The sequence below is a fragment of the Wyeomyia smithii genome, chromosome 3 (assembly GCF_029784165.1).
Source record: "Wyeomyia smithii strain HCP4-BCI-WySm-NY-G18 chromosome 3, ASM2978416v1, whole genome shotgun sequence".
NCBI classification, from domain to species: Eukaryota; Metazoa; Arthropoda; class Insecta; order Diptera; family Culicidae; genus Wyeomyia; species Wyeomyia smithii.
This window is the reverse complement of record NC_073696.1, coordinates 81,226,809-81,298,897: the sequence shown is the minus strand read 5'-3', so window position 1 is coordinate 81,298,897 and position 72,089 is coordinate 81,226,809. Positions and strand designations below refer to the sequence as shown.

General features: G+C 39.1%; 1 protein-coding gene and 1 long non-coding RNA gene across 2 annotated transcripts; one reads left to right on the top strand and one right to left on the bottom strand.

Annotated features, from left to right (window-relative positions):
- The first annotated feature begins 29,423 nt into the window (after positions 1-29,423).
- LOC129730733 (sialin) lies at positions 29,424-67,207 on the top strand. The gene is made up of 4 exons (XM_055690287.1): positions 29,424-29,749; positions 41,897-42,102; positions 65,068-66,144; positions 66,210-67,207. Exons 1-4 carry the CDS (start codon positions 29,707-29,709, stop codon positions 66,408-66,410), a joined length of 1,527 nt encoding a protein of 508 aa, XP_055546262.1. The 5' UTR covers positions 29,424-29,706; the 3' UTR covers positions 66,411-67,207.
- A 1,064-nt stretch (positions 67,208-68,271) lies between these two features.
- Positions 68,272-71,629, bottom strand: LOC129730734 (uncharacterized). Its single transcript, XR_008728915.1, has 3 exons — positions 71,234-71,629; positions 71,061-71,163; positions 68,272-70,999 (listed from the first exon to the last, which is right to left on the bottom strand). It is a non-coding gene; the product is annotated as an uncharacterized LOC129730734 (long non-coding RNA).
- Positions 71,630-72,089: the final 460 nt, after the last annotated feature.

Here is a 72,089-nt window from a genome sequence, read left to right as displayed (position 1 = left end):
GCAGAAACAGCCGTACTCAAGAACTGACAGTATCGTTGTTTGGTATAACCTTAGAAGGTCTCCTGGGTTGTTGTGGGCACCCCACCAGGTTCCGGTAATCGTACGAAGAAAATTAATCCTCTGTTGGCATTTTTGTGTCAGATACCTAATATGACAAGCCCAGGTGCATTTAGAGTCGAACCAGACCCCGAGATATTTAGCGACTGAAACCTGAGAGATCGTTTTACCCGTTAGTAGGAGCTGCAGCTGAGCTGGGTTATGCTTCCTAGAAAAAAAAACGACCAGCTCAGTTTTCTCCGGAGAGAATTCGATACCCAGCTTAAGAGCCCATTCAGACAAATTGTCTAAGGTATCTTGCAATGGTCCTTGCAGATCGTTAGCTTCGCTTCAAGTAATGGAAACAACGCTATCGTCTGCAAGTTGCCGTAGCGTGCATGAATTTGCAAGACATTCATCGATGTCATTGACGTAAAAATTATATAAGATAGGGCTTAAACATGTGCCCTGGGGAAGGCCCATGTATTTAATTCGGAAAGTTGTCGAATCGCCATGTGAGAAATACATATGCTTTTCTGACAACAAATTGAGCAAAAAGTTATTCAAAATTGGTGAAAGTCCCTGCGAGTGAAGTTTCGCGCTTAAAACTTCTACAGAAACAGAGTCAAAAGACCCCTTAATATCCAAGAACGCAGAAGCCATTTGCTCTTTTCGAGCAAATGCGAGTTGAATTTCAGTAGAAAGCAACGCTAGGCAATCGTTCGTCTGTTTGCCCCGGCGAAAGCCAAATTGAGTATCTGAAAGTAAACCGTTTGTTTCGACCCATTTGTCTAACCGTAAGAGGATCATTTTCTCCATTAATTTCCGGAGGCAAGAGAGCATCGCAATCGGCCTATATGAATTGTGATCAGAGGCTGGTTTCCCGGGTTTCCGAAAAGCAATGACTTTTACCTCCCTCCAGTCATGCGGAACAATATTTAGCTCAAGAAACTTGTTGAACAAATTCAACAAGCGTCTTTTTGCAGAGTCGGGTAGATTCTTCAACAGGTTGAATTTTATTCTATCTAACCCTGGAGCCTTATTGTTGCACGACAGGAGAGCCATTGAAAATTCCAACATCGAAAATGGAGGCTCTTCCGTAGTTACTAAAAACGCGTCGCGAAAGGTTTTCTGTTCCGGTACAGAGTCCGGACAGACCTTTTTGGCAAAATCGAGTATCCAGCGATCTGAATACTCCTCACTCTCATTCGAAACGTCACGGTTCCGCATGCGCCTGGCGGTATCCCAAAGAATGCTCATTGCTGTTTCCCTCGACAACGCGTTTACGAACCGTCGCCAGTACCCGCGTTTTTTCGCCTTTACTAAGCTCTTCATCTACCTGCCCAGTGCCTCGTACTTTCGAAGTAGGTCGACGGTGCCGTACTCCCGGTAGTCCTTATACGCCGCGGACCTTCGCGCGTACAGCTCAGAGCTCTCTTTGTCCCACCATTTGTTGGGACGAATGATTCTCGACGAATGATGTTAAAATCGTGGAAATTAAGTTGGTCATTTGAATTGAGAAAAGTTTCACAGAGCGCGAACGCATCACAATTGTATGTGTTTATCAAATGTGAAAAAAATCGAATTTGGGGATGATACTTCTGCAGTTCCACTGTAACACAGTGACAAAATTCCTAACCACTTTCGACGTATTAGTCATCGATAGAGACGATAGCTGAAATGAGGGGCCAAGTTGCTGTGAGTTGCTTCAAAAAGGTTTTCACTGTAGGGAGGAGGGCAAGAAGAATGTTTTGAAGGGGATCTGGTATGTTGAATGTTTTAAATATCCAGTCCACAATGTCAGAGAATTTTATGAACCCTGTTTCTTTTATGTCTTCTGATCGAGAAATGGGTGCACGAGGGGTTTTTGGTGCCCCAGGAAGCGGTGGGTACTCCTGGTTTGATTTGAAATTAAAACCGGGGGGTACTTGCCTCGGTTTTTCTTCACCGCTTCCTTTTTGTGTTGTCTTATTGGTCATTCCGCTAGGGGTTATCTTACGACCTTTGCGAGAAAGATTAGGAGAGTTGAGCATTCTCCTCTTCCTAGATCCCTCTGGCAAGGCATAAGAACACCCTTCGACGGGATCGTCAGATGTACCCTCATCGGTTGGCAAAAAGGAAAAGATGTTTCCTGTCGAGGGTGGCTCAGCCCTCTTAAGCATTTCTGCAAAAGAGCGCTTTGATCGTTCCTTAAGGGAACGCTTAATTTTTTCCTCGCGCTGTTTGTTCGCGGGACACGCCGAAAGTTCATGCCGAGTTCCCTCGCAGTAAAGACACTTTTCAGTATCCTCACTGCAAGCGGTCTCAGCATGATTGCCTCCGCACTTGCTGCAGCGTGCCTTGTTGCAGCAGTAGGTGGCTGTATGACCTAACTGCTTGCAGTTTTGGCAATGCATGACCCGCGGTACAAACAGGCGTACAGGCAGACGAACACTGTCCAAAGCTATGTAGCTCGGCAGTGCGGATCCGGCGAATGTTACCCGGAAGGAATCCGAAGGGAGGAATTTCTTCTTCCCTTCTTCGATGGATACTGAATGCAATTGCTTGACATCCAGTATCTTTACATTTTGAATCAGGGGGTTCTTGAAGCAGCCAACCCCGTGACGAAAAATGTCATCGACCGTGAGGCTTCCTTCGGTAACCCCACCGTCGATCTCCACGTCCTTGGCAGGGATGTACACGCGGTTCTCCCTTGTAAAGAGCTCGTAGCTAGCAATTTCGTTTGCTTGCTTCAAGCTACTCACGACAACTCGCAGTTTGTTAGGCCTCACCTTCGTAATCTCGGTTACGGCCGAAAACTGTTTTGCCAGGTCCTTGCCGATTTGAATAATATTTAGAGGCTTCTTTATGGGCCTGAAGTAAACTACGAACGGACCTTTCGCGGCATCTGGGTAAGCTTTTACCCGTACTTCCGGTACCCTTGGTGCAGGGCTAGGTAGCGGGGGTGGTACAGGGGAAGGTAAGGGAGAACTGCTGGGGGAAATTTCAATTTCTTCCCCATTTGTTTCCACATCCAGGAAAAGTTGCACCTGCATGTCGTCCATTTTGCGGGAGCGTTACGCTCTACCGCACACAAACGATAAATATTCGAATGTGTGGGGGGGATCAAATAGTTGATATTGAATTTTAAAAACAATATTTGAAACTACAATGGATCAAATAAAAAAAGACAGTAATACTAATAATAATAACAATAGTAATAATACTAATACTACTACTAATAATAATAATAATAATAATAATAATAATAATAATAATAATAATAATAACAATAATAATAATAATAAGATTAATAATAATAATATTTATAGTAATAATATTAAAAAGGATAATAATTCCAAAGTGAATACTTCACCGAACGTCTAAGTCACGACCTCTCGGCTGCTAGTAGGATCAATCTGGAAGTGTGTCTCCGCAGAACAAACAATGACGATCCAGCTTCGTGTTGTAACACAGTAACCGTAGTCTTGTAGATGCCACTTGTTGTTGATTTCCACTCGCTCGATCGTATGGTGGTCCGTGCTGCTAGCGGGGTAACAGCGGTGCGGGGGAATTATTCTTGCTGATATATCAGCTGCGTATCGGATCACTGGCGGGGTAGCCTGCCCCGACCAGTGTGTAGAAGATGTTTCTGCCGATATACTGCAGGCTATTGTTATCGCACACAAGAACTAATCGAAAAAAAAAACACCCGTACGATAACTCGTGTATTGTTATTCTGCGAATCAAACGGAGATAAACAATTTGCGTCTAATCGAGACGAAGGCAAAACAACGAATGACGTCGAAATTTATGTTGCAAATCATTTTTTCTGCCAACACTGCCAGTGAGCCGGCGTTAGTCAGATTTCCATCAGAAGTAACCTCTGAAATACGTTGTAGATTCTACCTACGCCTAGAATATTGACCTGAATTTGTTTGTTTGATCCAGCTGAGTGTATAAACTCGTTACGACAGGTTATTTCTGATGGGAATGCTACTGGCGCCGGTACATTGGTAATGTTGGCAGAAAACAAGATTTTCTGCATATTTGCCTTCTGCAAAGTTGTTAGGCATCTAAAATACTATACTTTTACATAATGTAGTGCATAATTAAATTTCCATACAAATTTGAAATGTAATGCGCCAAGCGGAGATAAAACCAATCGACTTCCGATAAGTTCAGGGTTGTTTGGGGCCCCAAAAGGAACCAAAAACACTTGGTTCTGGAAAATCGATCACTTTTCCCCACCCTAATGGGGAGACTGTTAATATCAATAGCATCGTTGCACTAGCTTCGAAATTGTCCTGTCTACTAAAGGTTGGTTTACAAAGTTTGTGTCCAATAAACAGAAGGGTCAAGTTTCGACAATGAGTTTTTTTTTCTTCACATATCATTTATTTGACACGGCACACATCTCGACAGTGAGTTGTAGTACCCCTTTAGCTATCTGTAATGTTGTACAACTTTAGTTCAATCTAACCGATTATTTATATGCAGCAAGCTGGCCCAGCAAACTTCGCTTTTCCTATTTTTTCTACTTATTCAATAAATTTTGAACATTGAAGGACCAAGGCAGAAGATTCTCAGCACATTTTGTTCAAACCAATCATTTAAAATTACCGATGCCTTGGGTTGAACTGTGATATTTAAAACGAACATTGTAAAATAATCCCTATTTCAAATCGAATCAATATCAAATGCAATCTGAATTAATCCCTACGTTGCTCATGACGACTAGCAATTGCTGTTTATTTTTTCCTATTGAAGGAGCTTCGACGATGGCCACATCATTGCGGGAGGCACATTCAAATTTGTCCAGCTCCAGCGCTACGAATGCGTCAACTGTCTAATTTTCGACCGATGGTTATTAATATTTATGATTTGAATCATTAATAGGAATTACTGACAAATATCTTGCCATACCGTTTGGCCTACTCCGCAAGACCATCTATCAGCCAGAGCCAAACCGAAATGGACCACTTAACCATTAGCATTCAGCTAAGTTGCCAAGTACTGCAGCTCGGGCCCGGTGGGACCTTCCAGTTCGAGGCAGATCTTGATTACACGGCTAGATGGGATCCATCCAAGCAAGCAAACGAATCACCATGGCCATCGTCCTCGTCGTTGTTGTCGTCGTCATCCACCATCATCATCATTACTAGCAGCAGCAACTGTTTAGTGTCGGCAGTGGAAAGTACTAGCCAAGCTTCCTTCCCAAGCAAGGATACTGCGGTGCCGGTTGTCGGTGGGCGGGGTGGTTTGCTGCCGGTAAGTAGAGCAGTGCAAAGTTAGAGTATCGGAAAAGCTTTCTGTCAGTGCCTTCAATGTGATGAGTTATTACAACAGGAAGCAAACAGTTTGTTGGAATGGATAAATGGTGGAACCGTTGCTTCGGGCCGTAAACAGTAGGGGAGGAAATTTAGTCTGAATTTCATAACAAAAACAGTATATCAGCTGATGTTATAGTCGATAGTTCCGCAATCTAGTTCTGAGGTTATACATCTTGGGATGGCAAATCTTACTCACATGGTTAATCTAGTTAAACGTCTGAAACCGTATCTGTCACATTTCCTCACCTTAATCTGTAGCTTTAAAGCTGTAGATCGGGTAGGTTCCTAACGTCACGTTCGGCGTATTTTATGCATCTGGATGTGGACTTCAGTTACCAGTCTTCCAACCGGCAGGAAATCCAGCAGAAAAACAGTATCCTTTTGCATTCTCTTTTCTGTGCTTGTTAGCCAGTTCCATGAATTCCCTGAACGAGCGATAGGAAAACGATAGCAAGGCACGCATACCAGATTAATTGTAGATACGGATGTTTGCTACTCCGTTTGCCTATTTTAGAGCGAGTTCCTGCGAAACGGGAATACGATCGTAGCACGAGCTGCTGATGAAAATGTGCGGTCATAATTGGACTGAAAACGAAATGTGCCACCGAATCAACCACCAGCAAATGTATGGGAGCAACGCTGAAAAAGCTACCAAAAGAGCGGCAACTGTACAGTTTCCACATCGGAGAAAGTTCCTCGTCAGCGTGTAGGGTGGGTAAAATGTTAGTAAAATTTATAACGCCAAAGATAGCAAATGTTGAAACTGGTAAATGCGATATCAGATCAAAATTCAAATAGCTTCTTCCGTGGAAACGCTTTCAGTCTTGGCTGTGCATGGCGGGAGCTCAAACCAGCAGATAACACATGTTTTATGGCTTTCGTCGGAGGTTTTTAGCAAGAACAGAACCGCCAAAGCAGGATATGTTTTGCCTAGATTGTCGGCAACAGCCGGTGCAAGATTCGATCGAATCGAAGCGAAGCATTTTGACAAATGAGCCTTTTAAAACCTGTTATCAACGGGGTTACCTACCCCTGAAACTTGTCTACCGAATCTCTTACTGTCGCTGTGTACATAGCTAGTTGATTTAAATTCAAACGAGTTAGTAAAAACATTACTCTATCACTAGTAAATCGTTCATATTACGTACATTGATTCACTGGTCGACAAAATGAAAAAAGCTCCACTCTAAAAGCTCAAACCGGAAAAAATGAAAGATTATAGCTATTCAACCCTTCCTATAAATTTTAGTGCCTCTAGCCATTACCAAAACGCATCAACTTACGTAAGAGTTCGCATAGTAATTGCTCGCCGGGTTCGTCGCTTCAACGGTATGTTAACGAGAAAACTCCTTCAAGTCTCTGAAAAAATGTTAGTGGCTAGGGAAACCGAAATTCACAGAAATGGTTGAATAGCTATAATCATTCATTTTTTCCGTTTCGAGCTTCAAGAGTTGCCCTGTGTTGTCATATTCAGTCATGCAAATGCTCGGCCTGATAACATATTGAACAGAACTATGAGAAAAATGTTTGAATGGTATTGATAATCAAAAATATTTTTGAGTGAGAATAGTTTGTTTGTTTCGGAATATCATTACATTGTAAAAAATGTTTTCGAAAAAAAAATTAAAAAAATATATAAATATTTCAAAAACCTGACATTTTCGAAAACCTTGTGAAGTTTATATTACGAGCTTTTTAGAAGAAGTTCGTCTATGTCCATCCAAGTCCAAGTACAACGGACCGACTTTCAAAAATTGGTGTTTCCAGGCTAAGCTTCACTTGGTTGCAGTCAAAGTTTTATCTAAGCTGACATAACCATCTTCGGCGGCAAGCAATGCTCTCACGAAAAGGAATCAAACCGACAGGAAGGCCAAGTCAATTTTCATGAAGTTCACAGCGGATGAAATCCTTGAATTTGTTCGGCAGAAGCAAGCGGCAGCTGAAATATGGAAGACTCTAGAAACCTTTGTGAAAAAATCCGTTCAAGCTGAACGTTGCTTAGAAAGCACGGTTTAGGAAGAAGGAAGGAATCTTCATGCGAGCCTATTTTGTTTCATTTATTGATCTTGTCCGGCAGTTCAAGTCCGCTGGGGCAAATATGGAAGAAGTTGACTTGGTAGCTCAACTTCTTTACGCCACACCTATGATTCCCTGGTGACAGCTCTCAAACATATAGAAGAGCAGGACTGTCTAGAGCGACTGTTGGCGAAAGAAAGATAAAGTACAGACCGCCAGGATGACTTGGGTGGTGCGACATTCTCCGGAGATAAGAAGAACCAGCAGAAGAACTTTACCGGCAAGTGCCATCGCTGTGAAAAGGTAGAGCACAATTAGAAGGACTTTAGTTCTAAGAAATCGGAAGGGAATGCTAATATTTGTCGATAAGAAGACAATCACAGTCATGGTAAACGGTGACCAGAAAAATTCTGAACCTGGGACGTCCTGTTCATTAAGCAGACAGTATATGAAGTAGAGAGAACGAAAAATAAGCGGACTGGAGATATGATACAGATTTGGAAAAATATACCGCATCCCGACGGGACTTGAACCCGCAATCTCCCACGAAGAATCGGAGTATGAAACCTCATGAGAAATAAACCCTGTGGCGCTCCCTTTGCAACAAACAAGTGAAAATTGCCCGGAGTCAACACAAGGAGCAGCGAGCGGGAATGCAGACTTGCAGGTAAGCTGCTTGACTTTCAAACCGCTGTTGAGATTACGCAACCGGTGATGATCTATGAAAACAACCATGATTGCATGGCCATAGATGGCCCAAAAACTGGAGTGTAGCCATTCCCAATCAAGACGAGCAATCATTACGATCGTTTTTCAATTAACTGTTTCTTATTCGTTCACGTTTGTCTGAGCACGTGTTTGTCCGTCCACGTCCAAGTTCGATGTTAACCTACTTACTTTATTTATTTTACTTTTCTGGCGACAGATCGTTGAGATCCTATGCCGAATCCAGAATACGTCTCCACAAAACTCGGTCTTGGGCTGCTTCTCTCCAGTTTCCCCTTACACCCGCTGCTCGGGCATCCTCGTAGACAACACACATCCAGCGCGTGCGAGGTCTGCCTCGAAGTCGTCGGCTTCTTCGGTGCTACGTCACCAGCTCACTGTAACCTACCGTGTTTCTTCGTACTTCGTACAGCTCTTGATTCATGCGATTGCGCTGCTCCCCGTTTTCTAGTTTATTGATCACAGAATTCTACTCTCGAAAACCCCAAACGCTCGTCGATCGGCCTCCTTCCACATCCACGATCCATGTTCCTAGAGCGCCACTGGAAGGATCAAAATCCTGTAGAGTGCAAATTTCGGACGGATGTGTAGGCTACCGGACCTAAACTGGCTACGCACTCCGTAATATGCTTTTTTCCCTGCCGCAATCCGTCTCTTCACCTCGAGGCTAACCTCGTCGTCACATGTCACGAGAGTACCAAGAAATTCGTCGACCACTTCGCAAGTATCCCCACCACAATTGACCCAAACTGTATTGCATATTGTGGACCGATCTGTTCTATAACCGTATTAAATAGTTTCGTTGCTCGCAACTGCAAGTATAATTGTTAAGCTACAATCAATGTTTAGATGTCAGGTAATGCCATATGGCAGCGATTCTCAACCATTTTTTCAACTGCGTACCCCTTGGCGAAATTTTTCAAATCAATTGTACCCCCTGGATTTTGAATGTTCTCCCAGACCGGGAAAGAGTAGTGGTAGATCATGTTGTGATATGCTAGTTCAGGTCTCAAATTGAACTATGTTCTATTTGATTGCTACAGTTATGTTTAAAGAGCAAGTTTAAACAACAAATGAAGCATTGTAAAGAAAAACTGCTTTGTCCGCCATTACTGATTTTGCTTCCGCGTACCCCCTGAAGGCTTTCGCGTACCCCTAGGGGTATGCGTACCACAGGTTGAGAACCGCTGCCATATGACATCACCCGCCACGAAAGGATTAAATAACAAAACACCCATTGTTTGTTGAAAAGTTTAGATATTTTTTCTTCCTACTTGCAAAAGTGGAAAAATCTCTCCCAATGCTTCTAAAACTCAAATGATAATTTTTCCGCATAAGCCTAGGGCTTCTTTCCTCAAGCCAAACAATAAAAACGTTGTCAAGCCTAGGCACGGTTCTTTTCTTCCGTCACCTCTAGACACTCAGCGTCGAACCTAGCGTGGTTCCCGTTGTCATGCCTATCACTCCTCGCGTTGTTTCGTTGACCGCATCATTGATGCGCTTCCACTGCTTGTTCCCCAATCAGCACACATTGTTGCAATGGAGCAACTGCAACTCTCAATACAGCATTCAAAGATTGTAAAAATTCGCATCCGTTACTTTTATTCAACTTGTAAATAACCGAAAAAGCGCAAGAGGTGGAGCCTATTTGCAACTAACAGTGCTATGTAAAATCATCATCTGCATCAATGGCCGCTGCAGTATAGGAAGAAAAGAGAGGAGAAATAAAATTTAGTTTGTTTACCTTAACTCTCATTACTTTTCGGTGATGGTGTTGCAAAGTTTCATATAACAACAAATATATCGAGTTTTTTCTCTACTTATGCTTCTGATAGGTATGTACAGGTCGGACTCGATTATATACAGACTCGATTATATATTGACTCGATTATATATGATTCGATTATATATAAAATTGTATATAATCGAATCATAGAAATTTTTTTTTTCAATTTTAAATATAACTTATCTAAAGCAGCAATGTCGTATAGGGATCGTCCAAGAATACGTAACGCTTAGGGGGAAGTAGAGTTCTGACAAAACGTCGCAATCAATACAAAAAAATTTTGAAGATCTATACAAAGAGCGTTACCTAGAGGAAAGAGGGGGTCGAAAATAGTTTTTTTTAGCGGTACGTAATTAATGTACGTTCCCTTCAGTCAAATATGACGTAACGCAACATTTTTTGACCCAAAACGTTGATTTTTGAGCCATAATGTTTCAAGTAAAGTAAAGCTGATCTAAAACAGAAATATCGCGAGGGAACGTTTACAAATTATGTAACGCTCAGGGAACGGGAAAAAGTGTTGGGTTGGCAAAGTGTTGCAACCCATACGGAAAATTTAAACAAGTAGCATGGAAAAAGAGGAAAGGAGATCAACAATAATTACTCTTGCGTTACGTTATAAATAAGCGCTTCCTTATTGATTCATGAAAGTCCGTTCAAATGTTACATAACGCAAGCAGGGCTGAGAAAATTTTTTATGCTTGGTGTGCTGAGTATTGGAAACATGCTAGACAAAGTGGTGAGGGTTTTCCGGAAGCCCAATATTTATGTCCCGTTAAATTTGAATGGACTATTTCAATGTTAAGGTTGAGGTGATAGAGCTTGACTCTTTTCAAATACTTATTTTTATGAAGTTGGAATCAATACTGGTGAGCAAAAATTTAAATAAATTAAAGGCAATGTTTTTAGCTAATCTACTATCTACCCAATACGCAAGTCAAGTCTATGAATAATATTGGATGAAGAGGGGATTGAAATAAAACGACGAAAATGTATAGTTTCAAGTACTGTTTCGATAAAATACTGTTATGATAATTTTCTGTTCTGTTCTGGATTGCTTGATAACGCAACACAACAATATCAAAACTAAAAGAGTAAACAAACAAAATACACACTGATCAAAATTTTTCTTTAGGTTTGACTGCAATCAGCCATGTCCAAAACACGCACTGCCACGGAGAAAATATTTAAAACACTACACGGCGTGTATTGCAACTTGCACTGCGTGATGTGTAAGAACGACCGCACAAAGTGTAAAAGCAAATTCACCGGTGCGCGTGTGCAAGGCTAATCCCCTACCCCGTGCTATGGTTAAGACGGACAGCATTCTTCGATCGATTAGTGACTTCGGTATTGGCGGTCCACTCTACAATTGGTTGCAAACATATTTGGTGGGAAGAGTTCAGTATGTTAAAATTAAGGGACACGTCTCTGATTCGTTCACTGTGAATTCGGGAGTACCTCAAGGAAGCCACTTAGGACCACTGTTATTCGTACTCGTGATGAACAAGCTCCCAGACAAATTGACTAATGCTATGATTCTGATTTATGCTGATGATGTGAAAATTTTCTTGCCCGTCAAAACAAATGATGATTGTCTTAAATTACAACTGGACTTGCAAAGTTTTGGACAATTCTACTCGGATAGTGGTCTAAACGTTAACGCTGAAAAATGTTCAGTTATGACATATTCTCGTTAAGTATCTCCTATCGAGTTCAAATATCATTTCAATGGAACTGAGTTACCACGTAAAGAAAAAGTTCGCGACCTAGGCATCACATTTGACCGACAACTTTCGTTTACAAATCATATTGACAATGTAGTTACAGACAGCTTGAAATTGTTTTCTCTTGTGAGACGGTACGGACGGGATCTCAAAGACCCTTATTCTATATTAGCCATTTACAAAAGCGCTAGTACGGAGCAAGCTGGACTTTGCGAGCGTTGTTTGGCGCCCCCAATATGTAACACATATTCAACGAATTGAAGGAATCCAAAAAAAGTTCGTGCGTTTTGCCTTACGGAACCTTAGATTCAATGGTGATCAACTACCTGCCTATCAAGACTTGTGTGCATTACATTGCCGACATAGGATTGCTGACATAGTATTTTTCACCAATGTATTAGCAGGAAGGACTGATAGTCGAACCCTTTCAGCCCGAATACATCGTAATAGCAATACGGCTACGCTAAGAAATCCTAGAGTGTTTAACCTCCGCAACGAGCTCGGAATTATTCACAACATGAGCCTACATGCCGTTTCATGAGATCATTTAATGAACTACAGCATATCGTTAACATCGACATGTCGCCTGCAATCTTAAAAAGCAGACTAAGTTTATATTTAAGAGGACAACTTCATGAGTGTTAATTGATTGTATTTTTGTCTTTAACTTATTGTATTTTATTATAAGTGTAGATAACGGGCCTAAAGCCTATATATATTCCATAAGAAATAAAATTAAAAAAAATGTTTTGGGAAACGATAGTTCAGGAAACCTTGCTCAGTGGATATGCAGTGTTAATAATGCGAAATATGGAATAACTAAACCATATTTCCAACAATAATCATTCATCATTCATTTATAATTAAGATGGCCGTTTACTGTGTGGTAATTTTAGCAAATATATAGCTTAACAAGATGTTGCTATACATTTCCATCACTAGATTGCTTTTCTTAGAAGGAAATATTTTTGAAACAACAATATGCAACATCATGTGACATTATCGTTATTTAAAAGCATCATGAAATATGCAGTTGGAAATAGATTGCAGAAAACTATTAAGCAATATCTAGTGTTCAGTTACGAGAATGATACACGTAAATAACAAAATGTTGCTCATTTTTTTTGAATTTCTTTAGATCAACTGGAAAAGTTTCTTGCACCGTTAAAAAAAATTTTAAAACAACAAATATTGAGTAGTCTCATTTGAAAACATGTTGCAAGTGCTGCTTGGGTCAGGTTCACTCCAGCTGGTTCATCGATTCGTCTATCAACTTTCCGAGTATACTCTGCAGCGACTACTTGCGCTGATAACCTCTGGATGTCTAGACGTATCAGCATGTGGTCGATCAGGAAGCAGGCCTCTCCATTGGGGTGTCTCCAGGCGTGCTTCCGAATGTTCTGACGTGCAAAATGGGTACTACAGATGGCCATTCCCCTGGCATCTTTACGTCGTCTTGTAGGCACTCTCCATATGTTTTCTCCTCCTTAAAATCGTCGGTTTTATCGTTTATCGGCGCGTTACATTGATGAGGTTGTAATTGAAGAATCTGCGCCTAATCCTCAATACGCATAGAATGTAATTAACAGTTCTAGTAGCTCTGAACCGACGCCCCGTTTCGCTCTGTCGCAGCCACTGTAGTAGATGGGGTACTTGAAAGAAGTGCCCGCGGTCGGATCAACCGCCCGGATTTCAAGTTCTCCGGTTTTTGGTCAACGCACCTCTTGTACGGCTGCTACCTCCACTTCTGCCTTCCGTACCTCTCTCGCCAAGATGCCCACGCGTGCCGGTTTGAGTAGAGTCCTAACATTCCAAGTGCCAAGTTTCCAATCGTCCCTTTTCGTTTATCTAGGTCTATAACGATTGTTCCAGTTCGTATCATTTCCTGAATTGTTCGTAGTAGGTATGTTTATTTTAGCATGCTGCATCAATAGGTTTGCTATACTTAGTCTCGCGACGAAGCTGCCGTTTTGGGTGCAGCTGGCGAGACACCGCATTTCATAGTTCAGCCGTCCGCGCCGGATCAGTCGTTCTTTGAGCCGCCCCTAACCTGGGGACCAGACGCTCAGGCAAGCTACTCTCCAAGAAGAACATGTTATCTGATGTTATTCTACAATCTGATATTTACTCGATAATCTTGTAAAAAAGCAGGCCAAAAAAGATCCAAAGAACATTTAAATTATTAAATATATTTGAGAAAATATTTGACTTTCTGGAAAACAAATAATCTCTCAGTTACAAAATTGGTTAATTGAATTTTCTCGAATATTTTGCAATTTCTTAGTCTTCCAAAATTAGTGCACTATGGATGAATAAAAAATTCCAAAATATTTTGGTAACGTTCTTTGTGATTAATTTATAAATTTCTCATTAACTGTACATGTTTCGTGAATAATGGCAGAAATAAAAATGTAATAGTCTCAAAATTGTTGTATCAGCCTTTTGTGTCACTTTTTAATCCTCAGTTTATTTAATTAAAAGAAGCATGATAGGGGAACTGCTCCATTATGCATCTCAGCCCGTATATTCATCTCATTCAACATGTAAACACAATTGAAAACAGGAAAAAACACATATTTTCTTCTTGAACCAATCTGCTAATCCATGGAATGGATTCTTCTTAGTTCACTTTAGATTTCTCATTAAGTATAAACCTCAAAAACTCACTTAAAAGCTCTAAATTAGATATAATAGTCAGGCATCTGCACTCGACAACTCATTTATTGCAATCGCCTACCTCAGAAAACAAAATCCGCACATTGTTCTGTACGGCTACAACGGGACTCGTTCAGCAGCCAACCAATGTTTTTCTCATCACTAGCGGACCATTTTTTATTTTAATCACTAAGCAGAACTACTCACTACACTAAGAATACTTTATTCTTTGAAACGTTCACCTCAAATTTCCAAAAACAAGCTTGAATTAGCAGAAATATATGAGATGAATTTCTACAATTCCTAAATTTCAACTGTATGTATTTTTATCTGTTCTCACTGCCTTGAAGAAAATGAAAAGTCGCCAAATCGGTTTCTGTTAAAACGAACAAATCATTGCTGAAAATGTTGAATTATTCCGACATAATTGATATAAATGGACAGCACTGCAGTGGTTACCTAGGTTACCATTTTTGCACGTAAAGAACTACAGCGGATATCTAGGTAACCTACTACGACGACTGCGGCTACGTTCATTCATGATAATGTGATTCATTCATGATTAACAGTGCATTGCAGTGTGATGAATATGGGGGCGTCGTGAGATGAATAATTGAGCAGTGATTTAGGTTTTGAGATGGATATGGAAGCGTTGTGCAAAATGGTTTGTTTTACAAAGTTCAGGATAAATCTAGCTAAGTTTACTAAATATACAATACTGAACGATTCTATAAGAGCACGTAAGCGTATTTTGTTTATTTGTTCAATGATTTCATGAAAATATGTTGTTTAATCAGTGCATTCTTCGTGAATATCGGCTTAATGAGATGAATAATGGAGCAGTTCCCCTATTAAGAATAGAAACATTTGTAAAATATTTGTGAAATTTAACAGAAAACTTATTTTGCATTATTCCAATATAATCAAACAGCGCTTGACATGCCTTTCTGAACTTTACGGTAGATTTTTCCACTAACACATTCTCGAAAATACTGCAAACTCCAGGCCGGACATCGGACCAGAACTAAAATGAAGCCAATCAGGCCGGACTCAAAACGGACAGGAACTGGTACGCTACGATTTTAAGCCAGTTCTGTCCGAACCGGAATTCGGATCCAAGTTTTCGTTTTCATGTCGAACACTAATGGTGTACCCTGAATTTAGTACAAACACTCTTACAAAGCAACAAATTATATCTACATTTTCAGCTTAATTAAATATGCTAAGTGAAATAACGCAAAACGGAATAACGTACCTTTTAGTGCATACGAGAGAAAAAAGTACGAGAACACTATTACCACAATGCAAGGAAACAACTGGAGGAGAAAAGTTCCCAAGTAAACTGCTTGACTTGAAAAGTTTCTCTTCGAGAACAGTAGTGTACCAGAGCAGCGAGGGAAAGTTTACATTTTGCTGGTTGACAAATTGCATATGTCTCATCAGAGGAAGTAAGTTTCGCGAAGTAACTGTCGTTACATTGATTCCCGTTTTGATTTATGCTGCAGTTTACGAGTTTTAAATGATCATAAAGTCTAATGTTCAAATATTGAACAACCAAAATAACCCACAAAAACAAAACGCTTGCGGCTTGCGTCAAAATCTATCCTTCGGCTAATTATCTTCTCTCATAAATCATTCGCCCAAAAGCATCCTTCACAAGCAGTCTGTCTGTTGTTAAAAGCTCATTCCGGGTGACGACGTTTCGCAAGCTTCTCCATGCTTCTTCCTGAAAGTGGTTTCAACGGTTGGTTTACGATGGCGAGCGTTAATCGCTTCAAATACCAATTTATTTTCGCATTCATTTCGCGCTCGTTTCGCACTTTCTCCCGTTGCTTCCTATTTAGTTACCCTTCTTACCGCTTAATAATAATGAATTGCTGATGAATATGGAAAGCATAATAGAAAAATCAGATTTTTCCTGCTTCAATAATCGTCTTATCGCGTTTTAATCTGGGATTTGAAACTTTTCTTGTTCGAACTTCTATGACGATTAAAGTCTCTACAAAAGGAATAAATCGAAAATATCTGAAATCTAATCCGTCCATTTGTTAATTCATCGCACACGCCATTCAATCGATAGATTATTCAATAATTGAACACATTCGTTTGGAAAGTTATTCATGGTGAAAAATCCATAATTAATCAACCTATTGTAGTGATTTATCATAATTTATAGCCGTAATTTATCGTGTTGATAACAGTAGGCGGAAAATCCTTTCTGCTATATTTTGTGGTCAGTACAAAAAGCAGAAATTTATTTGAAGGTGTTTGGTATGCCTATACACAGCAGCAAATAACTCAGCACAGGATGTTTATTTCATGTACACTACAATTACCTTTTTTGTATTTTTTACTAGATTATTTTCACGCGGATTTTGGGATTTACGCAGTTTTTAATGGTGGTGTGTCATTTTTAAATCGTTTGTTCACAACGACGGTTAGTTTTCAGCCGAATATTCAACCTAACCTTTTTCTCCTAGTTTTCATCTCATTTCGCAAATAGAAACAGTATTCATTATTTGAAACCATCACACAAGTGAAGTCTTTTTTTACCGTTTGAGTTAGTAGGGTCTAAGTACTAGCTACCTAAAAGTCGTATGCGCTAACAGTTAATGACGAATTACACAGTAGTTCCCATTCCGAAATCGAAATGTAATTAAAGAGAAAAACACAGGCTAATAGGCTCTTCAGACGGAAACTTTCAGTGTTGGTTTCACTTGTCATGATAAGCTGAAAATATCATGGAAAAGCCCAAATCATCGTTTGATCGGTAATCTGCATAACTTTCACATGTACCAGCAATTTGACTTCTGTTTTGAAACGTAGCCAAATAGGACAAACATTTATAAATGTTTTTTCCCTATTTCGAATCATATTGAACTTTCCATTCCCCATTTCCCAGCCCCAGTGCGAATACATTATTAGTATCGAAACGAACAAACTCAGTGCACGGAAATGAAAAAAACTCATATTGGAAGGATTGCCTGAAGATTTATGGTGATAATTCTACCAGAGCCCGTTATGTTTGCCATACTTTGAGCATTTCCCGTTCCGCTGATTCCCGGTTGTGGTTTCCAATTCAAATGAAAAGCGTGGCACAGCTGTAGGAAACTGCTGGCCCGTATTGGGGAATGAAAACAGCTACGGGCTGATTAAAAATCATCCAGTCAGGCAGACCGTTGGGAATTTCGGTACCCATACGTGATTAGCAATCCAATTCGCCGGACGGACAATCAAAAGGCCGGCTGACCTTTTTGTGATTAATCATTTGTTGCTTCTAGGGCCTGGCATTGTCTGAGGCGGTTGACCGTAGATTTCTCTCAACAAAAAAAAACAACAATCCTTTCATTATTCCAGCTAAATTCGACCCGATGTTTGTTCCATGTCTACATTTCATCCGAATGACAGAACGAGGTGAGGTTCACCTTTCATCAATGATTTTCCTTGCCGTAATCATTGAAGCTTGGGTAAAGCCGAGAAGAAGCTGAATGCAAAATTAGATCGACTAAGGATGACTTGACTTGAGATGCTTGAGTAAGACAACTGAATGGCGAATGATTCTAATGTCGGAAGCGTTTATGTGTGTGGCTTCTTGAGTCGATGACAAGGAGGAATGCTCATTTCTCTATGCGTCGCAATTAACTATAGACGGTTCTGAAGTGCACTATCATTAGAAAATGCTTGAAACTGTGTGCCAGACATGTATATTTGAATGCTTCCTATAGATGCTAATGAGCTGATGAGGCGTACCTAAAATTATTATTACTGTAATAAAATGAAGGTGGAATTATATTTTAATGATCCCGAATTAGTCAGAACATCCTGATAATAATGGCTAAGCGAAAAGTAAACAGAACTGGTGCAGAATCTGAAGTGATCAAAATGGGCCGAAAAAATCAGTTTCATGTTATTAAATGAAAATCTTAAAATTTGACCAATTTCATTCATAATACATTTCTAATTTTGATTTTCGAAAAAAGAAAAATAAAAACAATCATGAACAATAGCGCAAAAAGTTCTAACACAGCTTAAAAAGCTTTGGAAAATATTTTTTTCATCAAATTTCTTCGTCAAACAGTTGCTTCTAATCATTAACTTTAAAAACTCTGTTACAACTTATTGATTTGAAGTCACAGGTTGACTGTTTCTTGTTGGTTTGTATCCTAAAAGCACAAAATACACCACGAAACAAATGTGTTTTGATAAAAAAGAACGTGGACTAAGAGGTGCGTGTTAACAACCGATGTTGAATAACTATAACGTTAAAATACGTACTGAACAAGTGTTGTTATTCATTTATGTTATAGTCTTAAAAATTGTACCCAGTCCAGACTGAAAACTGAGCATACATATTCATAGAAAGCTGCCCAGAAAATGTTTCAGCCAATCATTTCAAATTTCGCTCACTAAAGAAAACTTGGCAATGTTTTCAGTCGACGCACTCCATATGTCACTCGCTTGACACGACTGAAGATTGTTTTCTTTAGTGTGTATATATTGAAGAACACCAATTACTAAACTAAATTGCTTGCGCCGCGACGTAACAATCACTTTAATTTTTTTTTCTTGGAATACTTCCAGCATCATATTCTAAAAAAGTTTAAACAGGTTTAAAATCGCAAGACACCAATCCAAACTTTAAGACCACTTTGCTATGCCTCATATGCTCTGCTCATCTACAAACAGGTCAAGAAAATCGGAAGTGATCCGGTGGCAAGCTAGAAGCAACTTTCTTCTCATCCAAGTGTATATACCTACAGTGTACATCCTTCAGTGTAGTGGAGGAAGTTTTGCAAATAGATTAGTAATTTGTGCAACGGTAATTGAAAATAAATTGCACATTGATTATGTTTATCTCTCAGTTTGCAGTGGAGTGGACCGTATTAGATCATTCATCAAGAACTGTGTCGTATGCATCTTGAGACAGAGCAAAGATCAGAGTTCAATTAGCCCACAGCATGACTTTATACTAGACTGTTTGGATAGATACAGTCCCGACATCCCGGTGACCAGAACGAATGCAAATATTTGTTTTCATTAATTTTATTATTTTCTTTCCATTGCACACCCAAATCATACCTGTGGGTTTGTGCGTAAACTAAAATGCTCACCAAAGTTTGTTATGAGGACGAGTGGGTGTTGGAATTTACTACGAGATGACCAAACGATAAACAAATCGTAGACACGAGTCTGTTTTCATGGACGCTAGAGCGCAATCATAAAAGTCGTGCCATTGAAGGGATTCCTACATAAGCACTGAAATGCAAGGAATGGTACGAAATACGTCGATTCGTGTTCGGTCTGAAAAAAAAACAGAAGCACATTTGCGCATCTGCGCATTTTATTCCGCAATCAAGATAGTGAACATGAGATATAATTTATCAAGAAAGTAGAGTTGCAACTTGAAGCGACATCTAACAGCAATCAAGGGAAACTTTTCGAAAACTGATGTCTGCTTTACCAACGTGAAAAGATGTTCATTCATTCAAAACGATAGTTACAAACTGTAAGTAATCATGTTTTTGGTAGAAATCAAGCAATTTCATTTATGTGTATAAATGGATTATCGAAATTTGTATTTTACAACATTACATTACAACATCTTCTTTATTTATTTGGACAAAAAAATGCTTACAAAAAGGGTCTTTCAAACTGAATTATGTCAGATTCGAGGGTTATTGTGGTATGTGTACGCCCCGAGTAATATATTGTAAATACAAGAGATATCTGTATATTTTCAACAAAAAATTCTGTTGACACAAGGCTAATCAGAATTTATTTTTAGCTCAAACAATACATACAATCTCTTATATCAAAAATAAGTTTTCTGATTGAAAAAAGTTTGTTAATATTTTTACCTTCGAAGTCATAAATATCGAAATTATGAATAAAATGTCTCCTTCAAAATTAAAAAAAAAATAAAAACAAGTCGATTCCGATGTGAACTCCTTTTTCTTTATTTGGTTCTGCATATAAACACTGGTATGACAGCGGAAAGAGTCATGTCAATTTTCAAAAATCGATCAAGTACATTTTTTTCATTGGCCCAAAAAAATGCCCTGTGAAAAATTTCATCTCATCTAGTTTAGGGGTGCCTCATTTCCACAAAACCTGTTAGAAAATAAGTCATTTCGAAAGTAGTCATATAAGTGTACTACGAGCGCAATTGAAAACTTGTGTTATTATATTGTGTTTGTAGTTGGTTCTCATCAAAAATACAACCGCATTTCGAAAACAAGCTAGTTTTCTTTCTGGTTTTGGAGATGTTTTCATTAACATGACTTCAACAATAAAAATATCCTCACTATGTTTTTTCGTAAGACATTAAACCATCCAGTAACAACACTACATACCTGTGAAGTACTTTTCCTTAGGACAAAGGTCGTAGCATCCAACAACCAACGTAAAATTACTTGAACAAGTTAATATTTTAATTATTTGAACGATTGCTATATTAATTTGAAGCTGCTCAAAATGCGCCATCAGAAGATAAAGAAAACGCTTGCAGTGTAACCAATATCACTCCAATTTTTGTTATCGTATATCTAACAACGTTTTCTAGTTTTGTATGATGTCATTTCCAAATAACGTTGAACTATGCGAAAACAATCTCAATATTCAAGCGAAAGAAACAACTCATTTTGAAAGGTTGAATATCACTTTTCATCATCAATTCATAATAAATAAATATAATAATAATAGCTGCCACTGATAAAAATGATTGTCGATCTAGTTGCACTGCGCAGACAAAACACATTTGCGCATGCACTGGTTAACAGTTGTCTTTGTCTTAGCAACTGATTTGCGCATTGCCGTATTAGTGCTCGAGATGTATTTTGCCACTGCATTCTATCATGTTGGCTTGCTTCCATGCAGTACTTCATATAATATCGCTACTTATTCTAGTAGCCTGAAATTTTTGCGCTTTTCTGGTTAATAATAGGTAAATAATAACATTTTACCTTCTATCTTCTAGTCATATAAAAATGCAGTCTTAAGGGTGGCAAATATGCCCAGTGGTTCGACACCTATCTCTCTTCCGTAAAGTACGGGTCCCAAGCAAATGAAACACAAAATTCTGCCCATATCGAGAATCAATCAAGTAGGGAAACTGCTCCATAATTCATCTCATTAAGCCGATATTCACGAAGAATGCACGGATTAAACACTAAATTTTCACGAAATCATTGAACAAATAAACAGAATACGCTAACGTGCTCTCATGGAATCATTCAGCATTGTATATTCAGTAAACTTAGCTAGATTTATCCTGGATTTTGTAAAACAAACCATTTTCACAACGCTTTCATATCCATCTCAAAACTTAAATCACTGCTCAATTATTCATCTCAAGACGCCCCCATATTCATCACACTGTTAATCATATTATCATTATCATGAATGAACGTAGCCGCAGCCCGTCGTAGCAGGTTACCTAGATATCCGCTGTAGTTGTTTACGTGCAAATATGGTAACCTAGGTAACCACTGCAGTGCTGTCCATTTATGTCAATTATGTCGAAATAATTCAACATTTTCAGTATAATTTTTTCTTCAAGGCAGTGAAAAGAAATGAAAATGTATACAGTTGAAATTTAGGAATTGAAGAAATTCATCTCATATATTTCTGCTAATTCAAGCTTGTTTTTGGAAATTTAAGGTGAAGATTTCAAAGATTAAAGTATTCTTAGTGTAGTGAATGTTTTTGTTTAGTGATTAAAATAAAAAAATGGTCCGCTAGTGATGAAAAAAACGTTGGTTGGCTGCTGAACGAGTCCCGTTGTAGCCGAACAATGCACGGATTTTGTTTTTTGAGGTAGGTGATTGAAATAAATTTGAAGATTCTACAATCCTACTGACACTAACAGTCTCTCTCGAGCTGGGACTCCAACATACGACGACTGGCTTGTAAGGTCAGCATCGTACCTCGGTACCAGCTGAGAGCGGGGTCCCATACAAATGAAACACAAAGTTCTTCACATCTCGAGAACTGATCATGTAAATGGAATCAAATTTGGCATGTAAAAGTTTTTAAAGCCAAAAAATATTTCCATGGTGATTCGACACTCTCCCTCTTCTGGAAGAGAGGCTCTTATACAAATGAAACACAAATTTCGAACAACTCCAATCCAATCCAGATCCAATCAAACAAATACAATGAAATTCGGCATTTTACAGTTTTGGGGAGCAAAAAAATTGTGGTTGGACACCCCTCCCTTTTTTGAAGGAGATGGCTCCCATACAAATGAAACCCATATTTCTTCACAACTCAAAAACTAATCAAGTAAATAGACCCAAATTTGGCATGAGGAGGTTTTCGGAAGCCGTGGTGGTTAGACACCCCTCCCTTTTCTCAAAGAAACGGCTCTTACTCGGGTCTTTTTTACGCTTTCTTTCATTTCTTCTGTTTTCTAAACGCGATTTTTTTTTACAATAACGCGGATTATTTTTACGCGATTTTGAAGATTATATGTGCGTGGTATCAAATAAGTTTAGTTGAAGAAAATCTAATCTAACTTTTGAAACGCGGTACGATCAGCCACATAAATAAAAAATCCCAGTATATATAAATCAAACATAAATTTCTATGGTAAATTGGTGCTTCTCCGTACTCTGAAAGGGGGGAGTTCTTCCAGACAATTTAAACCGATATTTCAAACAGTTTTTCGGGAATACAGCTTAAAATGATTGAAATGATGCACAGAATTCAAAAGTCGACTCCAGACGCCATTTTTTAATTTAACATGGAAACTTCCGGTTTCTGGAAAACATCCATCTTCGCAGGGTAGTTGTCCGTCATTCTTGCAACGTGCCCTGCCTATCGTATCCGTCCAGCTTTGCCCACCTTTTGAATACTGGGTTTGCCGTAGAGTTGCGCGAGCTCATGGTTCATCCTTCGCCTCCATATTCCGTTCTACTGCACGCCGCCAAAGATCGTCGTTCGAAAACTCCGAGCACTCGCATGTCCTCCTCGAACATTGCCCACGTTTCATACCCGTAGTTAACAACCGGTCTTATGAGCGTTTTGTACAGGTTACACTTCGTACAGGGGCTTAGTCTGTTCGATCGCAATTGCTTGTGGAGCCCATAGTAGGCACGACTTCCGCTGATAATACGCCTCCGGATCTCACGGCTGGTATCATTGTCCTCGGTTACCAGTGAGCCAAGATAGACAAACTTGTCAACTACCTCGAACTCATCGCCGTCGATCGTAATGCGATTTTGGTCGGCTCCAGTTCCGCCGGCTAGCATATACTTCATTTAGACGTATTAATCTGCAACCCAATCCTCGCTGCTTCGCCACCGCCGCAGTTGTTCTGCTGACAAGGACTCTGTGACGTAAAAGTTTTACCATGAGACAATAAAATGTAACGTGTAAAATCGCAATAACTGATATTCGTCAAAAGATATCACATCCTATTTCTATCACAAATTGAATCGTTCACAGATGCGTGTATTGATATCTGAAAAAATTTATTATGAATCCTACAGATTCCTACTTTTGGATTCTTATTAAATCAATGAGAAGGTATTTCATATCCGCACGGATTCTGTCAGTATCGCGGAAACGATTTTTCTCAAGACTCTGTCACCAATTTATTGGTATTCTGGGAATTTACACTCAGGATTTTCTGTGTGTCAGTTAGTGAAATCTGGAAAATTTGTCAAAATGAAATCTTAAGATTTTTATATAAGAATTCTTGAGGTATCAATGAAAATGTTTTCTATATGCGATTCTCAAGGATTTTGTCTGAATCGCGGAAACGATTCCTCTCACGATGCCGTCACCGAATTATAGGTATCCTGGTAATTCTTACTCATAATTCTTTGTGTGCTAGTTAGGGAAGAGTAGAAATTTACACACAAGCATCAAACATCTCACTCAGTGATGAAGGTAATGAAGTGCGGAATGCAAGAAACACGGGTGCAATATCGCATCAGAACAAATGTCGTTGGTCGCATTGTAAAGTCCATACAAAAAAATACTCGGGCTCTTTTGGAAAGTTATTCTATAATTTTCCCCACCGGAAAAGCATTCCAAGTCCACCTGAGCAAAATAGGTGTGCAAAATTTTATTTAAGTCGAAAATGTTCAATCGAATTTCTACAGATTTCTATTGTGGCTGGGAATGCTCTCCGGTTGTTTTGATCCTGATTTTTGCATTTTTTTTTGTATTTTCCCAGATAGTCGGTACGATGCTGTTGGGAGAGACTGTTAGTGTCAGTGGGATCGTAACGCTAGTCCCGCAATTGTCCTGTACACTAAACGGTTGGCTGCGAAGTCTGTGTATAACAAACAGAAAGTCAAGTCCGAATCGGAATGTAGCAGCAAGGCTTTGCTTTTTATGTATTTTAATATCATCATGCAACGCGTAACCGTTTTCGTTATCGATAGGACTAATTCTGGTGATTACTCTACACTTTACAATAGTAAATATTTTATCTTTTCACAATGCCAACTTAAACTTTCTTTCTCTCTCTCTCTCTCTCTCTCCTCTCTCTCTCTCAAACCCCCCTTCCCCCACTCTGAGACAATATAAAGGAAACAACCTGGTGATGAACGGAGGAAGCGGAGGAAACATTCTTCGAACTCGTGCTTTCAAATGGAGCCCGCCAGCTTATATTTACCAGTGTTATGAGTGGCAATATGGTCTTTTAGATTAGCAAGTTCCTTGGACTCAACTTCTTTCCGGATGGAACCGCAAGCAGCAGTAATCATACGAGAGACCAGCAATATGGGCAATTTTTCGACAGAATCTGCTATGTCGAAAAACCAATTCTATATTGGACTATTTGTTCACATTGTTCACATAACAAGCTTTTTTAACCTGAAAAATAAAATGAAAGAGAAAAAATATGTTGAAATAAGTTCAACATATTTTTTCTCTTGAGAAACATGTTTACAATCACCTCCGACATCACTCAATGATGAGCAGAGAAATTGCATCACCCACTTTAACTTTTATACCTCACCACGGTATTCAATCGGAAGTACGATACCAACGCACCTATTGATACCTACTTACACCAGCACCCGTGGAAACAGCATCAACATTATGAAATTGCACACCGACGACAAACGTTGACGATGACGTTTGCACTACGGTTCACTGAAGACGTAAAATTGCTCGTATAGAGAAATTAATCATCGCCTGCAAAACCTCAAACCAAGCACGTGGAGAAGAGGTCACCTTGGCTGTTGAGCGATGCAACAGGTTATGACAACAAAATGTTTGGCTCTCCGCACTGTAAGACGCTCGTGGTAATAAATAAACGTAAATTATTGTCACAAGACAGTGTTGAAAGTACTAAAAACGCTTGACAAAAGAATAACTGGTTATGCGAAGAAAATATTGAAAATCGATTTGAACGCAAGACTCAGCGCAATTGAAAGATATCTAATCAGTACAAGCGTTCCAGCTGCTGCAGAGAACGTGCTGCTCGAGTCGTATCACTGACATTGATTGCTTTTGCAGGTGTTCAAACAAGCATTTGAAATGAAAAAAGGGTAAAAAATCTGCAGCCATATGGAAATAATTATTCTTCATTAACGCAGACCAAACAATTCACGCGATAATGCAATAACAAGCCAATCAAAGTGTGATCAACAAATCCGGCAAAACCTTAATTCTCGGTATTGACATCGGTAGCAGCGGTGACATAAACTTTTATTGTATTGATATTTTATCGTTCCGTCATGAGATTGAAAGAGATTGAACCATCCAATATTTACCATTTATTTACCATTTGAAAACTATCATTAGTTGTAGGACAATATGCTAACTCTTTGAAATCAACACTTAATATTTTACCAAAGAAACTCCCCCTATAGTGAAACTAGTGCAACCTGACTAATAAAACCATACCACGGTTATGATGCCAATCACGTTCATCCCATGGCGCTTTAATGTTGTGTTACAAACATTAGCTACACGCCAGAGAGGACTACCTACTACTCTCGATTCACGCACACGTGTTGGAATCCGGGAATACGCGGTAGCATAAACTTGGGGAAGCGAATCGATTCACGGCAAGTTATGCTCGGAGAGTTGTCTCGAGTCAAATTGTCGTGTTTGGTTGAGTGTAAGCCAAAGACCGGTCACTGAAACAGTAACATATTTGGATATTGTCCATGTAAAACGTGGTAGTCCACAATATAGGGGAACTGCTCCATTATTCATCTCAGCCCATATGTTCATCTCATACGACATGAAAACACAATTGAGAACAGAAAAAATACGCATATTTTCTAACTTCTTCATGGAATGGATTCTTCTTAGTTCACTTTAGATTTCTCATGAAGTAGAATCCTCATAAACTCACTTAAAAGCTCTAAATTTGATATATTAATCAGGCATCTGCACTCGAAAACTCATTTATTTCAATCGCCTACCTCAGAAAACGAAATCCGCGCATTGTTCTGTACGGCTACAACGGGACTCGTTCAGCAGCCAACCAAAGTTTTTCCCATCACTAGCGGACCATTTTTTATTTTAATCACTAAACAAAATCACTCACTACACTAAGAATACTTTAATCGTTGAAACGTTCACCTCAAATTTCCAAAAACCAGCTTGAATTAGCAGAAATATATGAGATGAATTTCTACAATTCCTAAATTTCAACTATATGTATTTTCATCTGTTTTCACTGCCTTGAAGAAAATCAAAAGTTGCCAAATCGGTTTCTGGTAATACGAACAAATCATACTGAAAATGTTGAATTATTCCGACATAATTGACATAAATGGACAGCACTGCAGTGGTTACCTAGGTTACCATTTTTGCACGTAAACAACTACAGCGGATATCTAGGTAACCTACTACGACGGGCTGCGGCTACGTTCATTCATGATAATGTGATTCATTCTTGATTAACAGTGCACTGCAGTGTGATGAATATGGGGGCGTTGTAAGATGAATCATTGAGCAGTGATTTAAGTTTTGAAATGGATATGGAAGCGTTGTGCAAAATGGTTTGTTTTACAAAATTCAGGATAAATCTAGCTAAGCTTACTAAATATACAATACTGAACGATTCTATAAGAGCACGTAAGCGTATTTTGTTTATTTGTTCAATGATTTCATGAAAAATTGTTGTTTAATCCGTGCATTCTCCGTGAATATCGGCTAGAAGGATGAAATATCGGAGATGAATAATGGAGCAGTTCCTCTATTGATTAGATTTTAAGTGTAAAAAGTCCAAAATTAGATCAATAATACAAACGTTACTTTTCTAGTAGATGGATGTTCAGGCAGACGTTGTACCAAAATTGTGTTTAATAACCAGTTTCAAAAAATAGATTTTTCTAAACAGTGATTTAAAATATTTCTGTTGTGACTCAAAATAAGGATACCTCTGCCAATTTAATCCCTGAACCCGTCCATTTTCTGCATATTTTAAGATTAGGATAGAATTTTTTAACTTGTTTCCTCATTTCTTCCATGTTTGTCGTGTTACGCCATATAGACCAAAAAAAAATTTTTAATTGCGTATAATTTTCTGCAACTTACTCGAAAATTCCTTTGTGATTCAACCAGACGTTCAAAATTTAAATGCAGCAAGCTCATTGACATATTTATGTTACTTTATACATATTAATCCGCCAAAAAAACTAAGGTATTAACATTTCAATGTAGTTCTTCTGTCTCATACTGCTCGTCTGGAAAACATTCTGCAACCAAACGTTGATTGTCAATCTCGAGACACTGGGTTATACAAACCGTCTGAGTACATCTTCGAACATTTCTTGACACTAATACACCGTTCTAAACTGAAGCATTCTTAGCAACAGATTTCAAATCTTAATATGCATCAATCTATAGCAGTACAAGAAAATTGAAAGAGAGCTTTAGCAACTTCGGTCGTATCAGCGTCTTTCGTTAGCAGGAAAAATATTACCTCATAAGGAAAACAATGCCATACCAGATCTACAATACATTTTCCCTGTACGGATTATTATTGTAACAAAAAATGTTGATCTATAATAGTATCGCCCGGGTGTCTACTGTATTTCGCACTTCTATTATTAGCAATTCTCGTATTGAGAGTAAATATGTGGTAAGCTTATATTTTAGTTAATGTGCATGTTTCTACCCATGCTTTTACCTCTTTGCTTCCCTATACCGAGCCTCGTTCATTCTGCCAATATTTAACTATAAAATAGACCTATTTTGGTCAAGAGGAAGTCGTCGAAGTATTGTAGAATTCAACGTGCAGATGGGTTAGTTAGAAACAAGGGAATAAACCCATGCTTAAATCAATTGACTTCGGATACCTGACTGAAAAGATAAAAACGTCAAGCTCCTTCCTATTTAGGAATTTTAAGGTGAAGTACTAATGAGCGTTCTCGCATATACAGATTATTCCTAATAGTACAGATTTTATGAAATTTTTGCAGTACAATCTTTTTAATGTGGTGACTGTAGATAGCAGTTTTCTTCTCTTATTTCAGTCCATAAATTTTGCACAATAGAAAGTCGTATATACAGATTAACATTTATAAATTGTTGATATATTTGTTGACACTAGGGTAAAGTAGAGAAGATATCAATATTTATTCAATGCATTGGACAAAACGAAAAAACAAAACGAAAAAAACAAACCGAAAAATCTCTAGATTTGAAATTTTCTACAGGTTTGCACGAATGAAAACTGGCATCTTTTCTTTATACAGTTATGTTGTAGTTCTAGGTCATAAGCTGTAATCAGAGATTTTTTCTCTGTTCTGGACACAGTTCATCCATTTGGCATAGACCCGTCTATTTTTTTTATAAGAATATCATCTATGTGATTGCTGAGATTATTTTGTACAAGTAAGAATTATTTTACTAACTTCTCCATTGATTTTCGTTCGAATAACTTTTGATTCGTCTCATAGCAGCCAACACCCTCGAATCTGAATCATTGGACCCACCCTACCCAAGTGGAAACCCAATACAATCAACTTGAACATATTTTGAGAGCGCTAGCTTCAGCGCACAGAACCGCCGGCCGCGATGTCATCGTTCCTGTATGTATATGTATGCATTGGCTGGATAATCCGCCAGTAATTCCCCTTTAATTCAACACACGTCTGCTCGCAGACGTGAAATCACTCGCACGATGCTCTTGATTCTGATGATGTTACTGGCAGCATAAAATACAGGGAGTTGTGAACAACACGCGCTCCTTTCAGTCAGACTCTCTCGAAGCGCGTCGGTAGTCGGATGTGGAAACCGGTCTATCAGTAAGGTGGTGTTCCGTGGCGTGGATTAATCTTTCCTGCAGCCGGCGGTATAGCAGCAAGCAGGCAATAAAAAAATCTTTCTCAGATTGTGCGGAGGCGTTACTGCAGTTTATCGATAGTTACAAAGTGTTGTTACAAAAAGAAGAACTACTTAGCTGCTAACAATTAGAGTAAAGTCAATTTGAGTGGTAAATCGGAATAATTCCTGGAACAACGCAGCCATGAGTGATCAAGCGGTACCCGCCAAGGGGAGTGTCTTGGGATGTAAGTGTAATTATTCGAAAACCGAAGCAAAATTTGACGAGTTTTAGGTTATTTTGGTTGCTCTTAGAATGCAACATATCGCTTAAAAGTTGAAAAAATGCATTTGAAGCAACAAAAATAATCCAGGGCATATGTTACAAGTTTAACATTCAAACTCCTGCAAAGGTCATTCGCGGCCATGCCGAGAGAATTATTATCGATGTACAAACGTACGAGAAAAATGGAAATTCGAAGAAGTCAGACGAAGAAAATGTTCCACTTTCGAGCAAACCACAGGCGAGCGCAAGAAGGAAATCAAGGGTACAGCCAGTTTATCGCCGCGGTAGAACTCTGGGGTCAACAGAATCCAAGCAGCAACGGCCGGTCTAAAACTACGCATTCACTGAGTCGAGAATGGATCCGACAGATTTAAATTTATGCATGCGTGATGGTCGTGTGTGTGTAAATATAGCAGAACGACTATTTCTGGAATTTGTGTGTCAAGTAGATACAAATTGTGGAGGGATTATTTGTGGCCGCCGAAGGCGTACAACGTGACGAGTAATTCGTTAGACAAATCCTGTAAACACAATGTGTATTATTTGTTTAGTTGGATATTGGAATAATCAGCCAAAAAAAATTACTCGCGCACACCCTCATTTGATATTGAATAATGATTGAACAGAGACTTGTTGTTCAACCGGTTCCAGTCTCATCTTCGAATACACCGGCAAGCTGGAATCTGCCAACAGATGATATTCGCGAGTTCGTTTGAATATACAAAAATAACTCTTACATTAGAATGACTTAAAATGTTAATAATTTGTACGTATAATTATTACAGTCTTTGGCACTAACATATTAAACTAATATAATAAGAAACTGCGTCGCTATGCCCTTTTCATGCAATATAAACCTGGACAAAATCTAGGCAATTTGTGAACGCGTTGTGAAATAGACTGCGCAAAAGTGAAAGCACTGTCTCTGAGCCTTCCAAGGACAACTATTGGTAGCAGGGTCTCTGCCAGCTCTGAGAAAAGTGAAAGTCCATCCAAAATTAGGTAGACAGCAACGCGCGGGGCAGGATGTTTCGATTTTCTGCTCACACATGCAATGGTGAGAGCGTGGGTTTTTGAGCCGTATTCGCTGCGGTGAGAAGGAATCAAAACTTTCTTTTAAAAAATAGCATTTCTAGATTTTGTACATTTCGAATACGTTTAACCTGGTTGAATGGCATGGGATTCTTTCTTTGAGGCTTGATGCCTGCTTTATGGATTTTTGTACGGTGAATCTACCCGAAAAGAAATCACAGTTTTTAAGGCAGATTTTAAACAGAGTGTCTCAAGGCTACAGTCAATATATAAAAATGTACATTTACCACATCTAAATTTCTGTATACCATCTTGGTTAATTGAAAAACTCACGCGATGTGCCTATTTTTTTGAGTATTCGTTATAATCGGCAATAGTCAAAGCTTTTTTGTTTTTAATCAGTTATTGGCCAAAGGCTATTATCCCCTACTTTGAAGGTTTATTGGAACAATCAAATATCGCGTGTGCACGAAGCTAGATTATTCATTATTTATTCGTAGTTACATGTACCCAAAACCTCATTCTACTGTTGGAACATGTGTGAGGACCTAAACATAAAAAAAATCGTGGAAAATAAGTAACCATCAGTAGATGTTGAATCTTCGAATACTTCCATCATTCCCTATGAAGTGGCAGAACTTAACGTTAGGTACGTTCACGCTCGCGGAGATAACTTTGAAATTATCGATCCAATCTTTTAGCCATCAAGTGAATCTATGGTTGTTGCTGAAGAATCACTAATACCTTGTACAATGTTGACAATTTGATGTCAAACCTGGGTAATCAAATTTTTGAATTAGTAAAAAACAACATGATCATTTTTTTCTGTTGGTAAATGGTTTTTGATAACGTAACGGTGGAGGGGGTGGATATTTTTTACAACATGAAAAATCGAACAAAAATGAAGGTTCATAAGAAAAGTGTAACCAGAAAAGCTACCTATCGTAGCCTTTTGTGAAAATGGGCCGAGTACTTTTGGCAAAAAGGTCACGGGGAACCATTTATAAATCAAAAATCTTCCGGTTTAGAATGTGTATAATTTTCTGCAAACCTCAACAACAATCCGCCAGAAAGATGGTAGAAGACTTTTTCCTTTTTGTCTAAACCATGGTTTAAACCTAGTGGTTCGGCTATCAATCAAGATGTGTACCAGAACGAATGTTTGAATAAAATTTCAATTCGATTTTTTTTAAAACACCAAAGAGCTTCGCAGCCGCAAGGTTACAGGGTCCGCTTTGACAAGCAAGTGGTGACAGGTTCGAATCTTAGTAGAACCAAGCCAACTTTATTTGTACCCTTAATACGCAACCCAACGAGTCAACCTCAGTGTCGTCCAATCGAAGATTTCTATGGGATTTTAGGTTCCAAAATAACTACAGATTAACGAACTGAAAACAGTTGATTGGTAGAATCAAGAGATGCATTTGAAAAGTTGACGTGAAGGCCGTACAACGTTCTTTTTTCCGGCACAATAAAAAATTTCTTCGGAAGGCCGGCTATGGACCTTTTTTAAATGTTCATTAATTGTTTTTCGTTCATTATGAATGTATCTTCAAGAAAATAAATCATGTTTTTTGACAGCAGTAGAAAAAAGACTTTTTAGTTATGTAGTAGCGTTTACGGGCGTCCAAAATCTTGCTAAGCCTGTATCTCTGGAACAGTACATTTCGTTTTTTTTTCCTGATATGTGACTCTTATTTGAAATCATCTGCTGAACACATTCGCGCAATCAAACCCAAGATTAAATATGGGGGAATTTTGAGACAATTGCAAATTAATTTTAAAATCTAGAATCAGGCAATTGTTGGCAGCACTGCAGAAAAAATTGATCGCGTCGTTTCGAAAATTTAATGTCAAGATTACTTGTATCTTGTACCTTGGGTCCCAAAATATCTGCAAATTGAAAAAGTTGTTTCTCTAACTTCGCAAATGGTGGGGCAGCCCCATTGATCGTGGAGTCCATCTTCGTATATCAAAAACGAACGCATTTAGAAAGTTGTTCACTATGAGCTTTTTAATTTGAAATCACCCTTCTAAGCATATTACAACATTGAAATATCTTAAAATTTGAAACTGAAAAAATGCTTTGAAACGTAACCTTCGAAAAAAAATTCATACATTTTTTCATCCTAGACTTGTTACCAAAACTTTTTGATATACATAAGAATTTTTTTTATCAAAACGTTTATTTGACACAGTTACACATAATGTTTAACGGAGCCAACTGGACATAAGAAAATTTCTCAATCCAACAATAAAAAAAGATGAAATCAGTTGCCGATTCCGAATGAATGAAAATAAAAAAAGACAGGGAAAAGCCAAAAAACCGTTTCTGAAAGTCAAAAAAGTTCATAAAAAAATCAAATGAGAAAAACGACGCCAAATAAAATGAAAAAAAATTAAGACTTAAGAGTAATTTTCAAAAAACGGCTTATGAACATTGGCATAAGTTCTATTCAAAGCACTGTAGCTCAAAAACCGTTGTTTGTATAGAAAAAAAAACGGAAAACCCTCAATAATCACTAAATTTTAGTTTACAAAGAGAAAGAGTTGAGTTATTTTCTTAAGAAATTCAAATTATAGCATTTTTTTGGTAAAAGTCCAGTTAGACGAATGAACGAGTTTTTCATTGAAGAGGTTTTATATAAGACACGACCGCAAGGTTAACGTAGAACTACAACAGTCTGCCTTATGTCGATGAATTTCTTTCAAAAGCTGATAAAATACTGTTGCAATAAAGTGCTGAAAATGGTAGAAAATGCTTCCGCAATAACAACTGAACAAGAACACTGCACAATGGTCCAGAACCGGTCGACAAAAGCAAAAAAAGTTGCCCTAAAGCTCAGACAAGTTTATAGCTTTTTAACATGTCATGTTCGTCGCATCTTCGTTTGCTTACGGAAAAACTCCTTTGAGTCTCTGAAAAAGTTGAGAGTGTTGTGAAGTAGTTAAATTTTTTCTGCCATTCGCCAAAACATTGCTTTGCGGGTAGTGGTGAAATCCAATTTTATCCACAGCACTACCAAAGGACATTATTTCTTTGCGTGTATTGAAATTTGTTCAAATTTCAATCTACTTTTTACTTATCTTCAAAAAAGTTTTAAAGTTTCGTGGGAATGTAAATGGTAATTTCCAACGCTAATTTCACAACTCCTTTTTGCTAGAAACTATGAATTATGAGTTGTGCCAGTTTTAAACGAAAACAAAAATATGCCGATTTTGTGACAGTTTGTTCGTTATTCATTTTATAAAGTGAATGCAAACCAATTACGGGTGCTGTACAGTTGCTAACAGTTACTTACAGTCTGGTCAATTATGGGTAATTTAAGAATTACGTTTATTTTTTTATTGATAGTAAAATCACAAGTACTGTAGTACTGAGATGGGGAAAACTCATTGGTGGTCAATTGAAAATATGTGGTCGCCTTTGAAGGAACAGCTGATTTTCAATTTTCACAAATCTAGAAAACATTTCAAAAGGTCCTATCTGCTTTGATCGATTTTTTGATCGGTCACTTTCATTCAATCACCACAACCAGTCCACATAAGCACTGAGGAAGACTGTACGTCACAGTCGAAATATATATTTGCGGACTGAATTTCAATATTTATTTCAAAAAAATTTAGTAGAGTATAACGGAAACCGATAACTATTTCTTTGATTGATCTCAATCACTCTGCTAAGACGCTCGTTTAGATTTTCTAGAATTCACCACAACTTATTAAACATCTTTTATGACACGTTATTTGCACAAGTTGATAGCGGAGAGATCTCTCTAGCCTTCTGAACGAAAACTACGCTTGGAAGAGTTACTAAAGCTGAACCATAATCAAAATGAAAAGACACTTCGGAAAAACGATGAAAGCAGATAAGACCTTTTGAAATGTTTAGCTAGAAATCCGGTGACATACCTATATGACAGTGCTTTCCACACAGACGGGAGATCCAAAATCTAGCGCCGTAGAAGACATCGGTGTTCTCTATCCGCTACGGAAGATATTACTCGAGATATTTGAAATCGCCGCGCTATGACTTCCACAGGTTAGCTTGCTGCTAGTCAATGCAGTTTCCAGTGAATCATCCTCTTGGAACAGTGATCGGATAGACAATGAAGACTAAATTTTTACATACAAGCTTTTGTATGTGACTACTGAGAATCATTTTGCCGATTGGCGTGTCGATGTGCACTCGAACGAGTAAAACAACATCAAATCGTTTAAAGTCAAATCATTTGTATACTTTACAGGGTGACAAAAAAGTCCGGTCACACAGGAAAATCTCAATATTTCAAAGAATAAGAAGAAAATCTGAATCTGGCTTTCATAGCTTTACTCAGTAGCTCATAAAGATACTTCACAGACGATATCTCGGAACTACACCACCTTTCTCTGATCGAACCAGCTTCAGACGTTTCGGAAAGCCGTCGCAAGCGGCGCGCACGTGCTCCATCGGCATCTCGTCCCAGATTTTTGTGATAACTCGCTTGAATTGCTCCAAATTTGTTATTGTATAGTCGTTCAGCTTCGACATCATGTATCCCCACACGAAATATTCCAGTGGATTCAGATCCGGAGACGACGAAGGCCATTCATTCTTCGAAATTAAATCGGTCAAGTTTTCTTTACACCACGCCTGAACAACCTTTGCGGTGTGGGATGGGGCGTCATCTTGCTAGAGCAGAAATAATCGTCTTCAAACAATGTCTTCAAACAAACAGTTAATGGTTCAGCTTGAGGCAGAACATTTTTATTCAAAACCGTGTCCAGGTAGTACGCTGCGTTGATTTTGACCCCTTTATCGATAAAAATAAGAGGCAGTTTACCTCTCTTGCAAATGGCTCCCCAAACCATCACTGATGTCTTATTTTGAAACCGGGAAACGTTCAGCTTGTCCGCAGGAGCTTGCTGGAGGCTCACACTCCAAACTCGATCATATTGGCGATTGGCTGTTTGCTTTAAAACGAACAGCTTCTCGTCCGAGAAAATAATCTCGTCATCTGCGCGCCAACCGAGCAACTCCCGCGACCGCTGGTACCTCTTGTCCTTTGTAGCTTCGGTAACCCCATGAACCACCTGTTTTTTGTACGGTGTAAGTTTCAAATCCTTGCGCAGAAGCAGGCGGATTGATTCTCGGTTTATTTTAAGGTTCCTGGCCAGCTTATGTGCAGATTGGGCGGGATTCCGGCGAATCCGGTCTCGTATAATCTTTTTCAGCCTTGGAGTTCTCACAGACCTTGGTCGTCCAGATCGTGCCTTGTCCTCGGTGCCTCCGGTCTCTAGGTACCGATTTATGGTCCGGAACACGAATTTCCGGTTGATTCCGAGCGGTTTTAGGTGTTTGAATGTGTGTCCGGGTTTGTACCTTTTCACATATTCAGCGATAACAGCTGTTCTTAACTCTGTCATGGCTCACAACTCAATGTAAACATTTGACATATAGATGGCACCAGAGAGATGCAACGTGTAGCCTACAGGCGACCCCAAAAAAGTGTGACCGGACTTTTTCGTCACCGTGTAGTGTCGGCTGTGTTGGGGCAGTAATTGGTTGTTTGGTTTGATTAAGACTAAGACTAAGAGTTTCAGCTCTAATTGGTCGAAATATTCGTTCAACGTAGCTCTTCATTTTTATAAGTACAATAGTTACCATCACAAAATCAAAATTTTTCGTATTTTGGTGGACGCATATCTAATATTGCATTCGGCTGCTGCGAGAACAAAGTAGATCCGTTGGAAACTGACTGAGTTTAAAGCATTTGAAAGTGGACAACTTCAGTGACGCTCTCGATGTTTTCAGTTTTTTACTTTGCCCCCCATAAAGCTGCCATGAAACGTAGTTCTACGTCAATAATATTTTATTTCGCCATTTTTTTAAATGGCTTTATTCCAATGGTTTTAAACAATTAAAAAAGTCATTTTAAAGCAAAAAGGAAATAAGAACTTAATTCGTAAATTCCTACACCTCCAAGTTATTAATTCAATTTGAGAAATTTAGAAAATTAAGAATAAAATCATATATTATCTAAGATTAAATTTTTTCCTCAAAGTAATTTTTGATTGAAATTTTACATTTTTGAAAAACATTTCATTAAAAGGCCTGGATGAAAGATGTAATATAATTTTTTACTTAAAAGTTTTGAAGATTTTTTTAATTTAAACATTTTTCAGAAATAAGAAAATCTCAGGTCGGACTCGATGATATACAGCTTCCGATTTTTTTTCTTGACTATATATGACTATATGTTTTGTTGTTTTCGAAAAATAAGGAGAGCATTATTCTTGACCCACCCCTCTGAAAGTCAGAAAACACATTTCTTACAAAAAATATATCATGTAATTATTCCTGATATAATTGTAGTCGTACAGAAAAAAAATTTGATCAGTGAATTCAGTGAATTTTCATTTATCAATTTCTTTTTAATTTTATACAAACTAAACAAAATTTAAATTTTTCAAATTTTTTTAATAATTTATTTTTTTTTTATTTAGGCATTTTGAATTTTTTGAAATATTCTTTAGAATTAAAAAAAAATCATTTTTTTACATTCATGAATAAAGTGAGGAGCATCCTCTAATTACGTTGCACAAAACTAACTATTGTCAATTTTCCCCCTTCTGTATACTGCCGCGCATAGCATGTAAGTCCCACCTGCATTTTCAGCAAGCCGAGAAAAACGCGTTTTAATATAATTTTATAACATTGCTTCTTACGAGATGGGACAATATGTTTGGATGTTTTCCAGCAGTTTTTCAGAACAAAGTTGTTAAGCTCATCAATTGTTACGAAACTATACATTGTTAGCTACGATTTACGCGTTATAACTCAATTTTACTAAAAATGCAAATGGGACTGACTTGCTATGCACGGCAGTATACATCTTCAAAAATTCTTCATGGGTTTTTCAAAAAGCCCCTCTTGCTTCCCTTCAAGCTTTACGTATTCTCTGGATGTTCCCTTACGAAATATTAGCTCTAGATAAGTCATATTTGAAATTATTTTTTTTACTACTATATATAATCGAGTCTAAAATTATATACTACCAAATCATATATAACCGAGTCCGACCTCTGCCGTGGGCTGGGATTTTGACGTAAACGCCAAATTTCCAAATTTCGTTTTTTTACATAATACTATAGTATAAACAGCCCACTTCAAAATGCTAGTTGCCGTTTTTAAAAATGTTGAAAAATAGCTGAGAAATATCAAAGACAAGAAGTGACGTTAGCGCCATTTTATATAGAAATGATGATGAGATAGAAGGGCTGCGATGCTTCTGGAGCGATTTTGTGATTCTGGCGCTTACGTCAAAACGCCAGCCCACGGCAGACCTGCACTATGATGCAACATGATTCTAATAGAAATTTCAAGTCATAAAACTTCTGCAACTTACTTTCTAGATGCAACCGTTTTTGAGATATTTAATTACTATGTTTAGAAAATTTCAGTTTTTTTATTGAAAAAATACTCTTTTGTTAGCTTTTTATGACTTTTTTCACGATTTTTTACCTAACGTTAATTTGTAACGGCACGTGCTTAACGAAGCCAGATAACTCTCAATTCTAGGATATCTTATAAATTAAAAGCAGATTTTTTATACTCGCTGGCGACTTTTAGTGCGACAGGGGTCTGTTTGGGTGTAAGTTTGCACACCATTGCCAAGCGATAGTGCGAGCAATTCCTTGCAACCAAGTATTTTTATCGGCTGATGGCTGGAATCTTTAAAGCGGCCGGTTTCAGCCTTCAGCAGATCCTTGACGGCCAGACTCAAGTTGATGATCACGCTGTCGATCATCACTGCACGAGCTGGAATGTACACATGATACTCCAGCGTGAGGAGCTATCAAATACCAATCTCACATGCTTGCTTGAGACTTGACACTAAAACATACAGTTCATTGAGGCGAACTTTAGTGTTTGCGGTCACGGCTCAAAACTGTGCCAGATTCCTACAAATCACATACTACAAATGCATACATTGTATGCAATGCCTTTGCTTTGGGCCGAAGGAAAACAACCCAGGGGCCCGGATATCCTTTCGGGTATAGTTTTATCCGATAGATCAGGTTTTGTGAGGCAGCTTTTCCGACCCGCTGCAGCTTGTACCCGGCTGAATCGGACGGCGAGTCGATAAAGATTCCGTCTTCAGAATCGCACGAGCTGGTTTGTCCATTTTGAATGACTTAAATTGCTGAAAACGTTTTTTGAAGGTCAAAAAGATTTTAAAAAACGATCTGAAGTTCACTGTTTTCAGCAGTCGAAGAAAACGAACCATAAACTCCAGTTTTTCTATTCAATATCGACAATTTTAATGACGGGAACGAAAAATTAAATTCTCAAGGCCACAAAAACCGTCAAATGATTTCAGATAAGGCTTAGAATTGTTGGAAAACGTCCAGAGAACTCAGATACAAACAGATACAACATTTTAAAAGAGACAGCACACACAGACCTACGAATCGCTAAAGTAATGTTTCCAAAAGCCAACATAAAACTAAATTAAAAAATGGAAATAGGCTTAAAAACCATACAATACAAAATTATAAATTAGAAACAAATATCAAAAGCCTGAGGTATACAGGAGATCAGGGAAATTCTATTTCATTTTCTAACTGTTACTTTGTCTGACTTAATTTATGATTGCAGCTCCATGAAGTTCTGCGATGAATTGATAAATTAAGTAATCAGTAATTGATTGATTACTAAGAAAACACTGCTGCGAGAGTACTTATTACTATTTTCTATATTTGCAGCTGTTTCACCGTCCAACTCTCAGCGTCAAATTCAAATTCAAATTGAAACTACTTCGCAAGCGTTGGACAAATTTAGATGTTGAATCCCAAACATATAAAATCTATTATTCCACACTTCGAATTCTTATATTTGCACACGCGACCTTATTCATCGGTAAAAGAACAATCAACCACTGCAGCAGCAGTGGATATTAATAGAACCAATTTGTTGTTTTTGAACCAAAAAAAATCCTCACTTTCACACCACGCATCGCAACCGACAATCGGTCACTACCACCAATCAACAAACGTGCGCTCCTCTCGGAGACAAACACCATTCGGGAAAAGTGATGTTCTCTTTAGCACATTTTCCACCCTCTCCGCTGGCCATGCAGACAGAACCAAGACGCTGCACAGTTTCACCTCGCAGCTCCGCACACCGCGGGCGAAGTGGAAAATCTATCGGTAGCAAGTGGTTTTCCCTGTCTGAGCCGGAAAGCGTTCGAGATGCCCTAGCTGGCGGGCGGCAGGCTAGCAAAAACACAAAGGTCACACAGAGGACGAATTCAATATTTTGCTCGATAACTGCCAAACTCAGCTGACATGGATGCGATCGATTGCGTCACACACGAGGAACAAGCGGTCAAAGGTTTGAAGCGTGTTTTATTTACCGCGAAATTGTCAACAACGATGATTGCAAATTTGAACGGGAGCACGCAGATAAATATTGGATATGAATGAGTTTGATGAAAACAATGACAATTTGACGAAATTGTGTACCACTTTTTCGAGAAATCACGGAACGTAATATATTGTACAGACTATATAATATATGGGACCACTTGGCACATTCGTTTTCGATTTTATTAACTGCTTCTAGCAGTTGTCGTCAAAATTATCAATTAAAGAACAGATAGTAGTGGACGTGTGTGATGCAATGATATTAGTTCGGACGGCAATTAGTCACCACTTGTTAGTGGATGTCGAAACTAAATGACAAACAACGATTTTTAGAGAAAGCGATAAAATTCTTTTCAAGCATACCGTCAACATGGTAGATAAGGTTTTAATACCCTCAAACCATTAACCGCTCTGATCAAGCTTATCGTATTCTAGTTTACTTTAAATGCAGACAAGTGTTTCAATTGCGAGACAAAAAACGGTACTAAAAAACACTTGGCTGTAGTGCCATCATGATAACTGAACATATGCGAAACAGAAGACGAGTTGCAGAACGCGAAACATGATTGATACCCACTTTCTCTAGCTGATATGCTTAATACTGTTAGCTATATCTCATTACGTATTTTTACCGCTTTGCTGGACATCCTATCGGCAGCGAAGCTGTCAATTGTCGCGGAAGTGAATTTCAGTGGAATTACTAATAATGTTTGCAATATGTTACCGTCACTGGTTTAGGGATTAGTTGCCATTTTTTTTTTGCTTGGGTTAATGCTTATTTAAAAGTGTCTTCGCTCATCGAGTTTTGCTGGAGGATTTTTTCATACGTTAAGATCGAATATGGCAACCGGTTTTGCTGCAGCGTTGCAATTGACAGCCACGTTTCGCCGCGGCGGAAACTTGCATTCGTCATCGGTTTCGGTTCGATGCACAGTTTCCACTGCTATTGTGTTTGATTACTGTGCTGATCGCGAACCGTTCGCCTTTCGGCTTAAATTCAAGTCTGCATGCCAAATGGTTTACGTCCATCCAATACCCATCGCTAGCGTTCGTTTTAGGGGAAGTTCGAATTAACTAGACAAATACCACGATAAACATGCGAAATTTTCGAAATACAGAAAAGCTTGATAACTTTATCTTAACTAAACCTTTCAAACTTTTATTCGATAGTATATTTTTCTTAATTACAATAATTGTTCATTTTTCTTTTTAAGTACAATTCAATATTTTTTCATCATTTCGCTATGTCAAATATTACTTTGTTTCAGCAAATGCGATAAAAGTTAAAATTTGGTTGTCTCGAAAACTTTTTTTTGAAAAGGATTGTTGCGGTGTCTACGACAACTCGTAATTAATTCAATCGATGAAACTAAGTTCTTCAACGTGAACGACATTATCATATATATCACAATAAGGTTTGTTTCACACAAGTTGAAACTTTCTGCGTGGACATCTGTCCTCTACTCACATGAGCCAATTTCCCCTCGTATTTAAACATCCCACCTAATTTGCTATTCAAAACAAAACAAAGACAAAAATTAATTACGCCATTTGTAGGGTGAACTTTTCGCACCTCTTTCTTCTTCCATTCGCCCTCATGGACTTACCGTTTAAACCCTCTCGCCATGACCGCTACCTCATATGTTTCGCTCATCTTTTACCATTCCAGCACTGGTCCCGGCACGGTATATCCTCGCGGTACTCGGTTCCATCGCTATGGCCATCATCTACGGGTTGAAGGTGAACCTGAGCGTGGCGATGGTTGCCATGTTGAACCACTCGGCCCTGGCCCACAACGCGCCGGTCCACGCGGTGGCCGAATCGCACATCGCCGAACCGGTCTGCCATGGAGGCAACTCGACCGAAGCGGTAGAGGTAAGTGCACTTTTGCAGGTTAGATCGCGTACGCTCGCTCATTGCGCAAGTGCAGATGCAAAAAATTCCGGTCGAAAAAATTTATGACAGATGCAAATGCAACTCGGCACTACGCACATGGTAACCAAAACCGGATTAACCCGCAACGGGGGTCCGTGATCGAACCGTGGTTCAACGCGTACAACTGTACACTAGCGGATCTTGGGATGATTGCCCTTTTTGAACGGATGTTGCAGCTTTGATGTAAGCTAATTAAAATTATCGACATGTTCCACGATCGTGTCACTTGTCACAGGTCATCAACCTTGTACTGGTTTCTATTTGCACGGAACATGCAGTGCTGGTTGTAGAACGATTTGAAAAGGTTCTACTGAATTAGTAAGCCCTAAGGAAACCCGTTTTCCACGAATAAATATAGTACCTAAACGAAACTGCTTTGAATTTAATTCAATAAAGTATATCTACATATGATATTATCGTTGAATTAAAGTTCAACAATGGTTTCTAAAAATTCAATCTAAATTTTAAATTGGAACGCTTGCCCGTCGAACGAATGAAAATGAATATCAACAGCACATTGCAATTATATCTGAAATTTTTGTTCAACCCAATATTAAATTAAAATATGATCCCAACTACGTGCTTCAGAGATTTGTTAGAGTTCAGGGTCCAGACAGTGAAGTTGCAATTATAATTCATCGCCGAATCTAAAAAAAAATCGCCGAATCTAGATCAATCCTTCCCAACTTAAGATAAAATTTAATAAAACTTCGAAAATTTAGGTATAAACTGAAATTTGTTTCTATAGGGGAATGTTTTGTAATGAGCAATTCTCGCTGAAACCAGGCCACTAGGTTGTGCACCTAGAATATTTTAAAACTTCGTTCGAAAAATTCGTTTAATTGGTAGGTTAACACTGATGCTCACCTAATTTTTTCCTTGCATCTTATATCATTTTTCTCAGCTTTCTGAAGCTTCTTTCAGATTGAAAATCGGTAGTTGCGAACAGGGTCAAAATTGCATTTTTCTAATATAATCCAAGATGGCGGCCAAATTCAAGATGGCGGCCAAAATTCTGATTACTTCAAATGAAAGCCCTATCTTTCCTCCTTACAAAAAAGTGCTACTTGTAGTAGATTTCATAACAAATTTCAGAGATATAGCTCAAATAAAATATCAAGAATTACTGAAATTTGCACTTTTCTAGAAACTATTTCACCCCTTGGTGACTGAGGGGTCAACAAATTCGATCAAATAAAAATGGCACTATCATTTTTTCTCTATTTCTAACAATTATGTGCATTTATATCAAATTCGAAAGACCTTGTGCACCTAGTGGCCTGGTTTCAGCGAGAATTGCTCTAATGGTTTAATTATTTATTAATATTTATTCAAAATTCATATAGTGTGTTCTGTCACAGACGTATCAACACATATACATATATTTTACATATATTTAAAATTTTATTATATTAATAGATTGTAATTGCTATCGCAGTTATGTAAGTATAACTGTAGGAAAATTATTAACCTACGTCTCAAGCAAAAAAAAAAGAATTAAAATAAAACTTGAACCTAAACTTACACCTATCTTATTGACTGTAAAGTGAGCTTAGTAGAGTAATTAAGAATTTCAACGATTTTTGTCGGAACATTTCTAATGGTTCCACATTAATGAGCTTACATAGTTTATTCGTGCTAAGCCAGGTGGGTGTGCGTAGGACCTATCAGCATCTCTACTGTGGCCCAAACAACATTTTTATTGCAATTGATTTAACTCGCTTCCATAAATGCAAATATGATAGAGTTTGAATATTTTTCTAGTGAACCACACTCATTTGTAAGTGGCTCCAACCGTATTCGTATCCGTATCGGTTTAAACCGTAAATATCGTGTAATATGGTATTTTGCATTCCACTCAGATATGTCACACGCCTGTGCGTGGCCCCAACAGCATTCTGCATTGTTTTTCTGCTTCGAATCGGTATCAAATAAAAAAAAATTGCTCTTTAAGAACAGACGAACGTCGTTAGTCGACCTGATAAGCATAAAGCCAGAAGTCTGGGTGACCGAATATCTAAAGAATTCGCGTCGATACCTTCCACGAGATCGTATTTTCTACAGATAGCTACGCGATATAGTTTCCGGTATAAAAATGTTCACTTGACGACGAAGTGATAAGAGTGGCGAGACGTTAACGTGAATACAATTTCTCTAGCTTTCGTTACATTGTGTAGTTGGCTGTGATAACTCAACGGGAGATACTTTTCGGTAGTTGCATAAAGACTTCATAAGGAGATGTCGGAATATTTGATTCTATTTTAATTTAGTCATAGGTCCGGTATCCTTTCGCGCTCTTTATTTTAAGGCGGTATATCAAGCAGAAGCTGCTCGGATCACATAATAGCGCATCGTTTACCAAACACTGCTGCAAACCCCGCCCTTCTCTCCAACATCCCATTGATTCTGGTGTAACTGCAGAGGTGTTCTCGGCTTTCAATAAAGTGAGTGTAACGTCAACATATTCCTATATACACTCCTTCATTGACCTGCATTTGGATGCGGTTGGCGCTGGTATTGCCTAATAGAAAGATCAAGTTCACCAGTTTTTACAAATTGATGATGAATGTTAATCTCAAGCAACATTCGTTGATTTCTGTGTAATCGCTGATCTGACAATAGAAGAATAGCAACCACGGGCGGTCATCATGCTCATGCTCATTTATTGCACTTTGATTGGATATTCTCAATGTGTTCCTTGAAAGTAAGATTCTTATCATATACTAGCTGACCCGGCAAACTTCGTCCCGCCTATTTTAGTGTTTAATTTAATAATTTCAAACATTTCAAATTTATTGATTCCTTGCGATTGGATTATATCGTTTAAAAATAATTGGTTTTATCGGAATGGCAACATCCTCAACTTTTGGCTTTTGTACATGACCTCTATTCCGGATATATATTGGGTGCATTTCAGTTATTTTCGTTGTTTTCCAGAAACTGAAAGTGGTCATCTTCTGATTCAAAATGGTGTCCAGGGTCAATGCTTGGCTTCTTTACATCATTTCGATTACGGACTCATTCATATGTAGTAGTATTCGGTTATTTGCGGATGTTTTCCAGAAGTTGCCATTTTTCAATTCAAACTGTTGTCTAAGGTCAATTTATAGCTCCTTGCATCATTCTAGATCCGGTGATCCGGAAACGTAAGTCGCCATCTTGGACATAGAAATGGCATTTGGAGACAATTTCTGGCCCCTGAACGTCATTCTGGTTTGAGAAACACCCATATTGGGTGTTATTTGGTCATTTTCGGCTGTTTTCCAGAAACCGGATGTCAGCATCTTCGAATTCAAAATGGTGTCTGTGGTCGATTCTAGCTCCTGTGTATGATTCTGGTTCCGAAGATACTCATTTTGTATGAAAACCGACCATTTTTGGTTGTTTTTTAGAAACCGGAAGTTGCCATCTTACAATTCATATGGTGTCTGAGGTCAATTTTCAGCTTAATTCTCGTTCCAGAGATACTCATATTGGGTGGTATTCGGTCACTTTAGCCTGTTTTCCGGACACCGGATGTCGCCATCTTGGATTTCAAAACAATTTCGGCCCTCCGTGCGTCAATCTGGTAAAAGAAACGCTCATATTGAGTGGTATTTGATCATTTTCGGCTGTTTTCCAGACACCGGAAGTCGCCATCTTACAATTTAAAATATTGTCTGAGGTCGATTTTTGGCTTCAGTGGTCGATTTGTGGCTTCAGTGCATCATAGCAATCCCGGAAATAGCCATATTGGGTGGTATTTGGTCATTTGCCGTCGTTTTTCGGGAACCGGAAGTCGCCATCTTGGATTTCAAAATGGCATTTCGGAACAATTTCTGGCCTCCGTGCGTCAATCTGATTAAAGAAACGCTCATATTGACTGGTATTTGATTATTTTCGGCTATTTTCCAAACACTGGAAGTTGCCATTTTACAATTCAAAATGTTGTCTGAGGTCGATTTGTGGCTTCAGTGCATCATAACAATCCCGAAAATACCCATATTGGGTGGTATTTGGTCATTTGCCGCTGTTTTTCAGAAACCGTAAGTCGCCATCTTGGATTTCAGAATGGCATTAGGAGACAATTTTGGCCTCTGAGCGTCAATCTAGTTGAAGAAATGTTTATATTGGGTGGTATTTGGTCATTTTCGGCTGTTTTCCAGACACCGGAAGTCGCCATCTTACAATTCGAAATGTTGTCTGAGGCCGATTTGTGGCTTCAGTGCACCCATGTTTGGTGGTATAAGGTCATTTGCCGCTATTTTTCAGAAACGGGAAGTCGCCATCTTGGATTTCGAAATGGTATTTGGAGACATGCCAGAAGAAGGAAGGCTGTCGAAACGTTATGGACATGTTTGTTACACCTAAAAACATTCACCTGCTAAATTTGGTTATATTTGCTTGATTGGTTCTCGAGCTGTGCGTAATTTGAGTTTCATTTGTATGGGACCCCTCCCTTATAGAAGAGAGAGTGGTGTCAAACCATTATATTTGTTACCCCTAAAACCAATCACCTGCCAAATTTGGTTCCATTTAGTTGGTTAGTTCTCGAGAAAAGCAGGAATTTGTGTTTCATTTGTTATGAACTCCTCCCTCACAGAAGAGGGAGGGGAGTCGAACCACTTTGGACATACTTGTTACCTCTAAAAACATTCACATACCAAATTTGGTTGTATTTGGTTGATTGGTTCTGTAGAAGAGGGAGGGGTGTCAAACCATTATGGATATATTTGTTACCCCTAAAAACATCTACCTACCAAATTTGGTTCTATTTACTTGGTTAGTTCTCGAGATGTGCAGAAGTTTGTGTTTCATTTGTATGGGACCCCTCCCTTCCAGAAGAGGGAAGGGTTTCGAATCAACATGTACATTTTTGTTACTCCTAAAAACATCCACATGCCAAATTTGGTTCCATTTGCTTGGTTAGTTTTCGAGATATGCAGAAATTTGTGTTTCATTTGTATGGGACCCCTCCCTTGCAGAAGGGGGAGGGGTCTCGAACTATCTTAGTCACCTTTCTCGGCCCCTAAAACCCCTATATACAAAATGCACGCCGATCGGTTCGGTAGTTTCCAAGCCTATATGAATCAGACAGACAGACAGACAGACAGACAGACAGACAGACAGAGCTGCTTTCTTATATGTTTAGATTAGTCCTAAATATTAAACTTGGCCAGACCAATTTCAGATCGCACGATTTCTCAAAATTAATTGTGTTCTTGATACATTAGAAGAAATCTTCCATTTCTGCTAGTTCGATGAAAACATATCTAGACCTTTTTACAGCCGACTGCATATGACACGAAGGCTTTTTCCTTTTACGGAAATGCTTGTGTTGTCGCAAAACAGAAATTTCTCTCATCCTAGTTGGTAAATCAGGAAGATTAGAAGTAAAAATATTATATGAGATTTGGCCCGAGATATCCTTGAGGTACACCAGCTCTAACAGGCAATCAATCAGATTTACCATTTGAGTAGTTAACCTGAAGGGTGCGGTCAATCAAGTAACTTTATATCATTTTTGTAAAGAGGAAAACGGAAATTTGACAGTTTGGCTATTAAACCTGCATGCTAAACACTGTCGAATGTCCAAACTGAACTTGAATTTTTTTTATTGCTGCAGCATATTCACAATTCCAATACGTACGTGAGCACAAACCTTATTTCGAAGGCGATTTGCAAAACCTCATTAGAAATCGCACAAATTTGTATAGTTCATTTTCAATGCTAAACACCGATTATGGAAATTCTCCAAGTATGTAATTCCAATGGCAGAATTTTGAATAATAGATTGTTTCTCAAGATATTCTCTTAATCTCCGAATAGTCCTACATGTTTTTCATCGCATATCCTACATGTTGTGCATATAGTGAACTGATTACACATACTTACTTCCCTGGTGAAACACCCCTCAGGATTTTACCTACGTCACAATGTTACGCCAACGCACTCGGTCCATGGCAGCTTGCCTCTAGCTTCTTGAGCGTCCCACACTTCCTAGATCTTGCTCTATTTGGTTCAACCACCCAGCTCGTTGCGCGTTGCGGATTCGAGACAAACGCCATTTTTGCGGAATTGTTGTTCGGCATTCTTACAAGCTTTAGCGACTTTCTGGATACTGGGCTCGCCGAAGAATTGCACCAGCTCATGGTTCATTCTTCTCCTCCACACGCTATCGTCACATACTCCGCCTGAGATGGTCCTAAGGACACGTCGTTCGGAAACGGCTAGTGCTTGCAAGTCCTCCTCGACCGTTGTTCAAATCTCGTGCCCGTAGAGGACTACCGGTCTTATGAGTGTCTTGTATATGATGCACTGGGTACGGAGGCAAAGTTTGCCAGACATCAACGTCTTCCAGCTACATTACGTCTGCGATTTTCTATGCTGCAGTTGTCTGACGTTACAAATGATCCGAGGTAAACAAATTCGTCATTAACACAGTGCAACAATTTTTTTGCCTTGGCTCCTATGTATGATTTTTTGATGAAGCTTGATGCGAAAATAAATTTCCCTGAGTTTGAACATATTTCAACTTAAGGGGCAACAATGCCGTCATTTTGAATTTTTGAGAAACCGGTAATTTTTGTGTTTTTTTCGACGCCATTTTGTTTTGAGGCCAAATATCAAAATTCTAAGAGTTTGTCCACATATTAGCATCTTTTTACCCATCTTTTGAAAAAAAAAACAGACATTTTACGTAGATCAGACACCTACCATTCGATTTCTGAGACTTTTTTACTCAAAATAAGATATAATTTGACTACCACTTCAAGATATTAGCGGATTACCATTAATGCTCAAAAATAATCGATATTATTTTGCTTTGTGAAAAATATACTAAAACTATGCCAAACCCGGTTTCGTAGAATTACCGTTTTGAGCTCAGTTTTTGTCCGATTTAAGATCTGTTTTTTTTTTTCAAAAAATGGGTAAAAAGATGCTAATATGTGGACAAACTCTTAGAATTTTGATATTTGGCCTCAAAACAAAATGGCGTCGAAAAAAACCACAAAAATTACCGGTTTCTCAAAAATTCAAAAAGGCGCCATTGTTGCCCCTTAAGTTGAAATATGTTCAAACTCGAGGAAATTCAGTTTTGCATAAAAATACACAAAAAAATTATATATAGAAGCCAAGGCAGAAAAAAAAGTCAATTTTTGTTGCCCTGTGTAATCTTGAACTCTTCCCCGATGATCACTACGCTACTGCCTATGTGAGCCCTGTCGCGCTCGGTTCCAAGGCTAGCAGATTCTTGGTCTTCACTTTCAATTCAACCTATTCTGCGTCACGTTTCAGGTTGGTGTACTGTTCAGCAACCGCCTGGAACATCCGTCCGACAAGGTCCACGCCGTCAGCGAAGCAGATGAACTGGCTGGATTTATTGAAGATGGTACCTCCCAGATGGTCGTGAGGTACGATGCTGACCTAACTAGTCGTCGTAGGTTCGAGTCTCGGCTCGGGAGAGACTGCTAGTGTCAGTAGGATCGTAGCAGTAGCCCCGTAATTGTCCTGTACACTAAACAGCTGGCTGCGAAGTCTGTGTATACTAATAAACAGAAGGTCGAGTTCCGAATCGGAATGTAGAACCAAGACTTTGCTTGGATTTTTTCCCGCACGTTAAAGGCTGCACAAGCGCAATGTTGAACAGAAGGCAGTAGAGACCGTCGCCTTGTCCAAGCCTCTTGTGTGTTTCAAACGGGCTTGATACCGCACCCGAAATCTTCGCACAGCACTGTACACCATCCATCGTGGCCTTAATCAGTTTTGTCAGCTTCACAGGGATGGTATTTTCGACCATAACTTTCTATAGCTCTGCACGGTCGATAGTGTCGTAAGCGGCCTTAAAATCGATTAATAGGTGGTGCGTGGGGACTTGGTATTCGCGACACTTTTGGAGGATCTGCCGCAGCGTGAAGATTTGGTCCGTTGCCGATCGCTAAAACTGGTTTGATAACTTCGTGCTAGCGGCGAGAGACGGCGAAAGATGATCTGGGAGAGCACTTGATATGTTGCGTAGAGAATCGTGATCGCTTGGTAGTTTCCACATTCACCCTTGTCGCCCTTTCTGTTTATTGGGCATATTTCTCCCTCCTTCCATCCCAATGACTTTCTTTTCTTTAAGTTGTTGTAATGAATCCAATCTCCCGTTACAATTCGATGAAGAAAGCCCTTACATTTTTGTCACTGGAGCAATTGTTCACAGACAGAAAAACGCCGCTCAACGTCCCTTGGCTTCAAATCATAAGGAAGTTCCTTGTTTTGAATCATTCCCGAAGCATGTAATCGCTTGGGAATAGCTTAGTGGGTAATTCTCAATACCAAAGCTGTTCCTGCGTCTGGCATGGATCCTCATGAAGCAACTCCAATTCCGTGTCTTCGAAGGTTTTAGGTTTTCCTCAACGCGGACAGTCATCAGCATCAATTATGAAATGGTGTTGAATTCACAAATGACCGACTTCGAGCCACCTTGGTGCAGCAAACATTAAAAAGCGTTTTCATAGAAAATGCATCAACTATTTTCGAGTCTTGTGCTTTTGAAAATTCGAAGTGGTGGCTCGAAGTCAGTAATTTGTTACTTCAACAATATGACACTATAATCATAATTCATTCATAATCTGATAGTTTTTCTGTCAGAGCTGGTGTGCCTCAGTTTTCAATCTTGGATCCAGTCCTGTACAATATATTAACTCCAGATTCTCCTGATTTACCTTCAGGATAAAAAGGTTATTGTTATTTGATAACACCAAAATTTCTGTAAACATAAAAAGTCTTTGTGCCATATGCAGTCGATGGCAAAAAAGTTTTGATATTTTCTTTGCCTGTTTGCAAAAGAAAAAAAATTCTCTCAACGCTTCAAAAACTCAATTCATCATATTTCCTCATAAGCAGGGATGGTATTCTACGCGATTTTTCGGGACTCGTAAGTAATCTACGTAGAAAACTGTATTCTACGTTTTCTACGGTAGAAAACTTCTTGCAAGTAGAAAACTTTCAAACACTCGAAAATTCACAGTATGAGTCATTAAATGCCATTCGTTTCGCTGATGAGATGTATTTAAGTAACGGGAGAATTAATATAACATAAAAAAATGTGCCATTTTTACACTTTTTGGGCTTTTTGCATGAATTGATGCAGAACGCAGTAATATTCTGGAATATTACGAATAAAACACCTCGGCGAAGCGGTGGTCCGGAAAACTGTTATCTGCTTACAAAGTTACACCATGGGTGTCGAAACTTATGTGAAGGCTGATTTCAAGCAGCTTCCGGGACAGGAATTTTATACCGTACCATGAAAAAGAAAGGTGGCCTGAATTTTTAAAACCATCAAACTATCGAAGTTCCCGAAAAAATACCTCGTCTGGCAGGCCATATGTACGTGTCGTCTAAAAGGCGGCATTTCCATCAGTACGAAACTGTCAATCAAGAGATCTACGTCCAGAAGTGCCTGGAAAACCAGCTGCTACCATTCCTAGAGCAACATAACAGGGTTTTGCTGTTCTGGTCGGACTTGGCAAGCTGCCACTATGGGAAAAAGGCGATCGAGTGGTACGATGCGCACAACGTGGTTGTAGTACCCTAAGACCAGAACCCTCCTAACAGCCCAGATTTCCGCTCTATCGAACAGTATTGAGACTTGGTCAAACGGAATATTAAAAAAAACTAATAAATCCATCGAAAACGAGCAGCAGAATAAATCTTACTGGCGTTTGGCGTCGGATAAGGTCGATTAGACCACTGTACAAAATTTAATCAAAGGGGTTAAGCGGATGGGACGGCAGTTTGGATTTGGCAAACCAAAATAATAAACGAACATTTTTTCCTTTAAACATGTGAGTTGAACTATCAAAATAAAAATAGGAAGATTTTTGTATTTCGAATTTGACTGAAGGAAACGATTTTTTTGTCGACCAATTTTTGCGCGTTCCAGTCTTTATGCGTACTATTTTGGAGGAGATATACGTACTGAGGGATAGTGGTATGCAATTCATCGATTTACGTATTTATATAAGATAATTTCCGATTGAAAGCGATTTGTTTGACACTTTCTTACAATTCCAAGCCCTCAATCGTAAATCGGTTAGACTGCACCATGATATACAATTAAAACTGAGTTTCTGCGCATGATAATAAGCGTTGTACGATTTGTGGTTGACTGGGAAGCAGCAAGTGTATAAATTTATCTGCGGACGGCAGGAACACAGCACAAGGCAAACAAATTCTTTTCGTAGGATGCAAAAAATTATTACACGCAGCTCTCATGCTGGGCAAGAAGCAGAGATGCCAGAACTATTTCGATAAAAATCGTAGATTCTACGGATTTCTACGGATTTCTACGGATTTCTCCTGATTTCCCCTGATTCCCCCCTCTTCACGGATTTCCCATATAAATGTTAATCCGTAGAAGTGAACAAATCCGTAGATCTACGGATAAATTCGTAGATCTGGCAAGCCTGGCAAGAAGTGAGCGATGAATTTCCACTCTGATCTCTACAGATATTGAGGAGCATAACGAGCCCGCTTCTAGCACATAAACAGTCGCTTGCATTTCGAAGCATACAATCCGTTTCTGTTTCCGCGTTCCTTTGAATAGAAGAGGAATGCAAAATATTGCGTGTGATGAGTAGGACCGATGAATGGAGAACGATTCGAAATAGAGGATGAATGCATAAAGGAATTATGAGTGATAAGAGATGGAATAATTAGGGAAGGAGAAATAAAAATTGAAAAGATCAACTTGGAGAACAAGAAGCGAGGAGTGACAAAAAAGAGTTAAGAAACGAGAGAGATGAACGAGAGACAAAGAGAAGAGGGATAAACAATGCTTTGGGTGGAATGATAAAGGGCGCTAAATAAGATAAGGTATGGGGGCGAAATGATGACAGATGAATGAGTGAGAGATTTGATATTAAAGATGAAGAATGCGCAATATGGAACGAGGAATGAAAAATGATCTATCAGCGATCAAGGAGGAAAGATTGGAAATGGGGAATGAGTTTTGTGGAATTGATGTAGCAGAAATAGTGTGGGATTCATGAATATTAATTTAGCAATTCGGGAAGTTTGTGGGGAAGGGGATAACATGCCATTTATTAGAGACGAGAGATACAAAACGATGAAGAATGCTAAATAGAAATGCTTGTACCGTTCAATCAACTCCCGCTCGCGCTTATGCGAAAACGCTTGTGTGTTTGAGAGTCTCTTCAAACTGCATAAACGCTTCGAGAGGACATAAACTGGCCCTCCATCTCATCCTGCCTGTTTCATTCGCACCAACAACAGTAGCAGCGCTAGTGATAATACTTTGTATCATCTTGCGCACACTTGTTAACGGAACGGAACGCACGACTGCCACCGAAAGTGAAACCAATTGAGTTCAGGAGTGGAAATTTTATTGGACCAAGAATTCATTTTTAATTAAGCGAAACCGGTTGAATACGCGCCTGGCGATAGTGAACTAGTGGTCAAAATTGGCGATTGATTGTTACCACAGTGGGTTCGCAATTGATGTCAATTGAACTGCGACAAAATGTAGAGGCGATGTAAACTTCCCAGTAAAGGTCCTAAGATTTCCCAAAGTGTAATGAAAAGTACGAACAAACCAAACAGTGCTGCGGAAAAACCGAAGCAAACTCCTCCTGGGCTTGCAAATTTAAAGTCCCAGAAGGAGTTCCCAGCACTGCCAGGAACATCTAAAACCCCAGTTGTTCTTTTGCACATCCAGTTGATGAAACAAACTCTGGATTAGTGAAATTTTCTGACATTGTGGACTGGATTTTTGAAAATTTCAATGTACCCGATCCAATTAAAATTTTTCTTACAGCATTCCTCCCAACAGTTAGATCATTTTTGAAGCAGTTGACTGCCCAATGGCCCCTCCTTGCAGCGATTGTATCCTTCGATGCCTAATTCAACTGCGTATATGAAGGATTCTATCTCTGTCTTACAGTGGAATTGTAGAAGTATTTTACCAAAAATTGATTCGTTTAAAGTTTTGATAAATAAAAACAAATGCGATGCATTTTCCCTTTGTGAAACTTGGCTTACTTCAAATATTGATCTCAACTTCCATGATTTTAATATTATTCGCCTTGATCGAGACACCCCATATGGAGGAGTACTTTTAGGGATTAAAAAGTGCTATTCTTTCTATCGTATTAACCTCCCCTCGATTCCAGGCATCGAAGTTGTCGCATGTCAAATGACAATACAAGGTAAAGAGCTTTGTATTGCCTCAATATATATTCCTCCCAGAGCACAGGTTGGGCAACGGCTGCTCTTTGATTTAATAGAACTTCTTCCCTCGCCACGTTTGATTTTGGGAGACTTCAACTCTCATGGCGTGGCTTGGGGTTCCCCATACAATGATAACCGCTCCTCTTTAATCTATAACCTTTGCGATGACTTCGACATGACTATTTTAAACAACGGTGAAATGACACGTATCCCGAAACCTCCAGCGCGCCCAAGCGCTTTGGATCTATCCTTATGTTCGACGTCGCTACGGTTGGATTGCACATGGAAGGTAATCCTTGATCCTCACGGTAGCGACCATTTGCCTATTCTTATTTCAATTAATAACGGGTCAACTCGCATGCGACCAATTGACATTCCGTATGACCTCACACGGAATGTCGATTGGAAGTTATACGAGGAAATGATTTCAAAAGCGGTCGAGTCGATTCAACATCATCCACCACTTGAAGAATACAACCTCCTCGCGGGCTTGATTCTCGACGCCGCGTTGCAAGCCCAAACGAAGAAATATCCCGGCGTAACGATCAAAGAACGGCCTCCCACTCCGTGGTGGGACCAAGAGTGCTCCGATGTCTACACGCAAAGATCCGACGCGTATCTGACCTTCCGGGATACAGACGATGCCGACGACTTTAAACGTTATTCGGAGCTTGATACCAAGTTTAAAAGCTTGACTAAGGCAAAGAAACGCGGATATTGGCGTCGGTTCGTAAACGAGACGTCGAGGGAGACATCAATGAGCACTCTTTGGAACACAGCCCGAAGAATGCGGAATCGCGTAACGGTCAACGAAAGCGAGGAGTCTTCAAGTAGGTGGATATTTGATTTTGCCAGGAAAGTATGTCCGGACTCTGTTCCTGAGCAAAACATTGTTCGCGATGCGTCTCCGGGCCACGACGCGATTGAATCACCTTTTACGATGGCAGAATTTTCAGTTGCCCTCCTGTCCTGTAACAATAACGCGCCTGGGTTAGATAGAATCAAATTCAACTTGTTGAAGAATCTACCTGGCAATGCCAAGAGGCGCTTGTTGAACTTGTTCAATAAGTTCCTGGAGCAAAATATTGTACCGCAGGATTGGAGGCAAGTGAAGGTGATCGCCATCCAAAAACCAGGGAAACCAGCTTCTGATCACAACTCTTATAGGCCGATTGCAATGCTATCCTGTATCCGGAAATTGATGGAAAAAATGATACTCCGTCGTTTAGACCATTGGGTCGAATCAAATGGTCTACTATCAGATACTCAATTTGGCTTCCGCCGTGCCAAAGGGACGAATGATTGTCTTGCGTTGCTTTCAACAGATATTCAGCTGGCGTATGCTCGCAAAGAACAAATGGCGTCTGCGTTCTTGGACATTAAGGGGGCTTTTGATTCCGTTTCTATTGACATTCTTTCGGGTAAACTTCACCGACAAGGATTTTCTCCAATTTTGAACAATTTTTTGCACAATTTGTTGTCCGAAAAGCACATGCATTTTACGCACGGCGATTTGGCAACTTTTCGCATTAGCTACATGGGTCTTCCCCAGGGCTCATGTTTAAGCCCCCTTCTTTACAACTTTTATGTAAATGACATCGACGAATGTCTGGCAAACTCATGCACGATAAGACAACTTGCAGACGACAGTGTAATCTCTGTTACAGGAGCCAAAGCTGCCGATTTGCAAGGACCATTGCAAGATACCTTGGAAAATTTGTCTGCTTGGGCTTTACAGCTAGGTATCGAATTCTCTCCGGAGAAGACTGAGATAGTAGTTTTTTCTAGGAAGCATGAACCTGCTCAGCTTCAAACACAATTAATGGGTAAAACGATTTCTCAGGTTTTGGTACACATATATCTTGGTGTCTGGTTCGACTCTAAAGGCACCTGGGGTTGTCACGTGAGGTATCTGATGAAAAAATGTCAACAAAGAGTGAATTTTCTTCGTACAATAACCGGACAATGGTGGGGAGCCCACCCAGGAGACCTTATAAGGCTTTACCAAACAACGATATTGTCTGTTATTGAATACGGGTGTTTCTGCTTTCGCTCCGCAGCAAACACACATTTGATCAAACTGGAGCGAATACAATATCGTTGTTTGCGTATCGCCTTAGGTTGCATGCAGTCGACCCATACGATGAGTTTGGAGGTCTTAGCTGGAGTACTACCATTGAAAAACCGCTTCTGGAGCCTGTCTTCTCGTATTCTTATCAAATGTGAGGTCTTGAACCGTCCCGTGATTGAAAATTTTGAAAGGTTAATCGAACTTAATTCTCAAACCCGTTTTATGACATTGTATTTCAATCACATGTCCCAAAATATTAACCCTTCTTCGAATATTCCAAATCGTGTCGACTTATCAAATACTTCTGATTCTACTGTGTTTTTCGATATATCCATGATAGAAGAAACTCGTGGAATCCCGGATCATTTACGCGTGCAGCAGATCCCCAAAATTTTTTCCAATAAATATCGAAACATCAACTGCGACAATATGTACTACACTGACGGATCACTTCTTGATGGGTCCACTGGCTTCGGTATCTTCAATAGCAATTTAACCGTCTCCCATAAGCTCGATAATCCTGCTTCTGTTTACGTCGCAGAACTAGCTGCAATTCAGTACACCCTAGGGATTATCGAAAAAATGCCCACGGACCATTATTTCATCTTTACGGACAGTCTCAGTTCCATTGAGGCTCTCCGATCGATAAAAGATGTTAAGCACTCTCCGTATTTCCTGGGGAAAATACGGGAACATCTGAGTGCTTTATCCGAAAAATCTACTCAGATTACCTTAGCGTGGGTCCCTTCTCACTGCTCGATACCGGGTAATGAGAAAGCGGACTTTTTGGCTAAGGTGGGCGCAACAAACGGTGATATTTATGAAAGACCAATTGCCTTTAATGAATTTTTCGCATTTGTACGTCAGAATACGATCATCAGTTGGCAAAATTCTTGGACCAAGGGGGAACTGGGAAGGTGGTTACATTCCATAATCCCCAAGGTATCGACGAGCCCGTGGTTCAAGGGGTTGGATGTAGGTCGGGATTTCATTTGCGTGATGTCCCGGCTTATGTCCAATCACTATAGATTTGACGCGCATCTCCGTCGTGTTGGGCTCGGGGAGAGTGGTATCTGTGCCTGCGGTGAAGGTTATCACGACATAGAGCACGTTGTTTGTGTCATGCCCTGTACACCGTGACGCCAGGTCTAGATTAATAGCTTCCCTGCAGGCCGAAGGTAGGCAGCCGGCTGTTCCTGTCCGTGATGTCTTGGCGAGCCGTAACCTATCCTACATGTCCCTTATATACGTTTTCCTGAAATCCATCCACGCCCCAGTTTAGTCCTATCCCCTTCCGCCTACATCCAACCAAACGACAATAACACGTTAATACCCCGGATCCGGAAACAGCAACTAGACCCGCACGATACTCTCAGGCCCCGAGGGAGACAACCCAATATGCCAGTCCGTAATATCTTGGCCCAGCAGCGGAACATATTCAATATGCTGCTCACCTATGGCGATGGAAAACCATCAAACAACTATTCAGTGCTTTTCATGCAAAACATTCTAGCTTAAGTTAGATTTAGTTTCAGCTCGTAGTCGGCAGCGAGGATAAAAAATCTGCTTTTAGTTATTAAGATACTTTAGAAAGTAAGCTACAAGATATAATGATGAGATGTATTTAAGTAACGGGAGAATTAATATAACATAAAAAAAAAGAAACACGAAGAAGCAAGAAAGGGGTTTTCCGGACTACTTAGTGATTATGGCGAAACAAGCAATGATAAAGAATCTCAAAAAAGCAAACAAAGTTTAGCTACACTCAACAATTTTAATCGTAATTCACGGCTCAACAACATATTTGTTGTCATCAAAAATGCTAATGAAATCAAAATCGCATAATATACGTCAAATACAAAATCAGTGCAAAAACAAAGGCGCATCTAAGGCCCGATTTCTACAGAATATATTTAGAGCGTACCCCACATCTCAATGGTTCATGGTTCCCCTGGCATATATAAAAAAGCTAACCGAAAATTCCATGCAACTTAAAACGGTTGCAGAAAGAATTCTTTACACCCTCGGGAAAAATAACTCTAAAATGAGTAAGATTTGACGCATTTTCGTAAAAAGTGGAACAACTCATAAACTGAGTTACTCTGTAAATACGCATAATTGAGAAACAAGGCGTTTTAAAAACTGAGTGATTGTTACTCACTTTTTGGGTACAGTATTACCGTAAAAACGGCAAACTTTGATAGCTTTTTTAAGTATTACTCAAATATATGACACTTCAACAAATTTACTCCGGGTTTCGTATTTTTAAAATAAGTACTAGGTATACGACAATGCATGTACAACATCGAAATTCATCAGTATTGTTTCAACTACGCTATTGATTATTTTTTGTAATCTATGACTAGTTTTTCGTTTTCGAGTAACTTTGATAATGCTGGAATAATTAAGGAAAATGTTAGAAAGGTCCACGTTTATGGAGCACGTAGACTCATTTTGTTCAGTTTAGGCCTCTCGCATCGTTAGACTTTAGTCCATACAAGCATAAATAAGAAGCATAGACTTTCACCTGAGGTTAGTTCATGATTTTTTAGTTTACAACAGTGTTGCATGAAGAACTCTCAATATGCAAAAGGAATCAATTATATTCGGGTTTTGTATAACCATGTTTATTTGTCTCGATTTATATAATAACTTGCTACGGGTGGTAGAAATATGGTTGCTTGCTACTTCCTGTTGGTTATATTTTTCAACGGACGACGGTTTCGAGTTGCTAGCATCGAACCCTTCTTGGTGGATTTCGCTTCGCCTTTAACTTTCGGAGGGTTCACGACATTGGTATCATCGTCAACTTCTGTTTCAACTTTAATCTTCTTGACCAATAAATGTTGAGCTTGCTGTTCACTAACACTGGAACCTGGCTGAACATCAATCAACCGGCGCTTACGTGGAATGGTTCGTTCCTGCGCTAATCCGAACCGCTCTTTCTTCATCATTATAATCAGCTGTTCTGAAAACGAAGATGTGACTGCAGTTTCTCCGGTTTAAGGCTCATCAGCATTGCCGGGAAGGTTCTTGAGCACTGCCTTCTCATTCAATGGGTAAATTCCAGATGCTCTAAACCCAGCTTTCATATTGGTTTCACTATTCTCCCTAATTTTCACCAAAGACTTCTTCAGAAGTCGAGGAAAGATGTGTTTTGGAATGCATCCTTTGTTTTGTTTCTTCCATTCGCTCAATGTATCTTTCCAGGCTTTTTTGAGAGGTCGAAAATAGGCAACATCGAGAGGCTGGCATAGGTGAGTAGCGTTAGGCGGCAGCAGAACAAAGCTGATATTGCTGGCCATGCAGGATTGTAAATGTGAAGCAACATTATCGCCGATGATAATACGTTTTTTATCGTTACGTAGTCCGTTGAAGTATGGCAGTGCTATCGTGAAGAACCAGTCTTCGAACACCATAGAGTCGAACCAGCCCAATAATGCATTATGATTAAGAAAATGGAATTTATACTTATATTTCACATGTTACCAGATTTGTGCGGTTGTATCTACAACCATCTGGTCCTCCTTCAGTCCAAGTTGGATACATGTGGAGAGCTGCATAAACGACATACGGTGGCAGCATTTTTCCATTGGCTGCCCCCGCAAACATTACAGAAAACGAGAATTTAGAATGGTCCATTACTGTGTCTACGTGTTTTTGGCCTCTTTGCACTACGACGCGCTTCGATCCCGGATCATCGCTGAAGTTGGTTTCGTCGTAGTTCATGATGTTTTCCGGAGGGACACCATCCACAGTTGTCGCAAGATTGTCGAAATAATTGTTGATCGTCTCAAGACTCACTTTGGCACGACTTCGCTTAATGTTTTGAGACAAGCGCGAAACTAATGTGTGCCTTTTCAGGAATGAGTTGATCCAATCTTTTCCAGGAGTGTTGTTCTTGAATTTGGTCTTCATTTTGTTGTGATCCAGGAACTGCTTGACGAGCTTCTTTATACAATCCGCAGTCAGCGGAAATCCCCAAACGCCAGCGACACGAACGGTATCAGCAAGATCGCATTCTTGTGCATCGGTTAGAACGGTTGGTGAACCAGGTTTCTTGCTGTACAAACCGTGTATTTTATGATACAACGTACCATACGGTATGCTGAAGCTCCGGGAAGCCGCAAGTATAGATGACCTTTTCCACTGCACTTCAGCTACAGCTGCCTGTAATTTTTCGGACGTGTAGTCTAAATAGGCCCTTTTCTTGTTTTCACACGACATTTCAGAGGTACAAATGCACTACTGTTATCAGAAAGCCAAAAAGAATTTGGAAATCTCGAATTTGCACTACCGGAGGGACTGGTGGTGAATGATTTGTCTATAAACAATGTGTTGGTCGTTATGGTTACGGTAGTGTATGGTAGCTCATGCGTTCAAAGGCCGTCTGATTCTAATAAATGGAGCAACCAGAATGAACACACCATGGTCAGATTTTGACCATTTTGGGATATTATTTTCAAAAGTGCAAGTTTAAGGGACACATTCACATTTTTATGAATGGATGTTTGTGAAAAATTTGACACTAATATGTCACTGACTCTAGAAACTTTATTCAAATATTGCTTCTTGGGACAGTTATATAAGAAATATATGATTGTTTGAGCACCTTATAAGATAATTCTAAATCAGGAAAACTGTTTTTTTTTCAGTTTATTGCAAAATGTATCACGCAAACAACACAAAATCCAAACTGTATACAAACAGTAACACCTCAACTATGAAATAGTAGTAGAACAACTATTGTAAATATAATGTCTCATAGGTAATAGGTAGTTATGCACAAGATATCACGCGCTATCAATGTTACCCGCACTATCAAAGTTTGCCGCGTTTACGGTACTCAGTTTTAAGTTGAATAATTACTCATTTTTTTGGGTTCTGAATTGCTACTTAATTTAATTTACTAATTTATATAAAGTTTCGAAGATAAAATTAAACATACCTGGATTTGTTGTTTGTACTGGCGTTCTAGCCCTAGAATATTTTGCAAACGGGAGGTATTTTTGATCCGAAAACGTATGAAACACATCAAAAACAAATTCAACTATTATAAAAGTCAAATTCGTTCTCAATTCACACAAAATAATCATCACAATTAAAAATAAATGATATTTTCAAACTTCAATTTCGTTATTATTTATGTGATTCACCACAAAAATCTCTTTGCAGGTTTTCGTAGAATATTCGTAGAATACTCGTTTTTGGTTAGGTATTCTACCAGAGGTATTCTACGTAGAAAACTCGTCGGAAACTACATGAGGTTTTCTACATGACATCCCTGACTCATAGGCCTAGAGCTTCAATTTTTGTTTATTTTCTATTACAGCACTCTATATTGTTCCCATTTGATCACGTTGTTGTCAAGCATTTCAAGTAAAAGAAAATATAGGTCTTATTTTTCACAATCATTCGGGGATTTTTCTACGAATAGAAATCTTTCGTTGAGTAACACCTTCTCAAAAAGTACTTTGAATTTTAGTAGTTGTAGAGCAGATATATGAATGATTCATAAAAATCGTTTTTTAATAAAGCTAGAATTGCATGAATGTTGATTTCATTTTCAATGGCATGATTGTTGAGTTAAAATAAAATCGCTTATAAGCAACACTATAGCCTAACTCATCATTACATTTTTCATTTGGGGAGCATACTTAAGTGACGGGAGGTATGATCGTTTTGTGAAAAGCTTTGACAAGGGGGAGAGGGGTTTGATTGGAATCGACGCAGCATTTTTTTTTTTTGCAGAAAAAATGTACAATAAAAATATATTAGAACATCGCACAAAGTTTAGCAGCAAGAGTATTTAGCTTCTAAAAGCTCTTCTAGCACAAAAATAATCGCTTGCATTCTCAACGAATGCCTTTTAGTAGTGAAAATAACAAGATTAACGTTTGTTTTCAAAGCTGGTAAGTGCTGCAATTTATTTTTATTGTGGCGAATTCGTGAATATTTTCTGTGCTTTCTACAGACATGGACCGTTCGGAGTTGTATGAATAACTTTTCTCCTCGTACCAAAAGACAAATTCTGCAAAGCAGAAGACAATTATATGGAGCGCTGTTAACATCATATGAAATGCTGTCACAAATGTATGAGTAATGAATAAATTAAATTTGACACAATGATTTTTTTTTTCAAATCATTTTTTTCTAAATGTTACAGTTTGTTTTTTGTACATTTTTCCTAGAACGAAGGGGGTGTCATCTTATGCAACGTTTTTCAAGGGAAGTTGAGATTTTGTGATCAAATGCTACGAGGGGGGAGGTGGGGTGGTTGAAAATCATGACAAAATGCTTCATCATTCAAGTATGCTCCCTTAGTATAGCGTTCTTGATGTTCACAATACTTATTTCAATATGATCCTCTTAAACGCATCAAAACATTTTTTTTCTGGGTAATTTTTGATAAAGTTGCTAAATAATGAGTATTTTATTTTTATTCTATCATTTTATCATATTCACTAATTTCTGTTTCAAAATTTTTATTCACATCACAAGATGTGCCGCTAATCTTCTCAAACACATCCACTAACGCTCAAAAAATTTTGTCGACTATTCTGACGTTTGATAAAAAGTGCTCCGAAGTGGCACAAATCAATGTAATCCCGTGTTGAAGCATAACTTACCATTACTTGTTGTGCTTGACTGAATCATACGCCGTCTTAATATCTACAAACCACTGAATAAATTGCAAGTTGACCATTCTTGTTGTATCTGTATGATTAGTTGGCAGGTTTTTCAATTTCAATTTTCGATACACTCCAATAAAATCAAGATAATTCGACTAATTGCTTTCCACACCCGACCTTTACAAGTTCAACCTGACAGTCGTCCAGTCGACAGCTGCTTTGGGTTTTTATCTCGTTTTCCTAGCTTATCTTGATCTGGGAAATCCATTACTTGTTCATGATCCTCTGTTGCGCTTGGCCACCGCAATCATCAGGTAGTCAGGTTACACTTCTTCGTGTGTCCATTATTGTAAGGACCTCATATCAGTGACGTCTTTGAAATACCATCGATCAAAATAGAGTCGATATAAAATTAGATGTTGCCTTTACGGAAATCTTGTCGTGTAAAATGTGTGTAATGAATAACCATACTTCCGACTGCGGCAAAGTTTACCAATCTAAGGCCCTTCCAAATATCTTAGCGCTGTCTCTACTTCCTTTCTAACCTTTGCATTTACGTCTTTGATGATAATCTTTATAGCGAGCTTTGAGAACCCCGAAAGCTTTGTTATATTGTTAACTAACTACAGTTGAAAGTTTCTATCTGATTTCGTATTTTTAAACTCATTCAAGGTGGATTCACAAAGGAGCGGGGGCCTAGTGTGGTTGGTAACGTCTCCGCCAACCACGCCCGACGCCTGGGTTCGAATCCCACCGCCGACATAGGTGTCGATGTTGTGAGGTGGCGTGATCCACTCACAACCAACCCAACTGGTCTAGATTCAATCCTAGCCGACACCGGGAGATTTTCTGAGGCGAAAGAATCTCTGGGATCACGCCTTCCATCGAATGAGGAAGTAAAGCCGTTGGCGCCGGTCCGTTAATAAACGGGTCGTGAGTTAGGGTCCTTGGTGTGGAGTCGCCTCCCTGGGCGTCGGTGATTGGCCACAACAGCGGCGGAACTAGACCGACGGAAAATAAGCGAGAATAAAAAAAAAGGTGGATTCACTCGTACAGTACATTGCACTATTGTGGCCAAGTGAATTTAGTTCGTTCGTGCACTTGACGATTCTCATTTTCCTGTAGAACCTCAGACTGAATGCATTTAAATTTAGAACTAATCAAACGGAATGTTATCCCGCTGCGAAAACTAACCGTTCAATCAACTCCCGCTCGCGCTTATGCGAAAACGCTTGTGTGTTTGAGAGTCTCTTCAAACTGCATAAACGCTTCGAGAGGACATAAACTGGCCCTCCATCTCATCCTGCCTGTTTCATTCGCACCAACAACAGTAGCAGCGCTAGTGATAATACTTTGTATCATCTTGCGCACACTTGTTAACGGAACGGAACGCACGACTGCCACCGAAAGTGAAACCAATTGAGTTCAGGAGTGGAAATTTTATTGGACCAAGAATTCATTTTTAATTAAGCGAAACCGGTTGAATACGCGCCTGGCGATAGTGAACTAGTGGTCAAAATTGGCGATTGATTGTTACCACAGTGGGTTCGCAATTGATGTCAATTGAACTGCGACAAAATGTAGAGGCGATGTATTTTCAATTCTCCTACCGCAATTTCGGTAATCGACGGCAAGTTGAAGATGTCTGTCCTGGGCGGTAGAAACTTTCCCTTTTTAAATCAATAAGGTGTTAATACGTATTCTGATTGAAATATGTTGCCTTTTTGGATGGAAGTTGAGAAGTTGTGAACCCGGTTGTTACTATTATACATCGGAATTCTCAAAAGTTTTTTTGCACTTAAGTTGAAAAAGATATCACACACATGTCAGAAAACCGATGTTTTTTCGTCTCGGGTGTAAAGTGATGCAAAATGTATTCAAGCAAATTACTTCTAAGACTACCCCGCACATAATTTAAATCAAATCAGCATTCCAAACTTACGCATATCTAATATTTTTCAACATTGATTCTCATCCATACAGGACGGCCCATTCACCTGGAGCGAACCGCTGCAGGGAACCATCCTAAGCTGCTACTTCTGGGGCTACTTTGTGTCGCAGATTCCCGGAGCTCGCATCGCTGAAAGTTTCTCCGCCAAATGGGTGATGTTCTTTTCGGTGTTTATCAACGTCCTGTGTACCCTTCTGACCCCGGTTGCCGCAAAACTGCATTGGGGTGTCATGGTGGCCATGCGTATCGGAGAAGGTATCGGAGGAGGTGTTACTTTCCCGGCGATGCACGTCATGCTGGCGTCCTGGGCTCCACCAAACGAGAGATCGGTAATGTCAGCGATCGTGTATGCAGGCACTGCTCTGGGTACGGTTATTTCCATGCTTATGGCAGGTGCACTGGCTGGTAGCTTGGGCTGGGAATCGGTGTTCTACGTGATGGGAGGACTAAGCTGTCTGTGGATTATACTGTGGATCTGGTTGGTTCAGGACAACCCCAACAAACTGGCTCTGATTAGTCAAGAAGAGAGAACGTTTATTACCTCATCGCTGGGATCGGAAGGTGACTCGGCTCACAGTGGACCGAAACCTGCTGTGCCATGGAAGAAAGTTTTCACATCAGGTCCTTTCTATGGCATTCTTATTGCCCACGCCTGCAACAACTGGGGATGGTACATGCTGCTTATCGAGCTTCCTTTCTACATGAAGCAGGTGTTGCAGTTCAACATCAAGGAAAACGCTGTCGTCACTGCTTTTCCATTCTTAACCATGTGGTTCTTTAGTATGGCACTCAGTAAAACTTTGGATGCCCTTCGTGCACGTGGAACCATCAACACAACTATTGCCCGTAAAATAGCTACACTTATTGCGTCGGTTGTTCCAATGTGTTGCCTGCTGGCTCTCTGTTACATTGGATGCCAGCGTGGTTTGGCCGTCGCATTGATGAGTATTGGTATCACTTCTATTGGAGGAATGTTCTGCGGTTTCCTATCTAACCATATCGACATTGCACCAAACTACGCTGGAACATTGATGGCCATCACCAACACGGTAGCGACGCTTCCTGGTATAACCGTTCCCATCTTCGTAGGACAGATCACGCATGGAAATGTAAGAATCTACGGTACAAAAGTAGTTAACTCAATACTCATTACTTTTTACTCTTATTCCCGCAGCAAACTATCGAAGCCTGGCGAGTTATATTCTTCGTAACTATCGGTCTCTACATCATAGAAATTCTGGGCTATAGCTTCCTAGGTTCCGGTGAGGAGCAACCGTGGAACAAAGAAAACAAATCTGCGGACAACAGAGAGGTTGAAGCAACGCCACTAAATACTAAGGAATCGAAACTGAACTACACCAACCAGGCAGAGTAGACAGGTAGGAAGGTCATTAGAGATAGTGACAGCAAGTATGTACTTACTGTCAGTTAAAAGCGAAAACAGAATGCTTGGTTCTTAATGGAGATTTTAATTTCGTCCTGCTGCTGCAGTAGTCACGAACCATCAGATTAGAATTATGTGTACTTCTTTTCTACATAGGTACTTATTAATAGGATACTTAATATAATGTAGGTAAACAGATTTATAATCGTCAACGTTTCATTTGTTTTGGTTTTACCTCTCAATCTCTCTAAAAAAACAATACCGCCGAACACAAACAAACGCTGCAATATCGGATGGCTGCTAAAGAGAACAGATCTTTAGGAATATGACAAGTTTTCTCATCGTTTACCACACAACAAAACTTATGAACGAACAAAAGTCAATCGCAATCTGTACTTATTCAGAAACAATTTAGATAGACTTTGCCGCGAAATACACTGGAAGCATCAAGCCTACGACAATGGTTATCATCAGTAGTGTTTAGACGTTAAAGCAGAAATGTGTTAAGGATAATCCAAAATATAAGATACTAAAAACTGAATAGAACGACAGGCTAACATGCAATCAAAGGATTCTATGGAAAGTACCTTTCAAAGTTAAGGTTTTACTTTTGTTTATAATTTTAACAAGACAGTTGTCACATACAAATACAAAACGAAGGTTTGATTTAGCAAGGAATTTTAAAAACTGCTTGCATAATATCTATGTGCAAGAAGCATTATATTATGAAATTTTGTTTGTAGAGCTGAAGAAACAAACATAAAAATATATGAATGTTAAAAATAAAATTCTGAAAATGATTTTGAAGCGTCCTCCTTGGTTTGGTACACTCGAATTACATAGACTTACTGGTGTTGAACCATTAGAAGCTATGTCAAATAAAATTATTAACAATTTTCGACAAAAATCGTTGCAATCCTCAATTGCTACGATAAGCTCTCTTTATAGCCAATAAGTTAGCAATTGAGTTAGTTGTAAGTTTACTTCCCCTTTTCTGACAAGTAGGTTTAAATCCCTACGAATGATAAGTCCTAATTGCGAAAGCAAACAAATCCTAACAATTAAAATTACAAATTTCTAACAGTGTTGAGAAGTCACCATTTGTGATTGGACACACATACTCATTATTTACTAATATTTATCATAAATACTTAAGCTACTAACAAATCCCCCCTTAAAAAAAAATATGAATGTTAAATCGCAGAGAACAATGAACATAATATATGCTATCAATAAATGTAACATAAAAACGAATAAAAAAAAACCCCATTTCATTGCACTATGGCCTGCACTTCGTATCCAGTCTAGTACTGGTAAAATTTTTGTTATATTACGGATTTACGTCGACCAAAACACAATAGAAGCATGAATATGTTTACAGAAAAGATCCGTAATCCAGCTTTCCACGAGCGGTAATAGAGGACAGTGCAGGCAGCTCATTTTGACATTTTCTGTAGGTCGGGTAATTTTCAATCGCAGTAACGGAGTGAAAAACATAAGAATTTTGCAACGTAGCATAGAAACTTTAATGCCACGTTACGACGTTGTTACATTTACTGCTCCGTTACTGCGATTGAAAATTCTCTGACCTACAGAAAATGTCAAAAAGGGCTGCGTGCACTGTCCGCCATTACCGCTCGTGGAAAGCTGGATTGCTGAGACGCATTCGCTAGCCAAGTTTCAAACTGAATCAAAAGTGGCACTAATTTCGCATAATATAACTTAGTACTGAATTGGGATGAAATATATGAAGGTTTATCTCAAGAATAAACATTTTTGAAGAACGAAACGCAGTTTGAAACAAATCTAAGTTAGCGTGTTTCTACCACGTTGGCAGTTACCATGGTGCTTATTATGGGAGTCACTTCACGGTGAAATCAGAGTGAAGTGAATAAAGTCCTATTACGGGACTCACGTAAGTGAAAAAACGTCCCAAAGTGACATCTGCTGCGGAATCTGGGTTATTATGAGTGTCATATCAGTGAAGTGAGACCGGAAATTTTGGACCATTTTGAAGGGTGAAATGATTTCACGAAGATGCCATAAGTTTTAAAGTTGATTGATTTGTGATCTAATGGTAAATATTGGATTTATTCTTCAGTAACGAAACGAATCAGAATTTGATCCGTGCCTTAAAGCGGTCAAATTTTCATTTTTTTGCCCGATAAAAAAATGCAAACTAGTTCAGGAAATTTTCGATAGCGAAAAAAACATTTTTTTTATGCCGAATGTCTTAGAAATGCAGAGCACGTCAAGATCTGGTGTTATCTGAAAAAAACGGAAAAAACGACTTTCTGAGACTTAGAGATTTTTGAGCTGGGAAACAATCTCATTTCACTTGTCCTATTCTCAATTTCACTTCACTGTCAATCTCACTCCACGGAGGTGATTTTTGTCACCTCACTTGAGGTGGAATCGGGAATAGGTCTAAAAAAGTGAAGTGAGCGTGAGAGTGAAATATATTTCACCGTGAAGCGACTCCCGTAATAAGCACCCATGACAAGATAAGTTGATGGTTTCCAATTGACTTACCTACTTTCTTTCTACTTCTAAACCGACAGGTCATTAAAGACCCTCTATCGCATCCAGAACTCGTCTCCACATAATTCTTTCTTGAGCTAATCTACTCTCCTAACACCGCCGATAGAACGTCTGCATGCACTCCACCCATCCAACGATAATTCCATTCTCCGGTTTGTCGAAAAGTATTGAACACAGCATCCTACGCTCGAAAACTCCAAGTAGGTACTCCAGAGTCGGTCTCCTTCTGCGACCAACACTAATGAACATATAGTATCACCGGAAGAATCAGTGTCCTGTAGAGCGCAAATTTCGTACAGGTTTTTATGCTACGGTATCTCTCCTAGCTACTTTAACCGCAAAAGATCATGTTTGCGGCTGCTATCGGTTTCTTTACATCGTGGATAACGTCACGTGTACCAAGGTACACAAATCCATCAACTAATTCATAGATATCCCCATCTACAACAATCTCTGTAGCAAGACTCGACGAACTTCCACGCTCTCTGCTAGCCACCATGAACTATATGTTTTGGTGTAGGGTTGATGATAAGTCCAATTCTCGCAGCAAAAGGCACGAATGTCACTTTCACTGCTCTGTGGGTAATACCGACAATATCAATATCATCTGCAAAACCAAGGTTCATGTGAGACTTCGAGATAATAGTACCGCTTTTTTGCGCGTCATCCCTCCGTACTACACCCTCCAAGTAAGGTTAAACAACATGTTTACTTCTCTTAGCACCATTGTAGATCGCCCTTTCCGAAAATCGAACTGGCATTAACCAATAAAGACTTCTTGCAACGACTTTACTGCCGTTCCAACTATAGTAGTCCCATGTTCTACACAAACTTTATGCACGCTGGGACAACTATGCTTGGAACGGCAGTTTAGTCTATTACCAGTATTCAGGAGAAAATCTTATGGGCAGCATTGTGGAGTGCCATGCTTCGATACTTGCTGCAATCAAGTCGGTGGCTCTTTTTAATAGACTAGGCAAATGAGTTCGTCCAACCAGTCCCCTTGAAGCTTGTCTTCGGGCTAAACTTTTGAAATGAGCCAATAGGGTGTTTTAGGGGTATGTATATTATTATTTTTTTTTTTTTTTTTTGATAAGAAATGTCAAACGAAATACATATTCTGCTGACTTTTCTTAATTTAAACAACAAAACTATTAAAAAAATCGATTTCGAATTTTAACAACTGTAAGTGATTTTAAGACCCTACCGTCAAGAAATCACGACACGGGGAGGCCAGGTCATTTTTCAAATATCTTCACACTCCACAAAACAATGTCTTTATACATAGGAAATCTTTAAACACGGTCCCCGTTGAAAGTTCACAATACTTCCAATGACACGTTAAATCGAGTGTGGTTAATCAACCGACCATTAGGCTTCCACTGATTCACACGCGCTCAAATATTTTCAATATTAAGACATGACTTCACATCTCGCATCCCTGTCATGACACGTAAACCAGGGTTATATTTTCCACAAGCCAGCAGCAGAAATGTCACTTTGTTCACTATCAGGATTATATTCCCCCAAAGCAAGCAACAGCAATGTCACTTTATGCACTACTAGCTAGTTAGTGAAAATTTAAAACAAATATGATTTTTCAATTTTAAAATAAAAAAAAACTCCTAGAGATCTAACACAAATTACGTAATGCCTACTGAAAGGTCGGTTATCGATTAGTATAAGAAAAAGCAGGTATTTTTTTAAATTAAAACCCCTTATTGGATTGCACACAACAACTGCTCACTCTCAGCTTTCAAAAGTTCGGCTGGGGAAGCCGTCCTTTCTTGTTGCTTTGTGAGAGCACAAGCCCAGTTTCCTCATCTATAACCTTTCAACACTTCGCATCGAGCCATCCGTTGCGTGTGGTTCCTTTGGTTATGACCAACACCCTCACGCTGTATTGTTAACTATATCGCGAATGTGCCTCCACAATTCATTCAGGTGTCCCATCGGTCCATCAATCCGCCCATCAACCGTCCGATATACATTTAGCAGCAATTCAGTCAACTGACAGTCGCTCCAGTCACTTCTAACATCTAGAAGGCATCACACTATAGCGAATATTATGTGATATCACGTCACGATAGTATGAATTACCTCGGATAAATTACTCTCGGATAGTACGGTAGAATAAATTACCGAGATTTCGACAGCCGAGATCTCGGTAAAAATCTAGGTGACACATCAAAACACCGAGATTCTGTAGAAACAAAAATAAAAAACCTGTCAACTTTAACGAGATCTTTTGCCGAGATACTAGAAAATTTTACGATTTTTTGTTTTTTTTCTTCAGATAACCCAGAATGTGATTAAAGCGATCAAGTTTACAATTTATTTTATTAATTACTAAGTTAATTGATTAAACTAAACACAGCTTTGGTAAAAACTGGAGACTTGAATTGCTTCCAGGTAATAAAGTAACATCTATCACTCTGCAACTTCCATCCTGCGAAGCGAGTTAGTAACATACAGAATTGATTGAAAAAAGCATTAATTGTTTTCTTTAAATATTCTTTGTGATTTCAGTTTTCATAATAATAATCAGCCGCAAAACCAGTTCCTTTTCTTTTTACACCGAAACACGAAAAAATCTGTTAGTGAAGCACACGTTATTTTGACAGTTCAGTTTTCCGGAATCTCGAAAGAGTTTTTTAGTTTGACGAAATCTCAGTTAGGGGCCATCCACATACCACGTGGACAGATTTTTAACTATTTTAACCCTCCTCCCCCTCCGTGGACAACTGCCCATATAAATTCTAAAAAAAAATGTATGGACCGTGGACATTACCCAACCCCCCCCCCCTCCCTTGCTGTCCACGTGGTATGTAGATGGACCCTTAAGTAATGTTAGGATTCCGAGATTCAGTATTTTAGTTTACTGAACTAGGAAATTTTCGGTTTTACGGATTTTTTCGGTAAAGTAGTTAACGGTTTTCCGGTAAACACGTTCGGTGTCCGATTTCTCAGTAATTTTCTTACCGAACAACGGTAAACTAAAATGTTTTCAAGTAGTTCGGTGTTTTACTTTACTTTGTGCAGGCTGCACAATCCATCTCCTCACCTTGCGGCTCACCTCGTTGTCACATGTCACGAGCGTACTAAGATAAACAAATTCGTCGACTACTT

Coding starts and splice junctions, on each gene's coding strand:
- LOC129730733 (XM_055690287.1), top strand. CDS start 29,707: ATGAGTGATCAAGCGGTACCCGCCAAGGGGAGTGTCTTGGGAT. Junction 29,750..41,896: donor CAAGGGGAGTGTCTTGGGAT/GTAAGTGTAATT, acceptor TTACCATTCCAG/CACTGGTCCCGGCACGGTAT. Junction 42,103..65,067: donor ACTCGACCGAAGCGGTAGAG/GTAAGTGCACTT, acceptor TCATCCATACAG/GACGGCCCATTCACCTGGAG.